The sequence below is a fragment of the Periophthalmus magnuspinnatus genome, chromosome 10 (genome assembly GCF_009829125.3).
Source record: "Periophthalmus magnuspinnatus isolate fPerMag1 chromosome 10, fPerMag1.2.pri, whole genome shotgun sequence".
In the NCBI taxonomy this organism is placed as follows: domain Eukaryota; kingdom Metazoa; phylum Chordata; class Actinopteri; order Gobiiformes; family Gobiidae; genus Periophthalmus; species Periophthalmus magnuspinnatus.
In genome coordinates, this window is record NC_047135.1 from 9392519 (window position 1) to 9464607 (window position 72089).

Below are 72089 nucleotides of genomic sequence, written 5' to 3' on the forward strand. Positions count from 1 at the left end.
AGAAGTAAAATACCCCCTTTTTAATGAAATATGGCACATGACACAAGAGACCTGATGTAAGTCTGAAAAAGGCTAATACATGTACCAACACTTTCACCTTATGTTTTTTTCCTGCAGGGTTCTTCGGAACTCAATATTATGCGCTCATACCATGGCTGTGTGGCATTGGACTGTTGGGTCTATCTGATCGGTGGATGCTCCTCCATTAAGGTGCTGAACTCTGTTGTGTGATTCCATGCCATAAACATGGTGTGGCAGCAGGTGGCGCCCATGAGCAGACATCGCAGACATGTTAGCGTAGTTGTTCTAAACGGCTTCATCTACGCTCTGGGAGGAGAGAACTCAACCCGGCAGCTGAGGTCAGAATGCTACAGAATGCTACAACCCAGAAACAAACCGCTGGACCCCCATCGCTCCCATGAAGAAGCGTAGGAGCAGGGCCGGAGCTGCTGCACTAGAGGGCAAGGTGAGTGAGCTTAATTTTATGCATGTAACTTTCTGGAGGCGCCATGTCACTTGCATACTTTCATGGAAATAGAAAGGAAGGTGAAACGATACTTTGGAACATTCTCCAAGTAGATAGATGAGTTTTATGCTGTACAATGGAAGATTATAGTCAAAGGAGCAACATTTCCATGGACACAAGCAGGAGGAGGTCTTCCTCCAGGCCAAAAAGGTTTATGGAGATGCGAGCATTAGAATTGTCGCTGTAATTCCTCAGTCGTCCAGGTCTGATCCATAGTAAAAGCAAAAGTTAAATCTGTCAGTTGGACAAAATGATGTAGGTTTCGTTTCATTCTTCAGTTCTGGTCAGATTGCTGGTGGACACTGCCTTGTATCTATCTCAAGGGATGAGCTAACTACAGTGAAACTGTAAACAGTTATTCTTTACAGTTTCAGCCTTAATGGCCTACATTCCACCTTTAATGGGCCCTACTGGCTCACTCTGTTGTTCTCTTTGTGTCCTTTGTTTGCCTCGGGTCTGAGGATGGAATTGTATATGGGGGATAATTGGTGTCTAAGGCCCCCATTCCTGTTCAAGGAAAGATTGTCTTTCCTAATAAAAATAGCTTCTTTACCTCCCCTCTCAAACTATTTCTTTTTCTCTGGCTAAGATCTGTACCTCACTATCTTCAAAGGAGTGGTTAGTAGCTTTGAGATGGAGATGTACAGCGGACTGGGGTCCAGAGGAGCTCTTGCACCGGTATTGGTACATTCCTTTATGGAGTGGCTGTTTAGTTCCTCTAATGCACCGCTCATTGCACTCTTCACTACACTGAATGGAGTAGACCACATTAGTTTGTTTATGGCTCAGGGTTTTGTCCTGTGGGTGAACCAGTTTCTGTTTTAAAGTGTTTGTAAATTTGAAATAGACAGACTGTCTCAATGTTTTTCAGACACACAAGCTGTGTAAGGAATAGTTACACCTTTCCTTCTGGGTTCAGATTCCCTGTTGTCCTGGTTTTGTAGATCTGGTCTTGTAGATCTATTGAAAGCCCATTTTGGATATCTACAAGGCAAGAGGGCTTTCTCCACGGTCCTCCTTCACTTTTCCCTCTGTGTTTGTGGGCACACTCTCACACGCTCTGTGTTGTAGTGTACGGATAACTTTGAGTTTGTGCTGCAGTGGATGGTGTGAATCAAACAGCAGGTATTGGTCATTGCGTTTGGGTTTCCTGAAAACTTCTACCTGGAGTCTCCGGTCCTCTCCTATCGTTACTGCACAATCTAAGAAGGCCAGTTTGTTTTCCTTGGCCTCTTCCCATGTGAACTTGATATTTGGATCCACAGCATTAATATGTGCAGTAAAGGGTTCCAGATTTTGAATTTTGATTTTTGTCTGTTTTTATGTGAGGGACCAGGCTTGCAAATTAGCCTTTGGCTAGATGGCTTATGGACATGGCATCGGTTACTGTTTTAAAATGTGGCAATGGTCTCTGTTCTGTCCCTTTTAAATAAGCATTCATTCATTTTAGTCCAGTTGTCATCCACGTATTGATATCAATGCATGGGTAGAGTGCCTGGAAATGAGGCCAATGCATCCTGTTAAAATTGTTCCATACATAAGTTTGCCATAGTAGGAGAGACCGGTGAGCCCATAGCATAGCTGTGGATTTTCCTATAGAAGTTTCCTTTAAACTGGAAATATGTGGTATTTAAAAAATTTCCAGCAGTTTGCAGATTTGGTCAAGTGAGAGTTTTGTTCTCACTTTTAGCTTAGTATCCTGTAGTATCCTCCTCTTTGCTGCCTCCACCGCTACTGATGTCGGGATACAAGTGAAAAGAGAGGTCACATCAAATGAAACAATGATCTCATCTGAATCAAATTGGATATGCTTGACTTTGCTCAGAAATTCTGCTGTGTTCTCAATATGGTGCTCCATGTTGCCAACCAGAGGAGCCAGTTTCTAGTCATTTTTTTTTTAAATTTTAGTTCAAACTAGGTAAATTGGCTGTTGTCTGGTCAAAAATGCTTAAGTCTAAGGTTGCAGAGCCTTTAGTGGCCTCTGCAATTTCCAGAGTTGATGACAGTTCTGCTGGCCTCTGAACAGTTTGAGATCCCCCAGAAGAGCTAGAGGAAGTGTGTGCGGAGACTAAGGTCTGGGCTTCCCTGCTCAGGCTGCTGCCTCGGCGACCCGGCCCCGGATAAAGCGATAGAAAATGGATGGATGGTGATATCATGAAAGACTGCCAGGTGTTTCCTCTAGGTGTTTACAAACACCTAGCTGCAGGGGTGGAGTTTAACTGTGTGGTTACCTGTTAACCCCAATCACATCATTCCATACACCTCTAGACCCCACCCTCTTCTCTCTTTTTTTAGTTCTCCTGGCACTGCAGAGTTTAGGACCTCCATTTGAAATGTGGTGTTAGTCCCACTTTAAAGTTGTACTATGTAACTTTCCCTATCATTACAGTTATATGTGTGTGGAGGACATGATGGACAGAGCTCTTTGGACTCAGTGGAGATTTTCAATCCAGACCTAAATCAGTGGACCTCCATCTGCAGTATGAGGGTCGCGCGCTGCAAATTGGGCATGGTGGCCTTCAATGGACGCATCTTTGCTGTGAGTAATTGTGCTTTTGCATTTTTTATGGTGATAACAATGTATTATTGTATCCTTAATTATCATATTTGCATATTTTTTATACCTTGTTACCATTGCAACCAATATGGGAAGATAAGGTCTAGAGAGATTGTGCGTTATATTGCAAATGTGCTGGCCATCTTGTGAGGAAGAGCAAAGTTATGTAAAAACAGGCCCAGAAAATGTATTGATTAAAGGGTTTAAATGTACACACACACGTATGTGTGTGTGTGTGTGTGTGTGTATATATATATATATATATATATATATATATATATATATATATATATATATATATATATATATATATATATACACTCTACTTTCTACTATATTGTTTTCTCTCAAATGCTGATAATTATTCAGTTAACTTCACATCTGTTATGATATATACAAGAATCTATGATCTATCTTTTTGTGTTTTGGCAAAAATCAATGGTTTTGGAAAAATCTATTGGGACATGGTACTCAAGGCCCGAAACTGGGAAGGTCCCGGGTGAATGGGTCAGGTCACCCTAATTAATACGCCATACGCAGAGGAACTGCAATGGCATATGTTGATATCTATGACATTTAAATTTCCCCACTTTGTGAGGTTATCTTAATCCTCCTGTCCATTTTTTTTAGGTGGGCGGCAAGCTTGGGCACCTGCAGAACAGTACCTTGAAAAGCGTTGAGTCTTTTGATCCCAAGGAAGACGAGTGGTGTCCCTCGATGTCTATGCAGAGCGAGAGGAGCAGTTTCGGGATCGCTGTGCTCGAAAATGAGGTGCTGGTGGTTGGAGGTCTGAATTGGTCCAAAGGGCTGATGGAGGCTGAGATCTTACCTGAGAGCGGATTCTGGCACCAGGTCGCAGCTCTGGACCCAAGTTTGTTTGGGATGAGCTGCTGTACTGTGTTGGAGATGTACTTTTACACGGCTGCGCTGTTTCCTCGAGGCCCAATCAAGGGAGAGATGCCACTGGCCTTAAAAACACCCCAGCATTAATAAATTGTATTCATATGCACTGCACATACAAATCAAGTATTATTTTAACTTTAACTTGAATAAGACCAGTTTTTAATGACAGTTGTCAAAGGCTTGCATTAATGTTTTTGATCACTGGCCACTGGCTGTTGACAGATATTTGGAGGGGCAAGAAGGCTCCTTCTAATATTAATCAATAGGCAGATGTTCCAATTCTGGGAAGAAGATAAGATCCATAGTAAACAGAATAACTATCAGTGGTTGTGTTCATACAGCGTATAAATTTTTTTTTTTGGAAAGTTTATTTAAATTTTCCTGGGTGCAAGTTTCCTACTATGGAAACTAGTTCTATGCCGCCGCCATTTTGGTGCTTTTCGGTAGTTGCTGCAAATGGAAAAGGCAGATCCTCGTTAGAGCCAACATGGTGCCGTTTCTCTTTAAACAGACATCCAATCAGATTAGTGAAAAAGTATTCGCTCTCCAATCAGATCATGTTTTGTGGGCGTGACGGTCGGTGCGGGCGGGTCTGTTTTGGGTGTTGTGATTTCGTGGGAGTTGACGGTCCGATTTGGCCACGGTTTTATCTGTGTATTGACACGGTGTAGCGAGCCACACCGCTGCCATGCCTGGGATAGAGAAGCTGCCAATAGAAGAGACCCTGGAAGACAGTCCGCAGGTGGGTGAGCCGGCTGGAAGCTGCAGCTAGTCCGCTAAAGTTAGCCTCTTTTATGGTTCGGCTAACTGTCTGCTAGCGTTAACTGTCTTTGTAGCCACCACAGTGCTAACAGCTAATCGCCTCTCACTGCTGTGTGTCAGCTTAGTTTCTACATTTTAACGCAACCTTTTTCACAGATAATGTTGTTATAAAGCGGAAATATGCAGATTAAACTTGTTTGACATCAGGTGGCCAAACACAACAACTAGCCTGGGAGTTCCTTAGCACTCCACTCCATTGAAGCTAACAGTTACAGTGGTGAAAACTGATCCAGATGTGAATAAACTTGGTACTATTCAGAACTAAAGATGTCATCTGCTTTTATGGACTCCGACTTTGACATCACTCTGTGTGTGTGGCTGTTGTTCTGACACTACTTGGCAGGTCAAAAAATAGAAATTATTTAATACAATGGTGAGGTGATCAGATTTCTAAATGAAAACACACGCAGAAAACTAGACAGTAACAAAAAACCTTTAAATAGCCTGCTGCAATGCAGTGTAAAAGGACATGAAGCAAGGGTTCAAGTTTTGAGTGTGATTATTTTTTTAACATTTTTTTTTTTAAATAAAAGACATGGCAAACATTTCTCTCTCCATAATTATAACCTTAGTTTACTAATATGTGAAGTAGGTGAAATAAAGTAATATTTTCATCACAGACTTCTACAAATTAGTTGTTTAATTTTTATTTTTTGGTTTTCAGACAATTGTAAAAAATCTTTTGACAGTTTTTGCTAATGTGTATTTTGTGTCACCATAGTAACAGCTGAACATTCCACGGTAAAGATACATGTAGTTTGATGTCACTGCAAAGTATCAATTCAATCACAGTGACAGAAGATCCGGTGATCCAGATATAACCTGTTTGAAAGTTAAAAAGTGAGGTGTGAAATTGATAGACCTTCAGTATAAAAAACGTAGGCATAATTTTTCCTTCCTCACAACATCCTGTATTGCGCTCTCTGAGAACTATTTCACAAGTTTCAAATTACAGTCAAGACAAGAGATTTTAGCCTCTAGATTTAGTTAAATGCCTTCACCCTAGCCAATCAACAGCCAAAACCCTATATATGTATCACTATAAATGGCAATATACAATTTTACTGTTAAAATAGTAATAAAAGTTTAGAAATGTCACGATTATATGATTATTCAAAATTACTGACACCAAAACAACAGGGAAATTCTTAATTCTCTTTCATTTACTCTGTCTGGAGTATGTGACCAGCTTTATGAAACCAAACTTTCTGAATCATAAAGTAAAGCTATTGAGATGTTCCTTTACGGCCATATACAGAAACGGTTTACATTTACATTCACTGTTCTGGTATGGATACTGCATAACAAATACTAAATTAAATTTTTTATTTTTGTTCTTATGTTTTTACTGTGGTCTGAGTAATGAATCAAATAATGTTGACATCCATAGTTCTCACCAATTGGGCTGTTGTCCTTTTGTTGTTTTGTATTTATTTGTAAAAAGGCAGATTAAACTAATGATTCGCAAGTTTAATCTGTCTTTATTTAAATGCATTGCTTCTTAGTACTCTTTTCTGCATAAGTAGTTGTTTTTGCATGAACTCCCGTACAGGTGTAGTCTTGTGAGTGCTATTTGGGTCAGATACATGGAGATACGTGATAGTTTTGAGAGCATTTGCCACACCCCCTTTTTAGTCGACTACCTGATCGGGAGGGCATGTCTTTATCCGACCAAGAAACTCACCACCACTGTAGAATAGTGCTAATGCTATACTGATCAGTGTGATTTAGTGCCTTTCCATGTGCTCAAACTTGTCCTTACAATATTTTAGTCTCACATACCAAAGAAATCCACAGGTCAAGTTAAGAGTAGGTATATATACTGTATTGTTTTCTGTTTTTGACCAGTCCTTCAGTGTAGGGCTGCAACGATTAATCAACTAATCATGACTATCAACTATAGCAAATAATTGTAGTTGTATTTTGATCATTGTGGTCGTTATCTGAACTTTAACACACAAACAAAAATTTTCCAACAAAAACAGTCACATTATTAAATCAAAATATCAAAAAACTAGACACTTTCAGATTTTCAATAATAATAGAATTTATTTATAAATATTCCCTATTTAGAAGATTTTAGTCACCATGTTTCAACCTTTTACTAAGTTGATAATACATTTAACATGTTTCAATGTACAACTATGCCTGTCCTAATAAATACTACATCGAGTTATGATTCAATACTTGATAGATCGAATAATAGTTTTTGAGGGTCAGTATTTCATCGTGGGAACTTTTCTTTGTATAAGTGGGGAACGTTTTGTTATTTTTCTGTGCTATGATTATATCTGAGTAGTAGACATAATTTTTTATGAGAGGTTTTTTATAGATATAGACTACTAAACTACTAAAGTGTTTCATTCTGTTATTTATTTATTGCGGTTTGTTGTGTCAGTGGCATAAATTAGTTTCAGAATTATCATTTATTGTATATATTTGCTTCACCTATATATCGCACTTTAACATTTGTACAGGCCTTTGTACAACAGAAATAATCGTCGTGATTAGTCGATTGCTAAAATACAGTGATTCCCACAGATTCATACAGAGATTATGGTAGCACAAGCAATACACTTTTGAATAATTTTATTGAATACATTTTTGGGGAGTAAATATGTCATGTACTGCCTCTACTAATTCAAAAAGCTTGTTTAAGATCAGTTACTTATATAATATATATTTTTATAATACAACAAGCAAAAAGTAGGATTTTTAGTAACAGTTTTCTCTCAGCTTGTTTTAGACTATGAAGGGTTACCACAGTCTCTGTTAATGGGAAAAACTGAAAATAATGGTTAGTTGCAGACCTATTCAGTGCATGGGCAGCCTGTCGGGAGCTTGTGTCTTTACTTGTATTTTTCTGTTTCAGACTCGTTCTCTTCTGGGTGTTTTCGAGGAGGACACTGCTGCCATCTCCAACTACTGCACTCAACTATACCAGGCCATGCACCGGATCTATGACGCACAGGTGCCTAAACACAAGTCTCCATTACACATAATGTTTAACTGATCTTCAAAAGTAGGCCTGGCAATAATCACATTTTAATTGAGATACAGATTACCTCAGTTCTTGTAGTCAGTTTGCTTCTTTTTAAGTTGAAAGACCTACATCCAATCCTCTCTTTGTAAAACATGTGTTTTTTAATGATTGTGATAATACTAATAAAGATAATGCACTGGGTTTATATCGTTCGTCTTTGCCCCTCCGGCCATCACAAGCACTCTCACACACACCACTTTAATATTACGTAGGGTTGGTGAAGTGTCTTGCCTAAGGACACAACAACAGACCTTGGTTGGTGGATGAATGCTCTAACCACTAAGTCACTGTCGCCTCGAATGTCTTTTATTGAAAGACAATTATGTTTGTTTTTAATAGGACAAAATAAAATTTAAAATTGTGATCAATCAATATGAAAAATTGTATATAAATAATTGCCCTGCCCTATTCAAAACCTTGATTAGGTAGTAACCATGCTATAATATTGTTTCTTCATTAACAACTATATAAGATTTATACCCATGTAAAAGAGTCATGACCATTAATTTCACAATATGATTTTGTGTGAATAAAGAATAAAACATAGAATTTCAGTTGACAAAACGTTACATTAGTACCAAATGTTAAATACAAGTGCAAAAGTAGTTCACAAATCCTGGATAATGCTATTCATAGTGGCTCGTGTAAATGTTGTGTATCTTCTTTCAGAATGAGCTCAGTGCAGCCACTCACCTGACGTCCAGATTGCTCAAAGAGTACGACAAACAGGTGAATGTTCCCCAACACAGAAACACAACTCTTTCTTTTTACGTACTAACTGTATCCTGTGCAGCGTTTTCCTCTAGGGGGCGATGATGAGGTGATGAGCTCTACTCTGCAGCAGTTTGCTAAAGTCATAGACGAGGTATGGTGCATTCTTTGGTGTTTAGTATATATTTATATATAGTATAAAGCCATTTTAGAGCCCATTTTGTCAATTTATTGTCTTCTTTTGAATCATTTTCTTTTTAGAACTACAACACAAATTATGTAGTGCTTTTTTAGACCTGGTTTAGCACTAGATTAGACCTGGAATAGTCATTTTATAGACCTGGTTTAGATCTGGTGGTTCTTGGAAAGCCAAATTTTTTCTTTGGTGGTACTTGGTGTGAAAAGTTTGAGAGCCACTGGCTTAAATCATTACATCACCATGATATCCGTTTGCCAATTAATCAACCAGAACCAGGACCTGTGAGGGGGACGGTAGCCGAGTGGTTCAGAGCAGTTTTCAGTTCTATCCACTTTTCAATACTGACGTGTGCCAATACACCAGAACTGCAGTAATGGAAAGGCCTCAAATAAAAGTTACATTTTTTAGTTTTAGGAAAATATAGTAATTTTTATTGGTGATGAGAAACTCAAAAGTCCCTCCCACTTTGAAGTCCACTCTGGTTCCAGAAGTAAATTTCAAAATCAAGAGTTTGAAAGCGCAACAAATTCTAACCAGCGACATGCTAACTCATATCCATAACATGGTTGTTTTATGTCCAATTATCACGTTTAAAAACAAAGATTTGGCGAAATTTTAATAACTTTAAGGTTTGTAAAGTTTCAGAAACCGATTTTGAATAAAATTATAGGTCATGTAGTCATTAGTTACCACGTAGCTTTTTTTTTTTTTTTTTTTTTTTTTCAGAAAGTCTATAGGAAAAATGAATGAGAACTTCCAGAACCAAGGCATGGGCGGTCATTGTTGCATCTAATAATTGTCATTATGATTAGATGCAGTTATTAATATTTGAAAAGTATCAAACCTGCAATCCCTGTGGTTTAAGCAAGAATCACATGTTTGTAGAAGTCATTCATCTTTCAGTCTTTTTTCATAGCTTCTCCACATGTTTGATTAAATGTACACTGAGTAAAGAAAAGAGAGTAACAGAGAAAAGAGAGTAAATTGTAATTGAATTATTCACTATTCCTTCAGTTATATATTTATGTATTTTCTATTTCTATATTTCTTTCACTTTTTTCACATTTCCAGTTAAGTTCATGTCATGCAGTTTTATCAACTCAACTCGCGGACGCCATGATGTTCCCTATAACACAGTTCAAAGAGAGAGACCTCAAAGGTAAAAGACTGAAGTAAAAAATATCATTATCAGATCAGTATTGTGTTTTATGTGTGCCAACCTATTTTCTTAATACTGAGTGTTTTTGCAGAAATTCTTACTTTGAAGGAGGTTTTCCAGATTTCTAGTGATGGTGAGTCTTTGTTACAAGAGATGTTTATGGACAGTCTAAATCGTGTGTTTTTGCAGTTAGCAGTTAGATTAAAGGTCTTGTGCTAGATTTGGTTGATATTTGAACAAAATATGTTTAAGTTTTGTTTTTCATATTTTTAAGACTAAAAATCAGGTAGAACACCTTCAAATACTTTTATCTTTATACAAACAGAAAGTGCATAAAAGAATAGTTAATACAGTATTGCACACACAAAACCAAAAACTACAAATAAAGTTATTGTCATTTATGTTTCAGACCATGATATGGCCATAAACCGATACAGTCGTTTGTCCAAGAGGAGGGACAATGATAAGGTAACACTATGTAACATTATGAAACACTATGAAACACTATCACCAACTTACTTCACACTATGGGTCCACTCATTTCCAAGGGTAGTGCCCAGTTTTATTTATTAAGGTCTCAACAAAACGTGAGAAATGTATCGTGTGTGTGTGGTGTGTCTAGGCGCGTGCCGAGGCTGTGGAGGATGTGTACACAGCTCGTAAAAAGCAGCACCAGACGATGATGCACTACTTCTGCTCCTTAAACACTCTGCAGTACAAGAAGAAGACGGCTCTGCTCGAACCTCTGCTGGGCTACATGCAGGCTCAGGTACCACCACAGTCCAATCCATTTTATTCATACAACACATTTTATAAATTTATAAAGAGATGCACAGATAAAGGAAGACAATAAAACACTGTAAATATTAAAGTATATAGTAAAGTAAATAGTAGTAAAACAATAAATAAAAGGCATTAAAATACATGTAGAGCTTAGGGCCAGGACTCTACTAGGTCAGGAAAACATAGTATTTAAGGCCCGTACCCAATTTGTTTCCTCGTGTATTTTAGTATAATCTGTGTTGCCCCAGTATAGTTGTATATTGTATTAGCAGCTCTTGAGGTTAAATATGTCTGCTATATGTGATAGGTTCACAACCTATATTAGAGTTCAAAAGAGAAGAGAAGACAAGAGAGATTATTTTGTCTCAATATTGAGGAGAAAGAGCGGAGAGGCAAAAAACCCCAGTTACAAACCACCACCCTCTCTGGGGGCCCAGACCGTCTTTCACCTCTTTTATTAAAGTTAGGAAACCCTAGTTACATACACTAGGGGGGGGGGGGGGGGGGCAAGCAGTGTAAAACATATGACGAAATTCACAGAGAAATGCTTTTGCATTTCCAGAAGGTCACAAAACATCCTCCCATGATGTTTCTGTTTAGGTTTCACAGTGACCTTCTTCCCGTGGGATCCTGCACTTTCAAAAGACATTTTCTGCAAGACTCAAGAACAAACATTAGTGCAGATTACATAGTTTACATAGTTGAAATGAATATAATGATTACAATAAGAGTGAACATTACAGTACCTACAGTACCTTTAAAATGAACAGTGAGATAACATAATATAACTTGAATATATATTTTGAATCCATCAATATGCTGTGTGCTGTTTGCATCTATTATTGTCCAATAATCAGGAAGTGCGTGTTAGCATGGTAGTTGCTAACAAAAGAAAATCCAGTTGACCTAATAATATAGTTTTGAGAATTCTCATACCTGGATGAGTAAAAAAAAAAACTTTCATAAACTGCTAAATATTTTCTAGAGTTCCAGAGCTGTCCCTTGCAGGTGTTTCATTCCCAATCCCCTCACACTCTTTAATCTTTTGAGTAAAACCGGTTCTTCTTCTTTGGCGTTTTTCTTTGATTTTCAGTCTCTTATGAAACTTAAACCTCTTTGTTTTGTTGCAGATCAGTTTCTTTAAGCTAGGCTCGGAAAACCTCACTCAGCAGTGGGAGGACTTCCTGGGAACAATTGGAGCCAGTGTCCAAAAGTAAGAGAGAAACTGAGATGTTTTACTTCTATTACTATTAACTTGTTCATTTGTTCTTTGGCAGCCTTGATGTTTTTAAAGTAAATGAAAGTGTCAAAATTAACTGTAAAAGGTAGCTAGGTAAAAGGTAGCTGTTAGCCTGAAAACTAAAACTACGTGGCATCACAATGTGGAACAGCGCATTTTGAGCTTTGGAGGTATAGACAGCCTAATAATGCACTCAGATGGTTGATTCCTCAAGCATGTGTGAATAAAATAAAACACAACTACAGGTATGTTTTTGATGAGATAACAACATTATAACATGGCTTAAAGCTCACAAGCATCAATTTTGTGTAATATAGGACCTTTTAACATATCTGAATACTATTGGTGTTACTGGCTTAAACCTGTCATGAGTTGGACTAGTGGTCGATCAATTGGTACTGCAGCGAAAAAATCCTCTGCATGTTTCCCATAGAGCGCAATGTACACACAAACTGCTGGTGTTCAACTGATAGGGACCTAAAGCTTTCACAGAGGTTGGATTTTGTGTCAATTTTGCCTATTTTCAGATCATTCATTTTCTCTCAGTACAAAATCTATCTGTGGTCTTAAAAACAGCTTTTTAATCTTTAGCTTTGGGTCGCTCTGCGCCGCTCTAGCTACTGTCACTGTGATTGATCAGAGTGGTCACATGGGATGTGTAAAAAAAGATCTGCCAGGAACTACACCAGTAAATAAATACGGTAATCCTTTATAAACCAAATGTGAAAAAAATGTTGCCTGCAACTTGACCTAACTCAAAATGCCTCCACTTGAAGAGTAATGCTACAGGTGTCATCCTACAAAAACCTTCACTGCTCAATGTGCAAACCCATGTAGTTCTAGTGCCTTCTACTGGTGGTTTGAATAGGCTACAAATTTCATAAAGGCTTTGAATTGTTTTTTTAATGTTTTACTACATTGCTGAAATTGCTAGGGCTGGCAAGTAAATCTGACACTAATCAACACTAAATACTCGTTTGTCCTGTGTGTGAATGTTACATTTTTTAGTATCGATACTTGCTCAGAGATGAACCTTTCCTGAATAGCTTTAGAATGATCTTGAGCTGTGTCAGAACAAGTATAAGACCGGATAGACTATTATATGCCCATGGATCACTATGGAACCTACATGGATGACTCAGTTGAGGGATTGCAGAAATATAAGGCCAATTCTAATATAAAAGAAAGTTCTATGATTTAATGTTGAAAATGATTTTGTACTGTCTTAAGTGTTTTAAAAAAAAATCATCATCGTGGTATCAGAAACAGTATTGACTTATTGACTTGAGTATCGAATCTATTGCTTAGTATCAAAATCTAGTTTGAAATTTTAGTATCGTGACACTAAAAACTGACAAGGTTTAGGCCTGAAAAGCCAGAATAATGCATAATATCAGATGTCCAACTCTCTCCACAGTGTGCGCAGAGAGATGGAGGAGGAGGTGGGACAGATGCAGCAGACCATACAGCAGATGGAGAGATCATGTGACCCACTGTACGCACCGTGTGACCCAGACCCCACCCACTCCCCTGTGAGCCGCAACCTCACCCGGAAGCAAGGATACCTCTACATACGCAAGTAATTCTTCCACCTCAATAGCTCCAATGTTTATTATTTAAAAGTGCACCGTAAGCCTGTTTTCATTAGTTTGCTTTGTATACTTTATATATTTGTATTGCTTTGAAGAGGTAAAGATGTGGGAACTCCCGGAAGAATCAGATCACTATAGTTACAATTGGGTAAATTCACTTCTCACTCACTCAGGGTATTTCTGAGGCTGACCAATAGGAGGTGTGGGTCTATATTTGAGCATTCAAGAATAAAATTTGTAAATCACGATATGGCTATTTTACCCTAATAGGATATCATCAAAGAAATGCAATCACAAATGAGCCCTCCTCTCGCTAGATCTGCGATTAATCTTTGTCAAACATGTGGCCAACAGTAAACATGAGTGCTCTTTAGAGTAACAGCAGAAGAGCTTTGCCATGAATGGGGCCGTTTCTCCCCGATTCCTTTTCATTTACTCATTTTTACAAGCGAAAACACTGCTAGCATGCAATACTAGCCTCAGCTAACTGGCACAATTAGGGAGATGTTACCACAATGTGTGTGTGAGATGTCATAGGATTTAAACTCCTCACATTGTGTAGTGTAACATCCAGCTATCTTATAAGACAAAAAATGTGCTGTTGACACCAGGCTTAAAGATTACAGTATATAGGACCACAGGTAAAGTAGGTACTCTACTGAGTATTTTTCCGGTGGTGATCCCCATTATATAACAGTACAGTATGGAGACTGTAGTATTAACCTTTCTGTCTGTGCTTGTCAGTAAAACAGGGCTGGTGTCATCGTCATGGGAACGACAGTACTTCTTCACTCAGGGAGGAAACCTGATGCAACAGGGCCGCGGGGAGGTCGCAGGGGGGCTCGTCATGGACCTGGACAACTGCTCTGTGATGGCGGTGGATTCGGACGACCGCCGCTTCTGCTTCCAGGTCACAGCATTCGACGGGAAGAAGTACGATTTTTATACAGATTTACTACCGGAAAAGTCCTGGTTTAGACCTGGTCTAACCTAGTAAAGTCATCTAGTTACAGAGGCACGAAGTAACCTTTCGGGAAGGGATCCACCACTTTTTGTCTTCATTAAGTTATTTCATTTGGCCTTGTGGCCTCACCTATTTATCTCTTTGGAGATGGCTATGTTCAGTGCCATACTGTGGAATATTGCAGGCAAAACAATAACATTTCCATGGAGACAGGCAGGTGCTGGTTACATAGTGCACCTTTAAGTCTTGGTTTGTTTTTGTCCATCCATCCATCCATTTTCTTCTGCTTATCCGGGGCCGGGTCGCGGGGGCAGCAGTCTAAGCAGGGACTCCCAAACTTCCCTCACCCCAGACACGTCCTCCAGCTCCTCCGGTGGGATCCCAAGGCGTTCCCAGGCCAGCTGAGAGACATAGTCCCTCCAGCGTGTCCTGGGTCTTCCTCAGGGCCTCCTCCCGGTGGGACATGCCCAGAACACCTCCCTAGGGAGGCATCCAGGAGGCATCCTGAGCAGATGCCCGAGCCACCTCAACTGGTTCCTCTCGACGTGTAGGAGCAGCGGCTCTACTCCGAGCTCCTCCTGTGTGACTGAGCTCCTCACCCTATCCCTAAGGGTGCGCCCAGCCACTCTGCGGAGGAAACCCATTTCGGCTGCTTGTATCCGCGATCTTGTCCTTTCGGTCATTACCCAGAGCTCATGACCATAGGTGAGGGTAGGAACGTAGATTGACCGGTAAATCGAGAGCTTCGCCTTCCGGCTCAGCTCCTTCTTCACCACAACGGACCGATACAGCGACCGCATCACTGCAGACGCTGCACCGATTCGTCTGTCAATCTCACGCTCCATCCTTCCCTCACTCGTGAACAAGACCCCGAGATACTTGAACTCCTCCATTTGGGGCAGAGACTCACCACCCACCCGGAGAGGGCAAACCACCTTTTTCCGGTCGAGAACCATGGCCTCGGATTTGGAGGAGCTGATTCCCATCCCAGCCGCTTCTCACTCGGCTGCAAACCGCCCCAGTGCCTGCTGCAGGTCCTGGCTCGATGAAGCCATCAGGACAACATCATCCGCAAATAGCAGAGATGAAATCCTGTGGTTCCCAAACCAGACCCCCTCCGGCCCCTGGCTGCGCCTAGAAATTCTGTCCATAAATATAATGAACAGAACCGGTGACAAAGGGCAGCCCTGGCGGAGTCCAACATGCACCGGGAACAGGTCTGACTTACTGCCGGCAATGCGAACACAGCTCCTGCTCCGGTCATACAGGGACCGGACAGCCCTTAGCAAAAGGCCCCGGACCCCGTACTCCCGGAGCACCCCCCAAAGGACACCACAAGGGACACAGTCGAATGCCTTCTCCAGATCCACAAAACACATGTGGACTGGTTGGGCATACTCCCATGAACCCTCGAGGACCCAATGGAGAGTATAGAGCTGGTCCAGTGTTCCACGACCAGGACGAAAACCACCCTGCTCCTCCTGAATCCGAGGTTCGACTATCGGTTGGATTCTCCTCTCCATTACCCTGAATAGACCTTACCGGGAAGGCTGAGGAGTGTGATTCCCCTGTAATTGGAACACACCCTCCGGTCCCCATTCTTATACAGAGGGACCACCACCCCGGTCTGCCATTCCAGTGGTACTGTCCCCGACCGCCACGCGATGTTGCAGAGACGTGTCAGCCAAGACAGTCCCACAACATCCAGAGACTTGACGTACTCGGGATGGATCTCGTCCACCCCCAGAGCCTTGCCACAGAGGACCTTGCTAACCACCTCGGTGACTTCAGCCAGGGTGATGGACGAGTCCGCCTCTGGGTCCCCAGTCTCTGCTTCCTCCCCAGAAGACATGACGGGGGGATTGAGGAGATCCTCAAAGTATTCCTTCCACCGCCCGACAACATCCCCAGTCGAGGTCAGCAGCTCTCCACCCGCACTGTAAACAGTGTTGGTGAAGCACTGCTTCCCCCTCCTGAGGTGTCGGACAGTTTGCCAGAATTTCTTTGAGGCCGTCCGATAGTCCTCCTCCATGGCCTGCCTGAACTCCTCTCAACCCCGAGATTTTGCCTCTGCAACCGCACGACACGCAGCATGCTTGGCCCGCCTGTACTCATCGGCTGCCTCAGGAATCCCACGAGCCAACAAGGCTCGATAGGACTCCTTCTTCAGCTTGGCGGCATCCCTTACTTCCGGTGTCCACCACCGGGTTCGGGGATTGCCGCCGCGACAAGCACTGCAGACCTTACAACCACAGCTACGAGCGGCCGCATTGACAATAGAGGTGGAGAACATGGCCCACTCGGAGTCCATGACTCCAACCTCCCCCGGGATCAGGGAGAAGTTCTCCCGGAGGTGTGAGTTGAAGACCCCTCTGACAGAAGGCTCTGCCGGGCGTTCCCAACAGACCCTTACAATACGCTTGGGTCTGCCAGGTCTGTCCGGCTTCCTCCTCCGCCAGCGGATCCAACTCACCACCAGGTGGTGATCGGTTGACAGCTCAGCCCCTCTCTTCACCCGAGTGTCCAAGACACGCGGTCGGAGGTCAGATGACACGACAACAAAGTCGATCATCGACCTCCGACCTAGAGTGTCCTGGTGCCACTTGCACCGATGGACACCCTTGTGCTCGAATGTGGTGTTTGTTATGGACAAACTGTGACTAGCACAGAAGTCCAATAACAAAACACCACTCGGGTTCAGATCAGGGAGGCCGTTCCTCCCAATCACACCCCTCCACGTGTCACTGTCGTTACCCACATGGGCATTGAAGTCCCCCAGGAGAACAACGGAGTCCCCAGTCGGTGCACTGTCTAGTACCCCTCCCAGGGACTCCAAGAAGGTCGGGTACTCTGCACTGCTGTTTGGCCCGTAGGCCGAGACAGCAGTGAGAGACCTGTCCCTGACCCGAAGGTGCAGGGACGCGACCCTCTCGTTCACTGGAGTGAACCCCAACACGAAGCGGCTGAGCTGTGGGGCAATGAGCAAGCACACACCAGCTTGCCGCCTCTCCCCGCGGGCAACGCCAGAGAAATGGAGAGTCCAGCCCCTCTCAAGAAGTTGGGTTTCAGAGCCCAAACTGTGCATGGAGGCGAGGCCGACTATATCTAGTCGGTAACGCTCAACCTCCCGCACAAGCTCGTTTGTTTTTATCTTTAGCCCTAATTTGGTTCTATGTACTCCAGGTTTAGTCTTGAATTAGTCTTGGGGCCTTCTCTTTTGTTTAGCCCTAGTTTAGTTGTAGTTTAGATATGTCTAGTCCTGGCTTAGTCCTAGTTCACACCTTGTGTAGACCTGGGTTAGTTCTTGGTTGTGCAGTAAGTTAATTTTGTTTTTTTCAGAGCGGTGACATTGCAAGCTGAGAGCAGAAAGGACTGTGAAGAGGTAACTGAGTGACTCTACTCTTGTACGCCTTACGCCTCCTTTGTCTCAAAAGTACTGTTCAACTGATAATTGGACTGATAATTTCATAATTTCTATTACTATTACTAGTCTGTAATGTCTTTAGGTATTAATTAGAATAAACTGAACATTTTACCATTCATGTCAATGAAAATGGCCGTCTAATGGATGCCTCATTCTTTAAAATTGTAAAACTGCTGTAGGCATGGCATTATATCCAGTTCCTATTGTTTCAATGTAACTTTTAAGTTGAATGTACTTGTTCTCTTGCACTTGATTAGTCTTACATGTATGTGTCTTCTGCAGTGGATCTCTACCATCAACAACATCTCTAGGAGGATTTATTTGAGCGAGAATGCAGAGGTCAGTGTCTCACGTGAGTCATTCTGAGGAGACTTAAGGTAAAGGTATTTAGAGTCGTTTTTGTTTTGTCGAAGGAGCTAGCGGCACGAGTGAACCAAACTGCTCTGGAGGCTGTGACCCCATCTCCATCATTTCAGCAGAGACACGAGAGCATGAGGCCCAGGTAACACTCACTACTATAGGGTACAGGGACCAGCTATTGTTTTTTAAAGATACACAATTACACATTACACAATTTTTCTCTAGTAGTGGAGAGAATCAAGAGTGTGTTGTGAAAGCATCACTTTGTGACAAATTCTGACTGCTACAATCCAAATACTGTTATCTGCTCAAAAAATCTATATCGAAACATCCCCATGATCCTGTATCACTTCTGTCTGAAAATCTTGTTCTAAAGGACTAGTTAGAGTTAAATACCCATTTTGTCTTTTCAAAAACCAGCACCCCAGTTAAGGTAAGTAACTAATGTTAACAGCTTGTGAAATTTCACAGTTCATTTGACTATGGGTCCTAGCGATGTTTTGTTGAATTTAGAGAGAGAGATAGAGAAATGTACTTGAGCAGTTTGAGAAAGTCAAACAAACATTATTAGGTAGGCTTGTTCTTATCTTAATCACTCCTGACCAGTACCTCAAATTGGTACTGGTCTAAGGGTGTAAGTGTTTAGTTGTTTAGTCGATTTATCAGTTGATGGAGTCGTAGTAAACCAAATTTGGTATTAGTCCACTAATTATTTTATTTAGATTATACAAATTTATATGGGACAACAACACAAAGGAGAATGTATGATGCGAGTTAGCTGATGATTTGGGAGTTAATGTACATTTTTACCTATAAATACATTGTTTCCTAGTACATTTCTGTATAAATAGTTGTTTTTGAATGAAGGTGAAGGCTTGTAAGTGCAGTATGGGTCAGATCCAAAAAGATACTTAGTAGTTTTGAGAGCTTTTGCCACGCCCCCTTTTTAGTCGACTAATCGATGGGTCAGATATACCTTCAATCCACCAACAATTACAGGCTTAGTGTGGTCCATGTAAAAGTATGTTGAAATATTGTGTGAATGAGTAAAAAACAATATAATTTGCCCTAGAACTGAATAAATACTATCCTTTGTACCTCCAAGGTGGTCAATATTTAATAATCTGTTCTGTTATTGCCCTGTATTGCAGTAAGGGCCGACCCGCTCGTGCCAGTAGCATCAGCTCAGTGGGATCAGAGCCATCTCCAGCTCTCTCTGTGCTCTCATTGGATGCTCTGGTCGCCCCGGATACGCCCATCCAGTTCGACATTATTTCCCCGGTAACAGAGGAGAGTGGAGGATCACAGCGGACCTCAGCTCAGAGTGGGACAGGGAGAAGGAGCAACCCATTTGGAGAGTCCGGAGATGGAGCCAGTGAAGACAGTGAAGGTACAGCCTCTGAAATGTAAACCGTGAGTTAAAATGCCTATGACAGGTTGCACTACTCAGTTTAGTAAAACACAGTTAACTGATATGACAGGTTTTCATGTTTTTCTAATTATGACTTGGGTTAGAGGGAATAGTACCTGTGTTAAATATTTATCATATTTTTACATCAGTTAAGTGGTGGTGTGTGGGGAAACACAGAACACCTCTACCTATGTCATCAACACAGACAATCCAAAATGCAGAGATAATTTACAGATCGAGCTATTTTCTGATCTATGTTATAATATTTCAACTGTCAAAAACAAACCTTGAGTTGTGTTTTGTTTCAATCACACATGTTTTTACACACAAACCCTGCATACTTAGACTGAGCTCTTCTCTCAAACTGAAAACACCTTGTGATGTTGTGGTAATAGAGGAAGTGCTCCACTGTGTTTTTAAACTCCATACACCATCACTAGAATCATTTGGATAATTTCAGCCCTGGAATTTCTAATCTCTACTGATCAAAAGGTAAACGATAGCTGTTAACTTAAAAACTACTGTTACATGACATCATAAGCTAGAACAGAGCATGGAGGAACAGAGATTTATCTTAGCACATACCAACAAGGCACCCTTATGTAGAAAAATTGCAAGTCCTGTATTGAAACATGGCCCAGCCTACACGTTTTGACACCTGAGTGTCTTTGTCAGGGCTTAGGACTAAAAAGCATTTTGTGCTTTGGAGATTTAGACAGACTAATAGTAAGAGATTTCTCAAACATGTGTGAATAAAGCGCAACTCTAGGTATGTTTTTGAGGAGGAAACAACATTATAACATGGCTTAAAGCTTGCAAGAATCCATTTTGCGTAATATTGGACCTGTAAACATTAATTTAACAAAACAAAGGTGTTATTTATTTGTATTAATCTTATCATAACTATTGTGTAAATTAGGTTACAGCCCTTGTTTACTGTACAGTTGCCAAGTAGGTAACTAATATATGAAATTACCTCCATGCACATCATATCTGCAGCATGTGTCCAACCAGGACATAAAATTATTAACTTTACCTGAATAAAAAAACTAGGCAAGATTATTTGTTAAATCTGTATAATTATGTTGTATACTTTCCTGACCAGCCAGTCCCTTCTACATTCTGTTCAAATCCAGAAGAGTCTAGAAGTAGATCATACACCTTGAAAAAACGGCGTCCTAACTTGGGGCGGTTCAGCCACAGCCGCTAATTGGTGTCATGTGTCTCTCAAATCCGGAAGACATCTTCTCTCAAAACTTCCTGTATCATTCAGAATCCATCCATCCATTTTCTTCCGCTTATCCAGGGCCGGGTCGCGGGGGCAGCAGTCTAAGCAGGGACTCTCAGACTTCCCTCACCCCGGACACGTCCTCCAGCTCCTCCGGTGGGACCCCAAGGCGTTCCCAGGCCAGCGGAGAGACATAGTCCCTCCAGCGTGTTCTGGGTCTTCCCCGGGGCCTCCTCCCAGTGGGACATGCCCAGAACACCTCCCTAGGGAGGCGTCCAGGAGGCATCCTGAGCAGATGCCCGAGCCACCTCAACTGGTTCCTCTCGACGTGTAGGAGCAGCGGCTCTACTCCGAGCTCCTCCCGTGTGACCGAGCTCCTCACCCTATCCCTAAGGGTGCGCCCGGCCACCCTGCAGAGGAAACCCATTTCAGCTGCTTGTATCCGCGACCTTGTCCTTTCGGTCATTACCCAGAGCTCATGACCATAGGTGAGGGTAGGAACGTAGATTGACCGGTAAATCGAGAGCTTTGCCTTTGGGCTCAGCTCCTTCTTTACCACAACGGACCGATACAGCGAAAGCATTACTGCAGACACTGCACCGATTCGCCTGTCAATCTCACGCTCCATCCTTCCCTCACTCGTGAACAAGACCCCGAGATACTTGAACTCCTTCACTTGAGGCAGAGACTCACCACCCACCCGGAGAGGGCAAACCACCTTTTTCCGGTCGAGCACCATGGCCTCGGATTTGGAGGAGCTGATTCCCATCCCAGCCGCTTCACACTCGGCTGCAAACCGCCCCAGTGCCTGCTGCAGGTCCTGGCTCGATGAAGCCATCAGGACAACATCATCTGCAAACAGCAGAGATGAAATCCTGTGGTTCCCAAACCAGACCCCCTCCGGCCCCTGGCTGCGCCTAGAAATTCTGTCCATAAATATAATGAACAGAACCGGTATCAAAGGGCAGCCCTGACGGAGTCCAACATGCACCAGGAACAGATCTGACTTACTGCCGGCAATGCGAACACAGCTCCTGCTCTGGTCATACAGGGACCGGACAGCCCTTAGCAAAGGGCCCCGGACCCCATACTCCCAGAGCACCCCCCAAAGGACACCACGAGGGACACGGTCGAATGCCTTCTCCAGATCCACAAAACACATGTGGACTGGTTGGGCAAACTCCCATGAACCCTCAAGGACCCGATGGAGAGTATAGAGCTGGTCCAGTGTTCCGCGACCAGGACGAAAACCACACTGCTCCTCCTGAATCGGAGGTTCGACTATCGGTCGGATTCTCCTCTCCATTACCCTGGAATAGACCTTAAGAATAGACCTTACCAGGAAGGCTGAGGAGTGTGATTCCCCTATAATTGGAACACACCCTCCGGTCCCCATTCTTATACAGAGGGACCACCACCCCGGTCTGCCATTCCACAGGTACTGTCCCCGACTGCCACGCGATGTTGCAGAGACGTGTCAGCCAAGACAGCCCCACAACATCCAGAGACTTGAGGTACTCAGGACGGATCTCGTCCACCCCCAGAGCCTTGCCACCGAGGAGCTTGCCAACCACCTCAGTGACTTCAGCCAGGGTGATGGACGAGTCCGCCTTTGGGTCCCCAGTTTCTGCTTCCTCCTTGGAAGACGTGACAGTGGGATTGAGGAGATCCTCAAAGTATTCCTTCCACCGCCCGACAACATCCCCAGTCGAGGTCAGCAGCTCTCCACCCGCACTGTAAACAGTGTTGGTGAAGCACTGCTTCCCCCTCCTGAGGCATTAGACGGTTTGCCAGATGCTCTTTGAGGCCGTCCGATAGTCCTCCTCCATGGCCTCCCCGAACTCCTCCCAACCCCGAGTTTTTGCCTCTGTGACTGCCCGAGCCGCGGCACGCTTGGCCCGCCGGTACTCATCAGCTGCCTCAGGAGTCCCACGAGCCAACAAGGCTCGATAGGACTCCTTCTTCAGCTTGACGGCATCCCTTACTTCCGGTGTCCACCACTGGGTTCGGAGATTGCCGCCGTGACAAACACCGCAGACCTTACGACCACAACTACGAGCAGCCGCATTGACAATAGAGGTGGAGAACATGGCCCAATCAGAGTCCATGTCCCCAGCCTCCCCCTGGATCAGGGAGAAGCTCTCCCGGAGGTGGGAGTTGAAGACCCCTCTGACAGAGGGCTCCGCCAGACGTTCCCAGCAGACCCTCACGATGCGCTTGGGCCTGCCAGGTCTGTCCGGCTTCCTCCTCCGCCAGCGGATCCAACTCACCAACAGGTGGTGATCAGTTGACAGCTCAGCCCCTCTCTTCACCCGAGTGTCCAAGACACGCGGTCGGAGGTCAGATGACACAACAACAAAGTCGATCATCGACCTCCAACCTAGAGTGTCCTGGTGGACCGATGGACACCCTTGTGCTCGAACATGGTGTTTGTTATGGACAAACTGTGACTAGCACAGAGGTCCAATAACAAAACACCACTTGGGTTCAGATCGGGGAGGCCATTCCTCCCAATCACGCCCCTCCAGGTGTCACTGTCGTTACCCACATGGGCATTGAAGTCCCCCAGGAGAACAACGGAGTCCCCGGTTGGTGCACTGTCTAGTACCCCTCCCAGGGACTCCAAGAAGGCCGGGTACTCCGCACTGCTGTTTGGCCCGTAGGCCGAGACAACAGTGAGAGACCTGTCCCTGACCCGAAGGCGCAGGGACGCGACCCTCTCGTTCACCGGAGTGAACTCCAGCACGTGGCGGCTGAGCTGTGGGGCAATGAGCAAGCCCACACCAGCTCGCCGCCGCTCCCCGCGGGCAACGCCAGAGAAATAGAGAGTCCAACCCCTCTCAAGGAGTTGGGTTCCAGAGCCCAAGCTGTGCGTGGAGGTGAGGCTGACTATATCTAGCCGGTAACGCTTAACCTCCCGCACAAGCTCAGGCTCCTTCCCCCCCAGCGAGGTGACATTCCATGTCCCCAGAGCTAGTCTCCATGTCCGGAGATCTGGTCGTCGAGGTCCCCGCCTTCGACTGCTGCCCAGATCTCTCTGCACCCGCCCCTCATGGCTCCTCTCGCAGGTGGTGGGTCCACGGGAGGACGGCCCCACATCGTTCCTTCGGGCTGGGCCTGCTGGGCCCCGTGGGGAAAGGCCCGGCCACCAGGCGCTCGCTGCCGAGCACCCACCCGAGGCCTGACTCCAGGGTGGGGCCCCGGTAACGCCAGTCTGGGCGACGTAAACGGCCTTGTTGGGTTTTTCTTCATGAAGGGCTTCTGAACCGCTCTTAGTCAGACCCGTCTCCCAGGACCTGTTTGCCATGGGTGACCCTACCAGGGGCATGAAGCCTCCGACAACATAGCTCCCAGGATCATTTGGGCACTCAAACCCCTCCACCACGTTAAGGTTGTGGTTCGGGGAGGGGAACATTCAGAACATAATATATAATTTCTTTTACCTGAGGAGATAAATAAGAGTTTGGTGCTTTGCTTGTGGGCTCTGCCGAAATCTCTGTGGACTGTTAATCAGTCCACTGTGTTTTTGTTTTGTTTTTTTCTCACCCAAACTGCCATGTTTGTTTTACTATTGGAACGGAGCATGCATCTCTTTGATTGGTTAATCCTCCTGGGATGTGAGACAGGATACTGTTCCAGACCCACTCGTCTTTGTAAAATTTTGCCAAAGCATGTGATTCTGACTGACCAGGTTACTCATATTCACCAACTCCTCTGTGTGTCTCCAGACTCAATCTTGCACCAGCTCTTCATCGTGCGGTTCTTGGGCTCGATGGAGGTGAGGACAGACTCTGCAGACGTGATCTCTGAGACCATGAGGCAGATCCTCGCCGCTCGAGCCATTCACAACATCTTCAGAATGACCGAGTCGCACCTGCTTGTCACCTGCGACTGCCTCAAGTACGTGCTTCAAGCGTGATTACGATACTAAAATTTCAAACTAGATTTCTGTACTAAGGAATAGACTCGATACTTAATACCGATTTAGATACAAAGATGATGATTAAAAACACTCTTTATTTACACAATAGACTGTCATTTTCAACATTAAATCGTAATACCTTCTTTTATATCATCATTTATCATGTGGCCTTATATATGTGTAATCCCTCAGTCATCGAGGTAGACTACTATGAGCCCATGTACTACTATGGATCCTATGTGGTCTTATACTTCTGATACAGCTCAAGATAATTCTAAAGCTATTCAGGAAAGGTTCATTTCTGTTATCGATGTTTGAGCAGGTACAGATACTAAAAAAGTCACAAGTATCTAGTTTTGATACTAGTTTTAGTATCAATTAGTATCTGATTTTCAATACTTTTGGCAACTCCAGTCTATGCTAAATGCTGACAGTGCTGACATACTACTATCCATGAGTTTCAAAATAATGAGTTGCTATAGCGATTAGTCATTCACATATTCAGAATGATGCACCTGCTTGTTACTTGTGACTTCCTCAAGCACATACTACCACTGCTAACATAAACTATTTCTACAAAATACTTGTAGAGCAGAACAAATTGGGAAAAATATCAAAATTGTCTGACAATAGGATTCTGTTCAAAGTTAATTTAATCAAAAAGACTGAAATATGAATTGACAAACAATACAAGAATTACATTTCAGAACATGTTTGTACAGATCTAAACTACAGGTTTAGCATTTTTTATGCAGAATGGGACAGGACATTTTGTGTCAAAACCTCAAAAAACCGCAGCCTTTGTGATTTCCAATTGTGTCAATTAAGCTTGCAACCATAAAATATCGCTGCACTTTTATGACTGCTGGGATGTAGATGCCCCTAGAGTGTGCTAAAGGCCTCGAATGTTGAATGCAGATGAAGATGGGTAAAACCACTTTACTTATTATAGTGATTTTGAGGTGATACTGTTTATATTGCAGGATAATGGACCTTGAGGTATATGGTAGTTAGTGAACACATTTACTTTTTTCAGATAACTGGAAAAATCAGGTAACACAACAATTGGATCTTTTGCTCTGTGTCTACATGTTCAAGAGAAATATGATGATCAAAAACACCCGGTCACATGTGTGAGTTAATCAATAGGTTTTTATTAATGCATTTTAGAATAACTCTTAATCTTTATAATTTTCTTTCAGTTTTGTCTTTGCCCACTTTAGTTTGCCCTTTTTTGCATTTTTTCTGAGATTTAGAATACACACTTCTTCCACACTTTATGAAGACGTGAGTCTGATCATCAGTAAATGTCCCTGTTTTCAGATGGCCATGATTGAGAAGTGGATTAGCCAATCAGGAACACACACGATCCGTCCACATCAAATATGGCTGCTGACAAGGAAAAAAAAGATCACAAGGGACTGAAAAACATTGCTCATTAATTCTGCAGAAATTCACAAAGTACTAAACTCTGTTCTGTCTCGGGTGAGAGAAATGTAATTTTATTTGTAAATGATAAATGACCAATAAACTCCTTCATTTTACATGCGCCACTGAAAAAACAAATCTGATTGGACGGTTGTGTTTAGTCGAACTTGAGGTGCAACATACTGATATCAGAGAGCTATCATTCTGGATGAATATGTACCATGTTTCATATCAGCCAACAGTATCCCTAATGTTTTTTTTTTTTCTATTGCAGACTCATAGATCCCCAAACTCAAGTAACTCGACTCAGGGTGAGTTCAGAACAGTTTTTATTGTAAATTATTATGAGCATTCAATTAAGTTTGTTTTATAAACAAGAGAAGAAAAGGAAGAGATTGTAAAAAAAAAAAAAAAAAATTATATATATATATATATATATATATATATATATATATATATATATATATATATATATATATATATATATATATATATACACACACACACACACACACACACATATACAGCTATCTAATATATAATTTATTATTTATTCTATTTATTTATTTAGATTTTTCGTATTAAAACAAATAAGAATGTCTTTCAGTATTAATTAAAGCCATGTTATAATGTTGTTACCTTCTCAAAAATATATCTTAAGTTGTGTTTTGTTTCATTCACACATATTTGAGGAACCCTTTATTACTGGTCTGGTCAAATAAATGCTAAATGCTCTGTTCGGAATTGTGGCATGTGGCCACAGAGGAGGACCACTTTCCACTCAGGTGGACGTTATGGATTTTTGTGGTGTGAGTGAAGACAAAGTCATTAACATAATTTCATCACTTTCAAACTCCAGAGCAAAAGACTCTTGGGGACTTGACACGCTTTTCTTAAAGAAGCATAAGACTATTTTGGCAGCACCAATTATGCACATAATTAATCAGTCGTTACGTGAATGTGTGTTTCCAGACTCCTTTAAAACAGCTATTGTGAGGTTGGGGCTATTTTTTTGGATCTCCGTAAGGCATTTGACACCGTTAACCATTCAGTGCTGTTGACAAAAATGCAAAATTTCAAACTCTCAAGAAACACTGTCAGTTGGTTTCAGTCGTACTTGGCAGATCATCACCAGTGTGTAAGGATAAATGACAAAACATCTCCATTTACTACTTGCTTAGCAGGCGTGCCCCAAGGGTCCATTCTGGGGCCGTTGCTCTTCAGCTTGTACATCAACAACCTACCTTCTATTTGTGACGATGTAGAAATCGTGATGTACGCTGACGACACAGTATTCCTTACACACGGTCCCGACGCAAATTCTTTCGCAGCTAAGCTATCTGTGGCAATGGTAAAAGCAATAGAGTGGTTTAACAAATCTTTCCTTACTTTGAATACTGACAAAACTGTTACAATGCACTTCTCAAACAAACAAAGTCAAAGTGTATGTCCAAATATTTATGTGAATAGTTGCATGATTAAAAATGTCGAGGAAGTTAAATACTTGGGAATCATATTAGACCCTACCCTTAATTTTAAAAAACATATTAAAAAGGTTTGTAATGTCTTGAAATTCAACATCGCTAACTTCCAACACATTAGAAGCTCATTATCATTAGAAGCAGCAAAATCTTATCTCAATGCTATGATTATATCTCACATTTTGTATTGTATTTCCTCATGGTCTCAAGCCAAAATAACAGTACTAAATCGTCTTAGATCATTGCATAATCAGGCGTTGAAAATCCTCGATAAAAAGTCCAGACGTTACCATCATTGCTATATATTGGACAAATTTGTAGCAATGAAAAGCTGAAAAAAGCTGAAAAGCTGAAAAGCTGTGATAATCTGCTATGTTCTTAAGATTTTCTGGAAGCCCGTTCCATTCCTTGATGGCTTTAAAAGAGAAGGCAGACTGAGAGAAAGCGGACTTTCTTGTAGGAACATTGCAGTCACCCCTAGACACGGACCTTAACACTCTACTTGTTAGTTGAGAGCGAGGCTGTACATAGGTCTTTAGTGGGGGTGGGGCAGCGTCATGCAAGATTTTATGTACCAGGCGAATATCAGAGTACCTGATCAAGTTGTCAAAGCTTAATATTTTAAATTTGTCCAATATGTAGCAATGATGGTAACGTCTGGGCTTTTTATCGAGGTCATATTACTGTCTTGTTTATATTTATAATACCAATAAGGTACAGAGCTATCAGATGCTACCCTCGTGGGTATCATCTGATAGCGACTATACTGTATTTATTCTGATATCTGTTGCATATGTCTCGCACTTTAATAACTTGTAGTTTGCACTATGTATTGAAAATTTTGCACACTTGTATATTGTCTTTTGTATTGCACTTTTTAAATGTAAATTGTTTTTTAATGTTTGTGACATCAAGGACTACAGATGGAAATTAGCATTTTGCTAAATCTGGTGCAGCCATTTTTTTAATGTATCTGCACACTGTCCTTCAAATAAATAAACAAAATAAAAATAAATAAATAAAAAAAATTCCACCTTGTGATGCCATATAGTGGTAGTTTTCCAGTTAACAGCTTCCGGTACCTTTTACCTTTACTTCATTTGACATTGGGCTGAAATCGTTCAGTGATTCTAGTGAAGGTGTATGGAGGTTAAGAACAGAATGGAGCACTTCCTGTATTAACACATGAAATCACAAGGTGGAAAAGTGTCTTCCATCCGAGAGAAGAACTCAGAACATGCAGGGTTTATGTGCTAAATGTTTGAATGAAACAAAAAACTCCAGGTATGGTTTTGAGGATTTTTGGACATTATAACATAGATCAGAAAATAGTCATATTTATTCCTCCAAAGTCTGAACTCCATACCACATGCTTTTACTGACCAGAGAAGTTGCACAGCCCAGTGTATAATCTTATATTGCCCCGTGTTCCTTTTCTGCTCAGTTTCCATTGTCGTCGGTGCTGCAGTGTCAGCCTCATCAGGACAACAAGCGTCTGTTTGGCTTCGTGCTACAGACCCACAAAGACGCACGCTCCATCTGCTACATCTTTGAGTCCAACAACGACGGAGAAAAGGTCAGTAAATAAAGATCCCAGTACGGCAACATTCACTTTCACAAAGCTTTCACAAAGGTCTGATTTTATAGGGGTTTTCTCTATTTTCACTGCATGAAATTTTAAATGATCAACGTTCCTAAAATGTAGCTTTGTAAGATTTTGCTGAGCCCGCTCCGAGCCCGCTCCGAGCCCGCTCCGAGCCCGCTCCGAGCCCGCTCCGAGCCCGCTCCGAGCCCGCTCCGAGCCCGCTCCGAGCCCGCTCCGAGCCCGCTCCGAGCCCGCTCCGAGCCCGCTCCGAGCCCGCTCCGAGCCCGCTCCGAGCCCGCTCCGAGCCCGCTCCGAGCCCGCTCCGAGCCCGCTCCGAGCCCGCTCCGAGCCCGCTCCGAGCCCGCTCCGAGCCCGCTCCGAGCCCGCTCTAGCAGCTATTCCTCTGATTAGTCAGAACTTATCACATGGGGCAAGTTTCTGTCGTCACACAGTTGGGAAGCACTAGCCCATATTGAGGAAATAATGCAGAAGAAAATTTTTGTTTTTGTATTTTGTGCCAATAAGCACAGGCCATTGATCATGACGCCATCTTTTGTTCATCTTCCAAATCTTATTATACTTCCATGGTGTTAGCATATCATTTTTCATCTATTAGTTTTAGCTTTTTATGAAAACCATTATCACATGTTTTTTGTTTCCTGAAAAATGTGAAAAAATAAATGATCATTTAGGAGGCTGTCTGTTCAAACATTTGTGGCCTAGAGTTTGCTTTTTTAGAATTTTTAGAATTTAAGTACGTACAAGGCTGCTGGTGCATGTAAGGGTTAGGACTCAAGCCTCAAAGGACTGTACAGGATTACTAATACATCAAAATACAACTTTGAATGCATTTATGATAGAAGCATTATAACAGGGTTAAAAGTTTGTTTTTTACTTTTACTTTAAGGTCTATTTTAATTTTCTGTTTCAGATTTGTGACAGCATTGGGCTTGCCAAGCAGATCGCCTTTCACTCAGAGATGGTGAGAGCAGCTGCTAAAGCTATACATCTCTCTCGCTCATCTCTATCTTTCTGTACATAGATAAATATGTGTGTGTGTGTGTGTGTGTGTATGTGTATGTGTGTGTGTATGTATGTATGCAAAATGTTTTTGTTTTTTTTTCCCCTCACTGTCTGACATGAAATAAATCAGACTAAACATTTCCTGTTTTAGGGCAGGATTACCAAAATTAGACCCATTTGCAACAAAGCTTTAAATTTCTGGCTTATGTCTTGAGATGTTGCTTCAGTATTTCCACATATGTTCTTTCCTCATGATGCCCCCCCCCCCCCCCCCCGTATTTCACACTTGAGATGGCGTTCTCAGGCTTGCAGGCTTGTTTCCCCCTTTTTCCTCTAAACATAACCATGCTCATTATGGCCAAACAGTTCAATTTTAGTTTCATCACACCACAGGATATGTCTCCAGAAATTCAGGTCTTTTTCCCTGTGTGCACTTGCAAACTGTAATCAGGCTTTTTTATGTTTCTTTTGGAGTAATGGCTTCTTCCTGGCAGAATGGCCTTTCAGCCCATGTCAGTACAGTACTCGATTCACTGTGGATAAGGACACACTCTTACCAGCTGTTTCAGGTGTGTCTTCAAATACACTGCCTGGCCAAAAAAAAAAAGTCGTCACCTGGATTTAACTAACCAGATATGTTGGGGTTGCTGCAGTTGGTCAGGTCTAGGTTCAGCAACAGTATGTGCTCAAAGAATGATGTCAGCTGACTGCCTGAATATGCTGAATGACCAGGTTATTCCATCAATGGATTTTTTCTTCCCTGATGGCACGGGCATATTCCAAGATGACAATGCCAGGATTCATTGGGCTCAAATTGTGGTTCACGGAGCATGAGGCATCATTTTCACACAGGTATTGGCCATCACAGAGTCCAGACCTTAACCCCATTGAGAATCTTTGAGATGTGCTGGAGAAGGCTTTGCGCAGCGGTCAGACTCTACCATCATCAATGCAAGATCTTGGTGAAAAATGAATGCAACATTGGATGGAAATAAATCTTGTGACATTGCAGAAGCGAAATCGAAACAATGCCACAGCGAATGCGTTCCATAATCAAAGCTAAAGGCGATCCAACTAAATATTACAGTGTGTGAGTTTTCTTTTTGGTGGTGACTTTTTTATGGCCAGGCAGTATATATCCACAGGTGTGTCTCTAATTAACTCAAAATGTTGTCAATAAACCTATCAGAAGATTCCAAAGACATGACATCATTGGGTTTTCCCAAATTGTTTAAAGTCAAAGTAACCTTACTGTATATAACCTTCTGACTTTGAAGAATGTAATAAAAAATTGCTAAATGTCAGAATAATGATAAGATAAGGATTTTTTACACAAATAGAAATAATTTTGGTAATTCTAACTGATCTAAAACAGGAAAAGTTTAGTCTGATTTCATGTCACAATGAGAAAAAAGTGTATGTGTCTTTTTGTATAGTGTACGTAAACTTATGGTTTCAACTGTATATAGATATAGATAGATATATGTAGATAATATTTATTTAAACAAAAAAGAGAAAATTATTTATCTGATGCTGATGTTTGTGCAGGATCGAAAGGCAGTGGAGAAGAGGAAGGAGGAGGACAAGGCCAAAGAAAAACAGCAGGAGGAGTTGAGCAAACAACGGCAGATTGAGAAGGTCCCATGGAACTATTATTATTATTATTATTATCATCATCATCATCATTGTTACCATTATTATCATTATTATCATTGATAAGAATAATTTATTATTATCACCTGCAATCAATCATTAATCAGTGCTAATGCACCCTCTGCGGCTCAGTAAGTGAATTCTGGTGGTTTGAACTTTCATGGCCTGTCCATAAAAACTTGCATGTGTCCTCTATATATGCAGCTTTAGGCACCGGTAACCCAGTTTTCAGTTGTGATTAGAATATCTTTTTTAATATTGTAAGACCACAGCCTACATACAGTTCCTTTAAAGGTTATAATGTTACCAGATTTGAAAGCATTTATCAAGCATAGTTTTTGACCTGTAAACTTGACGTTATTCTGTTTGTCCTGTGTGACGTTCAGGACCTGGAGGAGCAGAGTCGTCTCATTGCAGCCTCTAGCCGCCCCTCCACCACGCCCTCTTCCTCAGACGGACACTTCCTGGTTCTGGGCCAATCAGAGAATGGAGAGGGAGCTCAGGGGGAGGGGCCAAAGCAGGAGTCCGATGCATAAATAAATAATATGACTCCTCTCATATGGGCTGCCCTGGGAAAATCAGACTAAATCAAGCAAGCCCTCTGTCACTCTGTGGAGGTGACGGGAAAACATGGCACAGAGTTTTATCTAAAGACGCTGCTTTTTATACTGTATAACGCTCACAGACTTTTCGGTCAAGGTCAAAGGCCCAATCTGGAGAACGGAGAGGTTTTGATTGACAGCCATTAAATCCCGCCCCCAGTGCCTAAGTAAGGACAAACAGAAAGTGAGAAACAGTTCTGTGGAGAGACAAAGTGCATGCCCTATCCTCCTTCTATCCAGAATCTCAGAAATAATGATAGTTTTTGGTTTTATCAGTCTTTTTAATTGACTGTATTGGTCTAAAATTAGACTAAACTGGGGTTGCTATATTTCTGGTGGAGTGTCTGCCACCTGCTTGCCTCCATCTAGGTGCTTGGCCTAGAATGTTCCACAGTATGGCATTAAACTTGAGTATCTCAGTGGCATCACCTCAAGCAGATGATGCCACTAGTGCCCGCTCACAGTAGGAATGCTTTTTTTTTTCCAAATTTATTTGAAAAAAAAAACAACACCTATAATATAGTATAACTGAACACATGCAAGATAGATAATTTCAGTTTCATATTGTGGAACATTCCAGACAAAGCAACTGCATGGAGACAAGCAAATCCCTAACTCTCCATCAGAAAAGTTACATAATGCAGCTTTAACTGAAACATACTAAAAAGCCACAAGTTAGCATCATATCTCTTAACCAGAATACTGGATTTCATGGGTTTCAGACTGATGGAATATTAGACCATTGCCATACTAATCAACAATTCAAACATTATATCTTTGAATGATCTAAAATACTCAAAATTGCGCATAGAAACAGGGAACTAAAAACCATGAATATTTATGAGTTTTACTTCAGCTCTCCATAGAAGCCTTTTCCTGTTAAACGTTTGTATTGAAACTTTGCAGTGACATCATGCTGGGGGTGTTCTGCATGTATGTCTATGTGGAATGTTCATTAGTTATCATGGTAACACAATGGACAAATTGGCAAACATCTTGATTTTTTTTATATTTTTGAAGCCTTAAGTTTTAAGATTGTATGAAAACTCAAGAAAAAACTAACACACACATTTTCAGGAACCTGTGATGAATACAAGTGTTCATGGTCCTGATTAAAACAATTAAAACAACTGACTAATGTTAGCTAGCTTGTGACAAATTTTATTTCGACCTGGAGATGCTCAGACAGACACAAAGAGAAATGTATTAATAGACATTATTGAATGAGTTATCTTTGGCACTCAGACCCTGGCAGAAGACATTTTGATGAAGGGCATGGCCAGTTACAGGACGTTTAGAAGAGGTCTCTCTCCCGGGGTCTAGGCACAGGAGGTGGTAGAGGTGAGGCCGAGGAGACTAAAGGGGACGATGAGATGATGAGAAGTCAAGGGGTTGCTTCATAAACTGAAACAGGCCAGACTGGGAGCTGATTGGACAAAGAGGAAGTGGGTAGTGGAGAGGAGTAATCGGAATGAGGTGAGGAAGGCTGAGGAGCAGGTTAACTCTGGAGAAGCGGTACATGGGAGCGCAGTTAGGTCTTCCAGGCTGAATTCATGCTAGCTTGTTTAACAGTACAAAGCAAGTCACCTTTTGTAATTCCAACTAATTTTTACATACTCTGACCATAAACAACTGACTTAAAGTCTAACTTGAGTAACAGAGCTTCAGACAAAGCAGTGCCTCTAGTGAGCCTCACTCTCCCCAGGGAATGTTAATGACATCCACTGCAAAGTATCAATTGCCATATATTTAACGTGCCAATTTCATTTCAGATCATTATGTCAGAGGGACACATTCTGTTCAAATCCTGTTGTATTGCTCTGTCATGACCCCTCATACAATATTTACATTTAAACTATATTACACAGAATTGACTCTTGTGAGCTTTAAGCCATGTTAGAATGTTGTTACCTCATCAAAAATGTACCTGAAGCTGTGTTTTGTTTCATTCACACATGTTTGAGGATGCTAATATAATAAAGGATCACTCAAAGCTCAAAATGCTCTGTTCCAGCTTGTGATTTCATGAAGCGGTAGTTTTCAACTTAACAGTGACCTTTTACCTTTTGTTTAGTAGAGATTGGAAATTCCAGGGCTGAATGTCATAAAGATTGCATTGTAAATTTGTAAAATCAAAAGATGTTTAAACGGCCCATATTTTCTAATCTGTTATGTTGCTTCCTCATCAAAAACATACATGTATCGGAGTTGTATTTTTAGATTGGGTAACATCAAGCATTATAACATGGCTTAAAACTCACAAGAGTCAATTTTGCTTAATATAGGACCTTCAAGTATATTTAAAATGTTTAGTTTTTTCCCATTACAGTGGGTGGAATGTGTCTTTCTTAAATTTGAATTATGTTTAACAAATGGCTTCTTTCTGGACATTTTCATGTAATTTTACATTATGGGCTAACAGTTATTTTCCTTTTTAACTCAAAGTGCATGTGACAGGTTTTCATGTTTTTGGTAGTTACTTGTTTTAGTGGGATACTTAGTAGTAAATATATTTTTTTTATGTCGAATAAGAGACAGATTGTGGAAAGAAAATTGAAAAGTTAAAAAATACAGGAAGTAGCTGTGAATAAGAATTAGAAGACTTTTATTGCCATCGTCTGTGAACACAGTTCACAAACTAGGAACTTGCTGCAGTAATAAACTAACATAAAAACATCCTGAATAAATACAAATACAAAAAAGGGCACGCACAAAGTGCAAAAAAGATATGCTTAAAAATAAAATACTTAGAGGTAGAAAATATATACAACAGCAGCATCAGAACAACAGTGCAAACATTGCTTATTAAAGTGACCAGTATTACCCAAAAAGCAGAGACAATTTATTCACAAGGAAGGCAGGGTTCTTAGAGTATAAACCTTCATTTAACAAAACAAATAAAATTGTAATTTATTTGTATTAGTCTAATCATAACTATTGTATAATCTAGACATGTTAACTTTTGGCCCTTGTTAACATTACGATAGAAGTTATAGTTAAGATACTTCTACGTAAGTCAAATCGGCTGGCAGTGTCCAACCAGGAAGTAAAATTATAAACTTCTCTTCGTGTCACTGAATTTAAAAAATACAATTTTAAACCAGGCTAGGCTAACATTTTTAGTGAAATGTTAAATATAATGATGATTAATTATGTTTTAGTGAGTGGTCTAAGCTGTCACATGCACTTTAAATCTCAAATTGTACAAAATGGACACATTACACTTCACAAATAGAATGAATAACAAAAAGAGGTAAATAAAAATAAGTACCATTTAATTAAATCTAAATTAATAAAGTAAAGATGGACAGTAAAACTTTTCTGGTGGAGGGTCTGTCACCAGCTTGTTTTCATGGAGATGTTATTGAAGACAAGAAGATGGCACCTCAAGACCAAAAGTTCCAGGTCAGATCTGTGGAAAGATGAGTCCACTCACTGTCATAATACCTATATGTTTTTCCAAGGTAGTTTTGAGCAATGAAAACATCTGTAGTGAAGTAAATGTTGAATAAGTTTAACACTATACTGTGAACCATTCATGGCAAAGCAAGAACATCTCCATGGAAACAAGAAGATGCGGACCCACCATCAAACAAGTTACGCAGTGCACTTTTAATTGAAATAAATAACATGATTGATTGATTTAATTCCATAATCAATTAAAATAGAATATATGTAATCAGTTGGATTTGTTCCATATTGACTTTTAGTATAAATCAGCATCCATTGGATTCAAATGCAATCCATTTCTTTCTTTGGACTAAGTAGAACCTCTGCTAAATGAATGAACTGTTACTGAGATGCATTTAGGGGCTGTTTTGGTGAAGGATTTTTGTGTTTTGCGCACTTTAGAGAAAAAAGGCCATGATTAAACAGCTGTAAATATAATTGTATTGGTATTAATGCTGACAGATGGGACAGTGAATAAATGACTAACTCCACCCGCCTGGCCAAAAGTTGATCAAGTACACCTCAGTATTTTAGTTAATACGTTCACTTGTTCAAGTAAGTAAAGTGTGTTTCAAAAACACAACACAATTAAATAGTTTGGATTTTGAAAGAGAATGTCCTCTGGTGGACATATTTTGGATTGTTACAAATTTGTTCTTAAATTCAAGAAAAAAAAACTGATATATTTATTTTTTATTATTTTCTCAATCACGGCATCGGTCTGGTGCGGTTTTCAGGTTGTATGTTATTGTGTGAAACCACAATGCGTTGGTCAAATACGTTGAGCATATATGTTTGGCCAAAAGAAATAAAGGACGTGTTGATCAGAAGGTAAGTATCAACTCTCGGAGAGGTGTGGCAGTAATAATACACACAGCGGCAGCCATTTGGGTTTTGTGGTATTTTGTGGTGTTGTATATTAACTATGTATATAAACTCTTGATACACTGTTCTAAATAACTTGTTCTTTCATTTCTGGTTAGTGTTTTCCAGACTTATTGAATAGTCCTTAATTTGGAGTTTGGAAAAACCGACGTGGGGGATTATTTATTTATTTATATTTATTTATCCATCCATCCATCTATCCATGAATCAACAGCTAAAAACTCTGTTCCCCGTCTCAGTTCTGGCACAGCTAGTCCTTAGCCTTATGCAGTCATGTGATCTGGTATCAAATCTTCTGGTATCAATGCCTCACAAGCAGGTGACATACTCAGGCAGTCTTTAAAGTAGTCCCTTATAGATACATTTTATACAGTGCTGTTCTTTTCTGACAGATATCAACGGCCACCCACTTTTTCGTAGAGAATAAAACGAAGGACTTAGTGAAAGCATGGATGCAACGACTACAAAGTAGAGGCTGAAGTGTGCATGTACACCACATTCCCATAATCCAGTACAGAGAGGAAGGTTACTTGCACTATTTCTTTTCTGTAATTTGTTTGGATACAATATTTGTTTCTGTAATAAATTGATCATTTAGATTATAGACTGTTACATAATTCTGAGATATGTTTTTCAAAGGATAAGTTTTCATCAAGCCAAAATCCAAGATATGTATAATATATAAGTGTCGACTCTTTCAATCAATGTACCATTTAGCATATAAAGATTTGTAGCTCGCATGCTACTTAAACGTTTTTTTTTTTTAAAGAAAAAATCATGTACTTAGTTTTATTTACATTCAAAGAGAATTTGAGATATATGAGGGAATTTTGGATTTCATTAAAATCTTGTTGCAGTTTTAAAAGCACTTTCATACAAAACAGCATCATCTGCATATAAATGTATGTGGCATGTGGTATGTTCTTTTAAATTGCAACCAATAGAATTTTTTTTTTTTTTTTAATAGTAAAAAGTAGCAGGCCCAAAATTGAGCCTTGGAGCACTCCTTTCCTTAAGGTTAGTATAAATGAAAGATACTTTTGGAACCAATTACATGTGTCATTGTCAAATTCAATAAGTTTCAGGTGCTTCAATGGGATTTTATGATCTACTGAATCAATAGCTTTGGTTAAATCAATAAACAGAGCTACATAATCTTGTTTATCATCCAGGGCTGAGAAAATGTCATTTAAAACTTTTGTGGTTGCAGTTACAGTATTATGCCCTTTTTTTAAACCTGACTTCAAAATGGAGCATTTATTTAAATAAACTGTAACTTGATTTGCAACTAACTTTTCTAAAAGTTTTGCAAGACAAGGTCAATTAATTATTGGCCGGAAATGATTAAAATTTTTGGTCTCCAGAACTTTGCCAGATTTCCATGACTTTCTGTCAACACAGACATGAATTAAGATGTTTTTTTCATTTCTAACATCTATTTCTCTTTTTGTGAAAAAAAAAAAAAAAAAAAAGCCCTGTCCAAATCCGACCTAGTTGTGTGTAGTTTTCCAGATATAATTTCTTTCTCTAATTAAACTTGCCATTTCTGATATGAAGGATTGTTACAGTTTTTCATTCTAATTTTTCTTTTAGGTGCATGTCCATCTACACTTTCATTAAATGCATTAATAAAAAAGTTTAAGGCCATATCAGGGTCCAGGAATGCTGACGTTAGCCTGCTATCACGACAGATGAAGGCCTGCTCCTTGAAATGTTTATATGATCTTCTAACCTTTACTCATGGATGCATCTTTTTCACTTTAGTATTTCGAATACACCCAATTGGACAATGGTCATGAAAGTCATGCAATCTGGCCATGTGCACTGTCATATCCTCGTCTCTTAGTTTGATAGCCTGGCCACTCTGGTCTTTCTTCCAGTGGCCTGTCTTCCCACACCACCAACATCTGTCTATGTCATTGGTATTTTGCACATTAGCGGGTGTTCTCTGAAAAGCATTTCTCCCTCGTGCTCTACCAGCTCTACCACGAGCACGTCCTCTCTATCCCCTACCTCTACCTGTATTGTAGAGTATTTGTGCTCCCTCTAGTGTGAAAATTTGGCTTTCTTTTTCCTTCTTCTGTTTGTTTTTTATCACTTTATCTGCATGCATTGCATGATCTACATATTGGTCTAGGGTCCCTGTAGCAAAATTTATATAATGCTTGTCAATCCAATTACGAATTCCTGTGGTAGAATTAGCGTGCAAAGCATTCTTTAATTGCTGTCTGTATTCACAATTTTCATTGCCAGCTTCATCTTCAAGTCCACTATGTACTTTAAACACTTTTGTAAGTCTGTGTTTAAACTCCTCAAAATCTTCATCCTCTTTTTGTTTAGTTCTGTTAATTTCCATATAATTTGCTCTCCTAGTGAATCTATTTTGGATCCTTGTTCTTAATGCTGTCAACCTAACTAGGAGTTGTTCGTCATCATGGGACAGTATTTCCAAATTATCTTGATTTGTACCCTCCAAATGATCCCAGTCACCTATAACAGATGCCCAGTGATGTCCCAAAGCCTTTCTGTACACTCTCTCTACTTCCTGTCCATTCAAATTATATGATTTTTTCAATTGTTCCATAGCTGCCAAAAACTCTATTACATCCTCCATGGGTGAAACAATTCCTCTTAATGCATCATCTATGTCACTCTCTGTCCAGGGTCTATGCACTAAAATTGTTTCTGGGTGTCTTCCACCATTTTCATCACCAGGTTGTATTAGTTTTCCTGCTCTGGGATTTGCAACCTGTATCATAGGGAAAAGTTTTGTCGTCCGATGTTTTGATTTTGTTTTTGGATTTGTGACCTGTTCCTCTGTACTCATGGGGGCAGTAGGAATAATGAAAGTTTGTTCCTGCTTGGATGCTTCATTAGGCTGTTCATAAGTAGTAATGACCACAGGGTCAGCTCCCATGGTTTTACTAAATTCAATTTTTTCACCTTTACCTTTTGCCTCACTTCTAGTTTGTGTAGTTTTCATCTGGTGTAATAGCTCTGTTGCCTCTTGATACGGGTGATACGGGGGCGGGGGCGCTTGTTGCTCCCCTCCCGCTACTGCTCCCTCTATCTCGGCTTGAGCCTGCTGCACCGGTGTTTCTGGCTGAGCCGCTATTACAGTGGTGAAATCATCTTCCTCCTTTGTATTAAGCATAATTTGTTGCTTACGCTTTGCCTCTGTTTGGCCTTTTTCTCTGGCTTGTGCCAATTCCAACCATCTTTCCAAATGATAGTAGCCTTGTTTACACATCTCATATTCTTTATTTTTGCATTTTTCCTGTATTTTATTTTGGAGCTCCATTATTTTAGAAGATTTTTAACTCGCCTTCAAATTTATATTTTGTTACCCACAAATCTAACTGTGTACATTTTTCAGGATATTTTGCGTGCACGGCTTTCCAGTCTTTTACCTTCAATCTATCTTTTGGTGTCAATTTTGTAGTTTTATTTCTCATTTTTATTTCCTCAAATTTAGTCCAGCTTTTAACTCCTAGGGAGGTCTCTATCGCTGGAATACAACAACAGGTTGGTACGAGTGATTAGTGTGGTATCTCTCACTTTAGCCTCAGCAGGCGGAGAGATCTTGCCTCTGCATCCACAGAAATACACCGTATTTCCCCAACCTTTTTGGTATGAGATTCATCACCTAGTGGTTCAGAATCTCCACTCACACGTCTCTCTCTCACACACCATTGCTTTTTTTTATTTACTTCCCACGGTTTTGTACCAGCCAGTAAAATGTCACTATTTTACTCGGTAACGGGACTCCGTATCCGTCCCTCTTAGTACTACTATTAGTATTAGTAGGTTTTAGTACCTAATTGGAGCCTAGGATAATTAGGGTTTCTCTACGCGCATGACCGCCAGTCATACAGTTTTTTAAAGCAAGACTTACTCGTCTTGTCTCTCTCTTCCTCGGTATCCGTCAACCTTTAGACTCCAAAAGATATCGAAGAGAACCAGTCCTGGAAAAGGTCTCATATGCTGTGGCCACAGTCTCACCTGGGTCTCCGACATCCGCTGGAGTCCTCCGGTATATTGGGTAGGTTCACAACCTATATTACAGTTCAAAAGAGAAGAGAAGACAAGAGAGATTATTTTGTCTCAATATTGAGGAGAAAGAGCGGAGAGGCAAAAAACCTTCAGTTACAAATCACCACCCTCTCTGAAGGCCCCCACTGTCTTTCTTCTCTTTTATTAAAGTTAGGAAACCCTAGTTACATACACATACACTGCTGCTCTGAAGGGGGGGGGGACATATACTTTGCAAGCAGTGTAAAAACATATGACGAAATTCACAGAGAAATATATTCTGTTTTTGCATTTCCAGAAGGTCACTCTTTCCCTTCGCACAAACATCCTCCCATGATGTTTCTGTTTTAGGGTTTCACAGTGACCTTCTTCCCGTGGGATCCTGCACTTTCAAAAGACATTTTCTGCAAGACTCAAGAACAAACATTAGTGCAGATTACATAGTTTACATAGTTGAATATAATGACTAAATAAAGAGTGAACATTACATTACAGTACCTTTAAAATGAACAGTGAGATAACATAATATAACTTGAATATATATTTTGAATCCATCAGAAAACACCACAAATTTGCCTCATAATTATGATCTTTGTTGTTAAGATTATATCAATGAGTGTGCCTTTATTTAATTTTCTAGGGTCAGGTCTAGTTATAATATAATTCTAGGGTCAGGTCTAGTTATAATAGAAATTAATTGTGTGAGATTCAGGCCATTGCATAGGTTTTTTCTGACTCTTTCTCCAGCCAGTTAATATTTATATTGCCCATTATAAGAACATAATTTTCAGGTTTAGAAAGCATCATGAACAGATCATTTAGAGTATTTTTAGGTGCTGAAGGGGCACCAGCAACAGAAATTTTTTTTATACGGATCATTTGCATAACTAACAGACTTCTATTCTCCTGTTCAAAACATTATGCTTTGAACAGGAGAATAGAAGGTACACAGACAGGTAATCTTTGACATAAATGGCAACGCTACCTCCTTTAGATTGCCTGTCATAACAAAAAACTTTATAATTTTTTTTTCCCCCAGTGTATTGAAATTTTGCACATCAAATACGGCTAGCTCCATAGGAATAATAGCTTTATTTGAATTTGACTGGGATCAATATGACACCTGGGAATTAGGTTTGTTAGTAATATTGATGTCAACCAAGTTACATGACCTCCAATAATTTATTGAATTTCTATAAGATATTTTATGTGAAAAATGCACATTAATGTATTTTAATACAGAATCTAAGCTGGTATGCACTGGTTTTGTCAAAAAGTCAAGACACTTTTTATCCTAGGCCTAAGGAGTCATTCAGTAGGCCTATTAGGTGCAGAGTCCAGCATTATTTTCATATTATGAACATTTTTTTCCTGGTTCTATTTAAATGAATGCCACCTGCAGACAGATTATTCCTCTTCCAGAATCCACAGAAATGATCCACAAAAGGAATTCCAGAAGCACTGGAATAACCCTTCAGCCAGACGTGAAGTTGGCAGAGCCGCCTAAAAATTTAATGTCACTGAAACTGGGAGATGGAATTGGACCAGACATTACACAAGTTTTCCCAACTTTATTACCGTGTCTATAAGCCATTTGAAGTAATTTTTCAACACCTTGGATTGTTGTAGTTTAATGTCATTGAAGCCACTGTGCACTATCACAATGGATATGTTAGCATGATTGCACAGTGTGTCTGTGAGTATGGTGTTTATGTGTGATACTTGAGCTCCAGGGTTGCACGTGCCCACGCAACGGCTACATGGTGTACATGGCCAAGCTGATTGATGATTTTGTTGACGCAATGCTGTGGGTGCTGCTGTGATGACCCATGACGATGTCAGAGTCCCTCACAGCTCCTTGTGACTTGATAAACACGGAAACCCATCCATGTCAAGAATATTAAATGTATTTGATAGCTCTAATGGACCTGAAGGTGAATGTGACGCTGCATGTTTGGACGCAACTTTGACATGATTTAAGTCAGTGCAGCTGATCTCCTAACTTAAACTTAAAGCTTTTATATTAAGATTTGCATCCTGCATGTTGATAGTGTATTGGGCAGCGAAGGATGAGATTGGGTGTAACCAATGTTCCCTCTAATTTTTCACAAGTCTGAGTAAACACACAAACTCCCTGAGTGGTCCCATGGACCACTGTGAGCAACATCAGACGTGCGCACTGTGGTCATGCTGGCATTGCATCCATCCAAGTTAAATGGTTTATTAAAATACCGCATTTACATTTCTGTTATAAGACTTTTAATTAAGTGCTTTAGCCCACTTATACAATGAAAATGACAAAAATCTTGCTCATGACCTGTGTAGTATGTTAATGCTATTGGAAGTATAAATATTTAATTTTAACTATGGCAAAACATGAGCTTCCAACCAAACCAAGCCAACTGTAAACTCCAATGTTGAAAACACACTTAACATTTTTATGATAAAGTTTTGACTTTATGAGTATAAGCCATTGTGTGAAGCTTTTGCTGTGCACTGAGTGAGATTGTCCTACTATGGTCTCGGAGACAGTCCGTTAACTCTTTTTCAGTATACGACACGATCATTTGATTTTTACAACTCATAAACTAGTGACAGTCAATGACCAATACACACACAGAGGAATCTGTATCTGCACAGCTGCTCTATTACTGTACATTAATATATCATATCAAAACACAATATATAATGTGTATTTGTATATAAAATATAGTCAAAACAAGTGGTATGGGCCAAAATAAATATGGGGGGGGGGGGGGTTGGCATTAGCTAATGCTAATGCTAGTAATTACACATAATACACATTTGACCCACAATTAAGTCAATAGCAGAATAAACCACGCTTACCGATCAGGAACAGCATCCAGTCCATCAAAACATAAGGTCCATCATGAAAATCTTCACTCTGTAAGAAATGTTCATTTCTGGTGCAAGCGTCAAAGAGGACTAAGAGACTGAAGTATAAGTCAGAAGGGTTTAATGAGTTCCTCACAGGTAAAGTGAACAATGAAGCACCGGACTCTCAGGAAAGATAGGAAGAGAGAGAGAGAGTCCTGAGATGTTTGTGTTTACAGCTTTTATATGGTCTCCCAGTGTATGGGTGTGTGTGCGCGTGGGGCGGGACTTCTTCTCGTCAGCATGTGGTCACGCGTCAAAAACCTTTTGGCAAAATCAATCAATGTGTGTTTTTAAATCAAACAATCTCATTGTTTTATGACCCTCTCAGGGTGGGGGTCACACAGTCCTTGGTGAACAGGGTTACAGATAGGAAGTGGCCCTGATCATAGGTGTTATCTTCTTGGCCACAGTGCTCACAGATTGCTTTATGACCCCCTCAGGGTGGGGGTCACACAGTCCTTGGTAAATAGGGCTAGAGGCATCTGGGGTAGTGTTACATTGTTAAAAAATAAATTACAATTCGGTTCCACGAACCGCTCCGGGTCCAGATGCCTCTAGTTTAACTTGTACAAACATCCACAGTGTCCTCGGCCGCGTACTTCCTTTGTTTTGTCCATTTCGTCATGTTTAAAACGCAAAACTGCTTCAAAACAGTGCGTAAAATTACGCAATTACGCGTAATTTTACGCGCGGAACTTTGCCCGAGGGCGGGCTGTCGGAACATTAAGGAGTTAAACACTTACAATCATTAGCGAGTTTTCACTCCACATCGGCCACATAGGCTAAAACACAAGTAGCGGCCCATGAGGACGTCTGTCAATGACGTTGATAAGCTGCGTAAATGCGTATGTGAATCACATAATTGGCTGGAGCAGCTCGTCCCCGGTCACACTCACTGACTCACATTGAAAAATAGCGCAGAATGAATTGTTGTGTTTTTATTTGATTTTCAACTCCGGTTCGATTTTTTTGTGCGCAGCACAGATTTTCTCTGCGCGGAGACCGTGTCAGCAGTGCGCAATTGCGCACGTGCGCAGTTTGGAGGGAACAGTGGCTGTAACCACACTGTGGCTGTGTCTCAATTCGCCAAATGCACCCTTCAAGGGTCCTTACGAAGTACTCTTCGAAAGTGTAGTTTCAAGGTTCCGGTCGAGAGTGTGTCCTCAGTGTAGCCTCCATCTAACTGAAGTGGGACAGGTCCACACCACGGACCGCACTTCCACCTCTGTCTTTGAACGTACGATACGTACATTACGTACGTTATTTTTTAATGATTTATTATTTAATAGAAAAAAAGTCAAGATGTCGTCGTCACAGCCGTTTCTTTCTGTTTAGATTGAATATCAATAGGCAAATATAATGTTCAAGGTGATTTTTTTTACTCAATTGTAGCTACTTCATAACTTAAACAAAATATACCCTGTGAAAACGTAATAACAGAGACAGAGGTAACAATATAATTTTTACATTCATAGTCTATAAACCAGAGAACACTGATTAGTTGTACATATAGTGGGATATTGCAGTTTAATGGTTCGGTATTTTGTCCAGTGGCTACACCACTTTAATAACAGTAGAGGGCGCTGTTTCCCTTCTATGCCGTGCCAGTTCTTTTCATCTGATTATTATAAAGTATTTTCTAGCAGTGCAGCGCTACATCAAGCTAGTGTCTTGATTTACTAACACGAAAGTAAATGACACGTGTCCACGAGGGGCGCAGACCTATGGAATGTACCGGAACACATGAAGATTTTGTGCCCGTCTCAGGACTCTGTTCTGTCCTTTTCTCAGAGTCTGTTGCTTCATTGTTCACATTACCTGTGTGGATCATTAAACTCTTCTGACTTTATGTTTCAGTCTCTTGGTCTTTGACACAATAGAAACAAACATTCTTACATTATTCTTATTGCAATAATAATTTCTAATGATAATAATGTCTCTTATTGTCTAGCAATAACTGCACATTCCTTTATTCCATGTAACTCCTTTTTAATCATCAAACACACTGTACAGATCTTTATTCAGATTTAACAGTTTCATGTTGCTCTGTTGTAGATGAGGTAAACCAGTACGAACATTTGAACGTGTATTGCGCAACGGACTTCCTTTTCTTCTCTTTTTTGCGTAGTCGCGGTGCATGACGGGATATAGAAGTGCGTGAAGTGTGCACGGATGCACGCTTCGGTTACGTCCGATCTCCATGGAAACGGTGCAAAGGGAAGGGCAGGTTTGTCGGCCGCATTCAGTAGGGTGCGTTGAAATGGGACAGCCCTTGTCGCGCCGGAAATTACGTCACTGCCCTTCGAACCGCCCTTCCAATGGTGATTCTAAGGCCAGGTGGGCGAATTGAGACACAGCCTGTGTGTGCGTAGCATGCTGCGCTCATGTATCACGTGATTGTATGGCGCATTCACTGACAGGAAATAAAAGGAGTTTTATATTTACCACAGTTTAAACGTATTTTATAACCTGGGCTATATCATGGATCTATAATATGATCTTATTATACCTCCAAGGGTTACATAGTTGGTGCATGGTGTTGGTTTAACAGGCAAATCTGGCAATAAGCGGTGTGATAGAAATTTAAGTATAGTCATGTTGTGTATTTAAAAAGCATTTGATCTGTGTCAGTCTGCCAGACCCAGACCAGACATTAACATGTGTGAAGCTCTGTCTCCATCCCACAAGAAATAAAATTTGTTTCACACCCATCTAATAACAGATGGGTTAAACTCACATCATTGCACCATTACATTACATTAATAGGCCTATTAATTCCCGTTATTTTAATAGATCCATGAATTCCAACGTGTATACCTTATGGACTAGTAATTTGACTTTTTACAGAATCTAGGAAAAACGTGGTCACGATTAGTTTTAGTTATTATATAAAGTCAGTGTTCTAGTTATTTTTCCAAGGTGTATGCACAAGCTACTAAAAAACGGGACTATGGTCTAAATTACCAATTGTTGAAACTCTGTCTGGCCACATCTGAGCTGATGACTCAAGTATACCTCATGATATTAGTTTATAAATTCACATGTTCAGATAACTAAAGTGTGTTTTAAAGACACAATACAAGACAATGTGTGTATATATATATATATATATACACATACACACACACACACACACATATATATATATATATATACACACACACACATATACATATAGTTAAAGTAAGATTTATTTACAAAGTGCAGACGTTAAATATAAACACATAGAACATTATTACTACAATCAGACACATTAGACACATACAGCTAACCAAAACATCCCAAACTAAAACATTCCAAAGCATTCCTTGAGATTAGTTCAGTGCATACAAAGACACTATATTAAACATTCTTTCAAGTGTAATAAAGTGACAGCGTTGTATTTAAGGCTCCTGAAACAGTGGGAAATCTGAGTGTTGTGTTATTTGGGGATGTGGTTGGAGAGCCAGTCCAGACCCTCAGCAAGACCTGCTCCAGAGACTGCGCACGACGCCTGTACCAACCACTGGGAAGAGAGATAGAGAGATGAGGGATTAAAACAGGTCTAGACCTGGGATATGTACTGAAATGGTCCAAATCAGAAGGAAACAAGAATCGTACCAGGATTCATCTAACCTGGATTAAACCAACATTATAGCCCCATTAAATAATAATAACAAGTGACTAAACCAGCACTAAAATGTGTCTAAGGGTGTGTTCAAATTTGGACTAAACCCAAAACTAAAACTACCAGGACTAAATCAGGATTAAGAAAGGACCAAACCAACTCTAGAAAAGGACCAAACCAGGAGTGTGAATGACTGTGGAGGACTAACTGGCTGATGCCATTACACGCAGCTCCAGTTCATTGTGCCCTGACGTGTTGTGACAGTCACACGTTCATGCGATCACTACTCGGCTATTAAGGTAGGGTGACAAGATGTCCCTATTTACTCGGGACAGTCTCAGTTTTGAGCTCTATGTCTCTTGTCCCAGCAGATTTATCCAAAACCACTAATTTTTCCAGTTTTATACAAGGCATGTCCCAGGTGTCCCTTTTTTGACCAAGTTGATACCCACCAACAGTAAAAAGGGGAATAAATTGTGATTTGTTTAGCCAAACTGCAGAAAAAATGTCCTTGAAAATTACCATAATACAAAAAATGATATACTGGCTGACAGATAAGTTGTGAATGAGTGCACAATAATATTCTTTTCACTATTTTATTACCAGCCACCCTAATCCGGGTGTGTCCCAGTTTTTGATTTTGAAAATCAAAAGGGAAAAGGCTTGCAGTGGGCTCTGGAGTGCTTCAGAGTCCACCGCAAGCCCTCCACTGCACGACGTGGAATCTGAGCCCGGGTTGAGGGGACAAAATGCATTCAGTGAGCTAAGGTCTGTGTCCTCCATCACAGCACTAAAGAGGGACCAAATCAGGACTAAAACAAGGACGTAAAAGATGACTAAAGCAATATAGAATCAGGACTAAAACAGGACTAAATAAGGAAGAACCCAGATACAGGAACTCTAAACCCAGTATAAACCAATACTACACCAGCCTTATAACGTACTTACAGGGTTGGAGACAGATGATAGGCCGAGGGCATGTGTTATGTCAGCTGTTGTCATGGCACGAGGCAGATCCTGTTTATTTGCAAAGATCAGTAAAGCCACGCCCCTCAGCTGATCCTCCTGTAACTGTTGGAGAATAAAAAAATGAGTACCTCCAAAATCACCAATAATAAGGAGCTCAACAAGTAAATTTCCTATTCATTTTCCCGATAGATTGTATTTTTTATATTTTATAGATTGCTTGGGACTAATTAGCTATGGCGTAACTAATAGCCACTGAACATTGCCTGGGATCCAGAATACACAGTTCTCCGATACTTTATGAAGATGTGAATCTGGTCATAAGTGAATCTCTCTATTTTCAGATGGGCATGACTGACAGGTGGATTAATACCAGTCAGGGACAGGCATGGTCCAATTGTCATTAAAAAAAAATTAAAAAAAAAGATAGCTGCTTACATGGGGAAAAAAGGAAAAAAAATATCACAAGGGACTGAATAACATGAAGCACCAAACTCTGTTAATTTGAAGTGAGAGAAATGTAATTTTGTTCAAAATGACAACACTAGGCCTAAAGTTTATCAAACTTTATATACACCGCTAAGCTATTAAAACATTTTGCCTAATTTTAAGCTTAAATGTGTTTTTGGACTGAAAACAAATGCGTTATGGTCTGGACATTTGCTACTACATAGCTGATTAGCCTCCGTTGTTTATATTTAATAGGGAAAATGTATGGGAAATTTACTCTTAAACAAAGAGGACACTGCAGACTACACTCACATTTATCACTGATACAGACTTCTGATCTGATGTCCCTAAGTTCATGTGTTGAGGACATTAATTGTTGTGGCTGAGCTGAGCTAACCACTCGTTAGCTAACAAGCTAGCTAAGCTCTGCACAGTCACAGCAGAGGAGCTACTTTGTTTCCATTTTTCTGTATAAAGTTAATTTGAGCAAAAAAGAAAAGTTCCATGGACAAAAATTAGACTACAAAAAAGAAACACATTTTGTCTGTTGAGCTGCCCATGGTTCTGCCACTCAGTCGGAATGTTGAGGAGCATTTTTTGAATAAACTGATCACAGTGCATATGTATGTACTGATGTCATGTATGAACTGACATCAGGCATTTTAGAGAAAATTGCTCCAAAATGCCTGAATCACTCAAAATTAAAGTCTGTCTATGCTAATGATGTGAGAACACCACTATAACATGGTTTAAAAGGCAAGTGACTAAATAAATACTATAAATAAAGATAGTAAATATAATCAATAAAAAGGAGCTGTACCTCATTTTAATTTATTCTAGTTAAGATAAATGCTCATTTTACATAGTATTTTCTCAGGTAAAACTAGTGACTGACAGGGTCACCTTTTTTGTCCAATCAGGCACATTGTTGCTAAGAGTCATGGGAATCCCACTCTCTGACATTATCCCAAACAAATACTTAAAGTAGGCAGAGATTGGACAACTAAAAAACAACAACTGCATGACACTATCCCAGACAGGTGTTTCTTTGTCATGATGCAATATCATCGAGGTAGAAAGAACTAAGTGGGCAAGGCAAAAAGTTCAAAATGAAACATGTTCTTGACTCTGAAATTAGGTATAGGCCCTTTAAACAACAGATAAATCTTATACCATTATTTGTAGTTCCTCCGCTGCGTCTTTGATTCTCTCTGGGTCGTTACTGTCCACAACAAAGATCAGCCCCTGAGAACAAGCAGAACAAAATAGAATATATTATGTAATAGGACTATGTCGTAGTAGTAGTAGTTGTTGTAGTAGGTAAATTTACCTGTGTATTGGTGAAGTAGTGCCTCCACAGGGGTCTGATGATAGTCTGTCCCCCCACATCCCAAACTGTGAAGCTGATATTCTTGTACTCCACTGTCTCCACATTAAAACCTGACCAAAACAAACTTTGTCAATCAGTACTTTCATTATTATCAATGCCTGTCACAGTAACACATTTGAAGTGCAGCATATTGCTTAAGAAGATATTGATGATAAATGATAATACTGAAACTAACTCATGCCACTGATACAACATAGATAAATATATTTTTCTATCTGTATCTGTAAGACACGTCTACCTATTAATCAATTAAACAACTACAAAATAATGAGAGATGGCTAAATAGAAAGAAAAATACATAGCTAGACAGAGATAGACAAACAGACAGTACAGTCAATGTACTCTACTGACCAATTGTGGGGATGGTAGATATAAAAATAGATTTAACTATTAATTAACTATTAATTAACCCTTGATTTATTTATTATCGCCTTTCAGGACACTCAAAGCACTTTATAGTGTGTGTGTGTATGTATATACATACACACACATTTATATGCAGAAGCGAGAGAGCAATATACAGATATGTCTATCTGTATATAGATATACAGATAGATATACAGATGTACAGATGTACAGTCTCTGGATTCTACTGACCAATTGTGGGGATGGTAGTGACAACTTCATTCAGCTTCATTCTGTACAAAATGGTGGTTTTCCCTGCAGCATCCAAACCCACTAGAACACAAGAATTTTTAGCATTTTATATAGATCACACACACACACACACACACACACACACAACAGTTATTTTGAAATAAACATAAATGTGTAACTATAAGTCTACTATATTTACCTCTGCTCAGCATATTATCCTAATAGATTTAGAGTCTCTTTTATCAATGCTGTTCAATATATGCATGGAATAAATTACAGTTACCTAAATTCAGTGTGTAGATTAGACAGAAATTCTACTCAAGTAAAAGTAACGTTACTTCAAAACAATATCACTCAAGTAGAAGTATAAAGTAGTAGTCCAAGAAACTACTCAATTAAAGTAAAAAAAAGATTTTGGGAAAACTACAACCGTAAGAGTAACATAAAGAGTAAATGTCAGGACGTAATATCTGATTTATAATTTGTGGTTATTGTAAATGGAAAAACTAAGTATTAAACTATTTGAACGGATAGACACAAAAATAAGAAAAAATAAGAAAATCTGAAGGAGCAAGTGCATGAAAACACAAACGTTCAAATCATTTCATGTTGTCAACATAAAGCTTTTCTCACTTGTACCTTTGCGTACAGTGTAAAGAGTCACCAAAACCTTTATTCAAGTAAGAGTACTGTTACTTCAATAAAAATATTACTCACATAGGAGTAAAGGTATGCTGCTAGAAAAGTACAATTCCTTTAAAAAGTTACTCAAGTAAATGTAACTGAGTACTACCCACCTCAGTGTAAATCTGTCAATACAACAAAACTATAACAAAACAAATGACTATAACATCAGAGGATAATACTGACCCATGAGGATGCGAACTGGAGTTTTGGACACGAACTTGTTAAAAATCTGAGAGAAGATCGTGCCCATAGCGGTTCACTTCACAGGTCTTCAAAGTACGAAAAAAAGAGAAATCTCCAAAAAACTCGTTAAAAATCTGCTCTGTCCGCTGTCCTCGTGGTTGGTTGGTGCGTGTATAGTCTTCTCTTGTCTTCTCTTGTCTTTTATAACAGCCAGAAGCTGACAGAGCGCCAGGTGTTTTTGGGCACGCATTTTGGAGTCGGTCATTTCACTCCACGTGGAGCAAAATGTAAACACACCCGTAACCGGAAACCACACCATGCACCTTCACAATAAAAGCGCGCTTTTGAGGCGAGCTAAAGAATGTCTATTATAACTTACATACACACTTATATATCATAGTTTTTCTCTCTCTCTCTCTCTTAGCACTGTTGAAGTGTCTTGTTAAAGAGCACAAGGGCATTCTGCGTGAGAGGAGTTGTATACAGGCTCTCAGTCTATGAATCTGCCGTTTCTTTTGTATTAGGTGTAGTTATGTTATTTTCCACTACATAATCCAAATTAACGTGGACACTCACTGCAGAGAGAAAGTCTTCATTGTCTCTAAATAAGACAGATAAATTTAAGGTATGTCATTTTCTGGAGGTGACACGTCAACTGCTTGATTCTATGGAAATAGAAAGTTAAAACCATACTTTGGGATTTTTTCTTCTCCATAGAATTAGATAATATTTATGCTTTTGTATTGTGGTCTTGTTTTTGGCTAAAAAGTTAAACTAGAGCTTTAACATAGTAAAACATTTGTCCCACAATGGAGATATTGTGTTGCAGCTTTAAGTATGAGAATAAGCGTTCAAAAAAGCTTTAAAATAAACATAAATGAGTCAAAGTCAAAAATCTAAATGTGTCTTGAATCAATTTTTGATTGTCTAAATACAGTTACGACTATTGTGATCACAACAATTATCAGGACGTTAGCTAAATGTCTAACATAAAGTAATGTACAATCATATTATGATCCAGGTGTTTCCTGTTGTTTTTCTCCACGTTGGAGCCGTTTTGCTCAGCACACCTGTAACAGGAAGTCACTTCAAAATAAATGCCTACAGATTTACAGGTTAAAGTGAAAAATGAAAGAATACCAGGTAGCTTAAACTTTACTCATGTGGTATTGGTATAGGAGAGAGGCGGAGAACGTAAAGTAGGCTTGCTTTACACTGTTGTTAGAAAAAACAAATTAGAAACAGTAGAAGAAAGTAGCACTTTAAATAGGCTACATATTTTCTGTTTAACCTGAAGCAACCAGCTTAAACAGGTCATATCTGTGGAGAAGCAAGCCCACTCACAGTATCAATACCCTCCATAACAAATGTTACGTAGACAGCTTCAATTAATTTAATTTTGCAACTCTGGAAAATTGGAAGAAATCCCCGAGACTCTGAAAGACAAGGGGGAGCTGAGGCAGAGCTGGATGGGCATCATATTTGTGAATTCAGTAAGAGAGATGACTATGACATGAGGAAGTAGCAGTGAATTTAAAACAAACAGCCACAGCAATAGAGTACAAAGTACATTCCTGGGATCTGCTGTAGTCATAATCACAGTGTAGGCAAAGCAGTACTAATCATAGTAGTAGTGGTAATAATCGAATACTGTTCCATAGAAGTACAAAGATGAAGAGACTGTACTGCATCTGTATTGTCGCCAGTCTGTTGGTGTACTGCGAGGGGAGACGGCGGACCACTACAACCAAATATCCTGTCACTACTGGTAAGATTTAAGATGTGCTGACTGGTTTTGGTCAGTTTGTGTTATTTAATGTTTCATTTAATAAAATTGTATTTAATACATATTTATTTTATCTAAAATTAATGAAAAGGAGCAGCTTATGCTATTTGCCCCCTTTTCTAGACTTAAACACTGAGTGACTTAAATATTTCACGTCATACGTTTCCATTTAAATCACTTACACTAATTCAGTGATCTCATTAAGTCCTGTGTAAGTCATGGTATTTTATTTATTGTACTGCTTTTAGTCCCCTTGTTTCACCATTATGTTTCATTCATGTTTTCACTTAGTTTTATCTGATTAGGTTCTGATTCAGTTCTAGCTGAGTTCTGATTTGACCTCATTTAGTGGTCAAGTTCTGATGAAGTCCTAGTTTAGTCCTGTCATACAATATATGAGTCATGGTTTAGTTCTGCTTTAGAACTGTTTGGGGACATAACTGATGAGCAAGTTTTTGATGCAAAGAAAGCAGACAGACAACATTCATCTGTGTGAGTTAGAATCGCACCGCCAACCTATGAATCAGTGGACAAACACTCTACCAAGTGATCTACTGTCGCCCCCTGTCGGATGTGATGCTAACTGTAGGCATGCTCTGTCTGAGGCTCTGTTAGACTTGAACTTGAGCTTTTTAACAAAATCTGACTAGAGAGAAGTGACTTAGTTGGAAGTACAGGTGGGATGATTTTTACTGTTAAACAAGTCTCTCTCAAATAACATTACACTCACAAGCTAACTAGCATGAACCAACAGTTTGTTTCACTTGGTCACTTTCACTATTTTTGCTGAAAATCAAACTCCTTAACAGTTTTTATTGCTTGTGCTGATCACAAGCTCCTAAAAAGAAGAAATACAAAATGGATTTAAACACCATATTGAGTTTTTAGACAATTTTAACTGTTTTCTGTCTCCATGGTAACTGATGAACATTCCACCATACATGTAGAACACCCCCACCATGGTGTCACTGCAAAGTATCAAGTGTTACTTCTGATCTGCACAGCAATGAACTTTGTGAAATCTTACAGATATTTAAAAAAACAAAAAAACAAAACAAAAACAAAAAAACACTACACAACGTAAAAAAAGAAAAATCATGCTACTTTGACATAAGTAGCCAAGTTTTGATTTGAATTATTTTCCTTATTACATTTTTGTTTGTAACTATAGTTGAAAAGTATATTGTTCTTAATTCTGGAACAGTTTTTTTTTTGTTTTTTTTTTTTACATCTATTTAGTAAATCAAGACAGGTTTTTTCCCATGCCAAAAAGTCAAACAAGATCGATGTCTATATAGTTTTAAATCAACTTAATAATATAAACTCCAAAGTAATTTACAGAGAAGTTAGAACCTCAGTCAGGATCTGTTTTTTTGATTGGTTTATTGTGACCTTCCACAGTGCAAAAAAGTGCCAGATATGCTTGAATATTACAGTGTCCACCCTTCCTTTCCCACTCTTTCTCTGTCTCCCTAAATCTTACTTCTCTGCAAGGAAAAAAGAAAGAAAGAAAACAGTGGGAAAAACAGAAACCTCAAGGAGAACCATAGTGAAGGAGTGAATCGTACATGAAAGCGAGATTACTCAGTTTTATACCTGTACCACACATTACTTGATTTGCAGAGCACAGAGGTGCTGGTGTGTCCATTACACAACTCCTAAAAAAGGTGATGATCTGTGACTTTATGGTACATTAGAAAAAGAGGGGCATCACTATATGGCGCTGTTAAGTACTATAACATGAATACACCTGTAACACTAATGGTTACATAGTCCCCCCTGGTGAAAAAAAGGCTGTCCCCAGCTCAGCTGAAGAAAACGACGAAGCCATACCATACATCATCCTATTCATAGACTACAGTTAAGGTCGATTAAGGCCAAAACCTTAGAGCTCCCACCCTCAGCAGGAAGAGAAACAAAGTGTCCTTTGACAGAGGGACAGTCCCAGTCCCAAGTATAGAAAGATTGCTTGTTTACAACATGATAGACACCAGCATCAGCACCAGAGTCTGTTTGAGTGAGCTTGTAGTTAACGTCACTGAGTGTCTGTTGAATGAATAATTGACCTTCAAATAGAGCAGCTAGTTTAGCAGTAAAGTAGAGTCTTATAAACACCTAGGTCATCTGCAGTGGGGTGGTCATGGTAATATTACAGTAAGGTGACTCTCACAGAAGTAGGGGCAAACAGCTTAAGTCCCTTTTAAAGGGTGTAAAGTACATTTGTATTTAGAGTCTTTGCAGTACAGGAATGAGTCTTAAGCAAAATATTGTGACAGATTATCATTGTCTAAGTTTTGTGAGTCAGTTTCAACATCTGTTAGCAGTGAACCTTTAACAGAGTCATCCAGCTGCAACCGTCTGATATGAGAACAATCTGGTAAAAAAAATGGGGGGCATGGCATGATGTCCAAACTGCTAATGACAGCATGCTCTGGCACAAGATCAATATGACCTTCATGAGTGAGGGGTAGTGAATAACGTGATAATGTGTCTGGCACTTAGTTGTGTGTGCCAGGTTTGTGCACGGCGTTGAAGTCTTGCAAGCGAAGTGACCAGCAGGCAAGCCGGTCTGTGGGGTTCTGATGTGACATAAGCTACTGTGTTCTGTATGTGGTCTGTCCAAGTCACAGCAAGGCCATCCTTTTCTGAAATGTTGTAAGGAAGTTCAGCTTTGTGAACAAAGCTAGCTGGAACAGGTCGTAAAAAAAAATGTGCGAAAAAGATAAACTATTTAGATCACTTGTTTCTACACCATATGTTAGAACAAGATCCAGGGTGTGGCTGTGGATTGGTTTATTCACATCTGTAAAGCCGATGCCATCTAGGGCACTGAAGGCATTACCAAAGCAGTCACTGCTATTGTCAACATGTATGTTAAAATCTTCTTCTATTACAATCTTTCCCAAGCTAAAACTAGACTTAATATAAAGTCAGAGAACATAATCAAAAACTCTCAATAGGGGACAGGAGGTCGGTAGATTATTGTGAATAAAACAGCCTTTTGGTTTCTCCAATTTGGACAAGTGATTGACAGTAAGAGGGTTTCAAAAAAACTAAATATATTTAGTTTTAGGACTGTGTAGTAAAATGGAGTGTGAAGTGACTGCCACACCACCACCTCTGCCTGTGGTCCTGGCGCTCTGAAAATTCAGGTAACTAGGTGGAGTACACTCATTTGCACATAGTCATCTTGCAGGAGCAATGTTTCAATTAGAGCTAGAAAATCTAGGTTGTGGTGACCAATTAACTAATTTACTGAAAGAGATTTGGAGGAAAGGGACCTAATGTTTAGCAGTCCACATTCTACACGCTTATAACCATTTGTCTGTTAATGGCACAAATCTGTATTTTTATTGAGTTGTGTGGTCTAACACCTGGAACAGCGTTCTTATCACATGGCTTATTGTTGATTTTAGAACAAATGACACACACTGTCTCTATCTGCTCTGAGTCTGAGCACTTTGTGACAGAGGGCTCAGTGGCAGTAACAGAGCGCTCCACTGCTCTGTGCCCGGGCCTCATCTCTGGCACGTCACGCCAGGCTTTTGGTCAAGTTCCGAATTAAAAGGGATGTTCCAGCCAGAGTCAGATGCTATGCCATCCCTGCGTATGAGCCCTTTCTTTCATGTCTGAATCATACATTAAAGAGAGATTAGTCAGTTTTATATCTGTACCGCACATTACTTAACTTACAGAGCACAGAGGTGTGTGTGTTCATAACAAAGCACTTAAAAAAGGTGATGATGACTTTACAGTTCACTAGAAAAAGAGAGGCACCACCATATGGCAGTATCAAGTACTATAACATTAATACACTTGTAATACTGTCTATTACAGGAGAGATCCACTCCCATGGATGGTCAGGCTCCAAGACTCATTTGCAGATAGGTGAAGGAAGGGAAGGACCCAGGTTCATAGAACAGATTCAGGGCATAGTATGGGCATCTAGGTCCTGTCATCACCGGGCGGCCAGTGGCCAGGCAACTGAAACAACTGCACCCTCAAGAGGGGAGTGGGATAGGGAACGACTTGTGAATAGCAATGAACAGATTCCAAGTGAACTGAAGAGTGAGTGTTTTTGACAAGGAATGTAACTCAAGTTACTATACTTAGGGACAGATTTGGTCCATCGCATCGTTACAATGAAAATACTCTTACTCAAGTGAAATTTGATGCATAAATATAAGTTAAACGATTTAAAAACACATACATAACATACATAAAAAAACATGCTTTTGTCTTGTCACACTTACAACACCTGCTATAATGTTACGAGTACTATCAACCTGTACTTAATCTTCATTGTGACTCGTGTTTGCAGGAGGTCCAGGAGTAAATCTGAAAGGGAAGATGGTTACTCTGTCTCAGTACTCAGGGGTCACTTTTTATCCAGTTTACTACCACTACAAACCAACAACTGCCTTTACCACGACTAAACCAACGACTGCGAAGTATACTACTACTGCTATAACTACAACGCCATGACCAACTTCTGCCAAAAGAGGTAAGTATTTGTTATATTTTATACAATACCAGGCTACATGTAGAAATGTATCTGAACAATTCTACTTTAGACCTGGTGTTTGTTGTTCCTTGGTTTAGTCCTGGGTAATCGAGATCTGGTGGAGTCCGAGTTTTGTCATGATTAGTTTTGTGTTTAGTCTTGAAATCAGGTTTGGGATGCTTTCACACTTGGCATTATTTGGTCTTGTTTAGTCTTGATTGAGAGTTCTGATATAGACATGGTTTGGTCCTGTTCTTGTCTTACTTTGAGCCCGGTCTAGGCTTAGGTCAAGTTTAGTCCCAGTTTTGATGTGGCTTATGTGCAAGTGTGAATGCACCCTTAGTCTTGTTTCGAACCGAGTCTATGCCTGGTTGAGGCATTTAGTTAGGCATGGTTCCAACTTCAAGGAATAAGGGCTTCTATCCACAGATTTTGTCCATTAAGGTTTTGTGCTTTAGGCAAGCAACCAATGTCACATTTAAACTTATTGAGTAGTGGGAAAGAACATAAAGCACATCCATAATTATTTTTTGGGGACTGTCTCCATAAACTTGCCACATTAAACTCGTGGCTTAAAGTCATGTAAAGTGATAATTACTTAGATGCTGGTTGTTCTCCCTCTGCAGGTTTGTCGGTGTGCATGCGATTCCTGACAGTCTTCACCTATTTAAACCTGTTCACCATGGCTCTGAAGCTTTCGTGGAGTGCCCCATCACAGTACACTCTGAGCTGGAACGACTACACCTCGGTCTCTCTGAACTCCAGGATTTCCCTCTGGCCCCCGGTCCAGACTCAGCCCTGGACCAGTGTCTGTGTGGTCCTGGACTCTTTAAAAAATGTTCTTCAGTTGTTCCAGGGACGATCCATGAGCATCCGGAAGATACCTTCATCTCGGGTAAATCCATAATATATAATTTTATTGGCAAAAACTAAATGCACGTTTTTTCATTATGGATCTTTTTATAGTACTGAAAAACACTCTGAGCCCACCCTGAGCCACAAAACAAACTCGTATTTGGCCTGGAGGAGGTCCTCCTCCTGTTTCTTACCAGGGAAAGATTGTTGCTTTGGCTATAATATTCCACACTATGGTATAAAACAGAATGTTTTTTTACATGCATAATATAATACATTATGTTATGCATATAGTATAGTATATTTACAAGATAAGATAAAAAAGAAAAATAGAACAGATCTCTGCTTACAGTGTATCTCAGTGTTACAGAAGTGTTATTTAACTATGTATCTGTGTTACAGGTGTGTTATTTTATTGTGTATCTGTATTACAGGTGTGTTATTTTACTGTGTATCTCTGTGTTACAGGTGTGTTATTTTACTGTGCATCTCTGTGTTAAAAAGAACAACAAGGCCGTTTACGTCGCCCGGACTGGCGTTACCGGGGCCCCACCCTGGAGCCAGGCCTGGGGTGGGTGCTCGGCAGCGAGCGCCTGGTGGCCGGGCCTTTCCCCAGGGGGCCCAGCCGGGCCCAGCCCGAAGAAACGACGTGGGGCCGTCCTCCCGTGGACCCACCACCTGTGAGAGGAGCCATGAGGGGCGGGTGCAGAGAGATCTGGGCGGCAGTCGAAGGCGGGGACCTCGACGACCAGCTCTCCGGACATGGAGACTAGCTCTGGGGACATGGAATGTCACCTCGCTGGGGGGGAAGGAGCCTGAGCTTGTGCGGGAGGTTGAACGTTACCGGCTAGATATAGTCGGCCTCACCTCCACGCACAGCTTGGGCTCTGGAACCCAACTTCTTGAGAGGGGTTGGACTCTCCATTTCTCTGGCGTTGCCCGCAGGGAGCGGCGGCGAGCTGGTGTGGGCTTGCTCATTGCCCCACAGCTCAGCCGCCACATGTTGGAGTTCACCCCGGTGAACGAGAGGGTCGCGTTCCTGCGCCTCCGGGTCGGGGACAGGTCTCTCTCTGTTGTGTCGGCCTACGGGCCAAACAGCAGTGCGGAGTACCCGGCCTTCTTGGAGTCCCTGGAAGGGGTACTAGACAGTGCACCAACTGGGGACTCCGTTGTTCTCCTGGGGGAGGGTGTCCATCGGTGCACGTGGCACCAGGACACTCTAGGTCGGAGGTCGATGATCGACTTTGTTGTCGTGTCATCTAACCTCCGACCGCGTGTCTTGGACACTCGGGTGAAGAGAGGGGCTGAGCTGTCAACTGATCACCACCTGGTGGTGAGTTGGATCCGCTGGTGGAGGAGGAAGCCGGACAGACCTGGCAGGCCCAAGCGCATCGTGAGGGTCTGCTGGGAACGTCTGGCAGAGCCCTCTGTCAGGGGGGTCTTCAACTATCACCTCCGGGAGAGCTTCTCCTTGATCCCGGGGGAGGCTGGGGACATGGACTCTGAGTGGGCCATGTTCTCCACCTCCATTGTCGATGCGGCTGCTCGTAGTTGTGGTCGTAAGGTCTGCGGTGCTTGTCGCGGTGGCAATCTCCGAACCCGGTGGTGGACACCGGAAGTAAGGGATGCCGTCAAGCTGAAGAAGGAGTCCTATCGAGCCTTGTTGGCTCGTGGGACTCCTGAGGCAGCCGATGAGTACCGGCGGGCCAAGCGTGCCGCGGCTCGTGCAGTCACAGAGGCAAAAACTCGGGGTTGGTAGCAGTTCAGGGAGGCCATAGAGGAGGACTATCGGACGGCCTCAAAGAGATTCTGGCAAACCGTCCGACGCCTCAGGAGGGGGAAGCAGTGCTTCACCAACACTTTTTACAGTGCGGTTGGAGAGCTGCTGACCTCAACTGGGGATGTTGTCGGGCGGTGGAAGGAATACTTTGAGGATCTCCTCAATCCCACTGTCACGTCTTCCGAGGAGGAAGCAGAAACTGGGGACCCGGAGGCAGACTCGTCCATCACTCTGGCTGAGTTGGTTGGCAAGCTCCTCGGTGGCAAGGCTCCGGGGGTGGATGAGATCCGTCCTGAGTACCTCAAGTCTCTGGATGTTGTGGGGCTGTCTTGGCTGACACGTCTCTGCAACATCGCGTGGCGGTCGGGGACAGTACCTGTGGAATGGCAGACCGGGGTGGTGGTCCCTCTGTATAAGAAGGGGGACCGGAGGGTGTGTTCCAATTACAGGGGAATCACACTCCTCAGCCTTCCCGGTAAGGTCTATTCCAGGGTACTGGAGAGGAGAATCTGACCGATAGTCGAACCTCGGATTCAGGAGGAGCAGTGGTGGTTTTCGTCCCGGTGATGGAATACTGGACCAGCTCTATACTCTCCATCGGGTCCTCGAGGGTTCATGGGAGTATGCCCAACCAGTCCACATGTGTTTTGTGGATCTGGAGAAGGCATTCGACCGTGTCCCTCGTGGTGTCCTTTGGGGGGTGCTCTGGGAGTATGGGGTCCAGGGCTCTTTGCTAAGGGCTGTCCGGTCCCTGTATGACCGGAGCAGGAGCTGTGTTCGCATTACCGGCAGTAAGTCAGACCTGTTCCCGGTGCATGTTGGACTCCGCCAGGGCTGCCCTTTGTCACCGGTTCTGTTCATTATATTAATGGACAGAATTTCTAGGTGCAGCCAGGGGTCGGAGGGGGTCTGGTTTGGGAACCACAGGATTTCATCTCTGCTGTTTGCAGATGATGTTGTCCTGATGGCTTCTTTGAGCCAGGACCTGCAGCAGGCACTGGGGCGGTTTGCAGCCGAGTGTGAAGTGGCTGGGATAAGAATCAGCTCCTCCAAATCCGAGGCCATGGTTCTCGACCGGAAAAAGGTGGCTTGCCCTCTCCAGGTGGGTGGTGAGTCTCTGCCCCAAGTGGAGGAGTTCAAGTATCTCGGGGTCTTGTTCACGAGTGAGGGAAGGATGGAGCGTGAGATTGACAGACGGATCGGTGCAGCGTCTGCAGTGATGCGGTTGCTGTATCGGTCTGTTGTGGTGAAGAAGGAGCTGAGCCCAAAGGCAAAGCTCTCGATTTACCGGTCAATCTACGTTCCTACCCTCACCTATGGTCATGAGCTCTGGGTAATGACCGAAAGGACAAGGTCGTGGATACAAGCGGCCGAAATGGGTTTCCTCTGCAGGGTGGCTGGGCGCACCCTTAGGGATAGGGTGAGAAGCTCGGTCACACGGGAGGAACTCGGAGTAGAGCCGCTGCTCCTACACGTTGAGAGGAACCAGTTGAGGTGGCTCGGGCATCTGCTCAGGATGCCTCCTGGACGCCTCCCTAGACAGGTGTTCTGGGCATGTCCCACCGGGAGGAGGCCCCGGGGAAGACCCAGGACACGCTGGAGGGACTATGTCTCTCGGCTGGCCTGGGAACGCCTTGGGGTCCCACCGGAGGAGCTGGAGGACGTGTCCGGGGTGAGGGAAGTTTGGGAGTCCCTGCTTAGACTGCTGCCCCCGCGACCCGGCCCTGGATAAGCGGAAGAAAATGGATGGATGGATCTCTGTGTTACAGGTTTGTTATTTTACTGTGTATCTCTGTGTTACAGGTGTGTTATTTTACTGTGTATCTCTGTGTTACAGGTGTGTTATTTTACTGTGTATCTCTGTGTTACAGGTGTTATTTTACTGTGTATCTCTGTGTTACAGTTGGTGTGTTCGGGGGAACGTGTGCTGGACGTGTCGGGGTTTGATGGTCAGGTGACAGACCTGGAGGTGTGGGACTATCCTCTGAGGTACACACAGGTCCTCAGCTACATGCAGAACTACGGGTGAGACAGGGGACAGCCGGAGCCCCATATAACATTTACAACATGACATCTTGTTGTTGTTGAACATATGTTAAATTATAATATTTTAATGTGTAAATTTTTTAAGTTTTCGGGTAGTTGTTTTAAATTTTGTCTGATTTGTTTCTTAGGTCTAGCGGAACAGTTTTGACCTGGTCCAATATCACATACAGACCCAGAGGAAACATCTTGTTTGAGGAGACCTATGCCCTGCAACAGAAACAACCAATCCGAAGTGGGTATGGGCAGGGCCAAAGACTCAAGTGCAGGAAGATGTGCAAAGCGAAGAGACAGAGGAGCCAGATGCTCTGAACCATTGTGAAATATGAGAGCCTCAAATTTAAAATTTTACCTTGTAGTGTTTTTAGTTTGTGTTCAGTTACATGGATCTCCAGTTGATGTATATCTATATGTTTGGTGCATGTTTTCTTTGTTTGCCTCTAAATAAAAATAATGGTGGTTGATCTGACTTGATGTACATCGGGGCGGGGCAACAGTGGCTCAGGTACAGTGCCGTGATACCTCTTCAGCAGGTTGATAGTTTTAATCCTTAATGAGCCATGCTCATGTATGTAAGTGATTGGTGGTGGTGGAGAATAGCAGCTACCCCAGGGCAGCTGTGGCTGTATGTACAGACTACTGCCAGAGGTCTTCTCCAGGATTGTGTAGGCTCCCTTGTCTGGCCTCTCTAATTCTACAGTGGCATTTATAAAAAGAATCGAGTACGAGGGTGAACAAGGGGCTAAGAGATGTTCAGGTGGGTATAGTAATTTAGTATTAGCATTAAAACTGTCACTTTTGCTAAAAACTGCAAACCTTCATAAAACCACACTTTAGCAAATATAAATAAGTGGCAGCTCATTTACTTTAAGAATTTGATTTGTTGACATACTAGGAAATACTTTACTTAAATGTTTAAAGTATAATACATATCATATAGTGAACATAGTGAACCAAATCATTGAAACAACAGAGGTTGGTCTGCTATAGTGGAGGAGCCATAATTTGTGTCACTGCTGCTGACACATCCAAACACATGTCTAATAACATGTCTAATATTTGTCTGGTTGTTTCTTGCCTCATGCAACTGAATGCCTTTACAATAGCTCCAAGGGAATTTTTGTCTGTAGAGCTAAAATTAACTTTAGTTTTAATTCAAGCTGTTGTTCCATTGTTGCTTCATGTGGGGAAGCTGGCCCAAGTGATCAAAATAGGAGGCAGACTCAAAAGAAGTCCCATTAGACACAATTTATTCCTGTGTAGTGGTACACCGTGAACACAAAAAAATAATCCATATTTACAAAAATTAACGGCGCTCAACGAAAACTAAGCAAACAAACTTAAACAACTGAGACAAAAGCCACGAGTATCCTGGCTACACTGGTGTTTTTCATCTGTCTAATTACCCAGGCTAAAATACTTTCCTGTACCGGAAGCTCCGCCCCCGGTCTACTCCATCTCTTGTCCAGGGGGCTGTGGGAGTAACATAAGCACTATGTTCCATAAAAGCATCTCTCGGGCCCAAGTCCCTTTACTAAAAGTGTTTAACTAAATAAACTATAAACACTTAGTTCATGAAACGAAAAGACACAAGACATTAACACAAAGAAATAAACGAACTTAAGCCAGTTTTTCCCTCCACATGGTCCGGCCCACGACCCCACTCAAGCCTATGGCCGTGTCCCAATTCGCCCACCTGGCCTTAGAATCACCATTGGAAGGGCGGTTCGAAGGGCAGTTACGTAATTTCCGGCGCGACAAGGGCTGTCCCATTTCAACACACCCTACTGAATGCAGCCGACAAACCTGCCCTTCCGGAGTTCCGGCAAGATGGCGGTCCGGGCAGGCAGTACTCCTTGAGCTGTTGTATTTGAATCTCAGAATATCAACTTAGACCTCGATTTTGAACCGCTAAACGGGCATTTGTTGTTCTCTTAAATTTTTTAACAACAAAACTCAATATTAGACGCCTCTCAAACGAACTTTAAGCACTCTTTGAAGAAGTTAAAGATGACCCGGGAAAAACCTGATGCCCAGGCTAAGCTAGCTTCAGCCTCCAAAAGCCCGGTCCCAGCGGTGGCAACGGACCATGAATATGCCATGGAAGTAGTGGCGCCGTCAACCAAAAGGAAAATCCCTGTTACACCAACCAAACCATCCGCAGTACAACCCAGCAAGGTAATCATTTCAAACAAAAACGAGCCAGAGCTGACAGCCCTCACCGCAGCTATTAATAAGCTGACTGACAGATTTGATGACTTTGATGTGAAACTTCGGGAAAACTCCATTATACTAGCCAACCTGACCAAGATAACTGAAATGAATGCTGATGAACTAAAAAACTGTAAAGGCAGACTCTGTGATCTGGAGAAGTCGGTCCCTGCCCTCGTTAAAGAGAATGCTGATTTGAAAGAGCGCGTGTTGGAGATGGAGCGCTACAAACGGCGCTGGAATCTGAAAATACAGGGTTTTAAAGAAAAAAATGATGAGAATACCCGCAAAGAAGCCCTGGAGATCTTGGCTAAAATCGCGCCACAACATGCTTCATCCCTGAATACCGTAGTAGACACGGTGCATCGTCTGGGGAAGAGGGAAGTCGGGAAGCACCGCCAGATAATAATCCAGTTCACCATGAGGCACTACCGAGACATCTTCTGGAAGCTCACCAAAGATTCCAAGGCCTGCAAAGAGTTGGGAATCTTCTTCAAGCAAGATTTCTGCAAGTTCGACCGAGAGGCCAGGGCTGCTGTCTGGCCTAAAATGGAGCAGGCGAGAGCGGCAGGTCAGAACGTCTACTATCGAGGGCACATCGGATACATTAACGGAGTCCGTGTGCTACCAGGTTGAATGATTTCTTTCAATTTGAAGTTGAACTGAAGTTGAATTGAAGTTCTGAGTTATATGTTTATTGTTGTGAAAAAGTTTTTAAAATTTTGGACAGTTTAAGGGTTTGTTCTATGCTTTAAGTTCACAGAGACATGTTGTAGTTAACATTTTAAGGTCATACACCTGTTTGGTACTGCGCAGGAATATCTTGAGGTCTACCGCACCATCATTGTATTTGAGATTCAAAGTTCAATAGCACTTTCACACTACTTGTTACCTTTTACTTCTTGTTTTTAAAAAAAAAAAAATTTGTATATTATTTATTGAATTTTATATATGTTGAATTTAAATTTTGTATCTTTAAATACTAGGGGTTTACGAGATGGTGTAAAAAGAAAATCTATTTTCTTATTTTGTAAAAATGTAAATGCTAACTGCATTTTGTTACAGGAAACACACTCTGTGGAGGCAGATGAAAACTTTTGGTCTAATCAATGGGGGGAAAAAATACTTTTCTCTCATGGTACAAACAAATCCTCTGGTGTTGCTTTGCTTTTTAAAAACTGTCAATTTAAAATAATCACTCACAAAAATGATAGTAATGGCCACTGGCTTATTTGTGTCCTCAAAATGACTGATAATTTTCTGATTTTGTGTAATGTCTATGGTTACAACATTCCCAACCTAAACAAATTATTATTAGCTGAAATTTCTGATCATATCAAAGACCTTGGTCGAAAATACTGCACAGACAATATCATTTTAGGAGGAGACTTTAACATGGTTCAAGATGAATGGCTGGATAGACTGCCGTCTAAATTCCATTCCCCTCATATAAACACAGTTTTACAAGATTTCTGTTTAGACGTTAATGTAAATGATCCCTGGAGACTTGCTCATCCATTAAGACAGTCATTTTCTTGGTTCAAACCAGATGGCTCATCTAAATCTCGCATTGATTTCTGGCTAATCTCAAACAACTTTATCCAAAATGAAGTAGATGTTAGTATCTCTGCTGCTCCTTTGACTGATCACTGTCTCATTCAACTTAACTTGACTCCTCAGGTGAAAAAACCCTTTAGCAGAGGCTACTGGAAATTTAACTCCTCACTCCTCACTAATGAAGACTTCTGCAGGGATGTTATTGAACTTCTAGAAACAATATATTCTGACAAAAATCTTAAGGCTTATATTGATAAGTGGGAATACTTTAAATTCAAAGTACGCCAGATCTCTATTAAGCATAGCAAATTAATAGCTAAACAATGTAAACAGAAAGAAACTGAAATTATTAAGGAATTAAACCAAATTTGCTCTAAACCTCATTTTGATAATGACGATAAACGACGAAAAAGTATTCTTCAGTGCTCCCTTGATGATCTTTACATTAAAAAAGCCAAAGGAGCATACCTTAGATCTAGGGCAAAATGGGTGGAGTTTGGTGAAAAAAGTACAGCATATTTCTGTAACTTGGAAAAAAAAAAGACAAGAAAGGAATGCAATTCAAAGTCTTTATATTAATGATCAACTTTGCACTGACCCTCAACTGATCTCCACAGAAATCTCTTCCTTTTATAGCAAGCTGTACATGTCTTCTTACTCTAAACCTCACACTGAGTCCTTTTACAAAACTATTAAAGATTTTATCCCCAAAATTGATAATAATTTCAAACAGGTCTGTGAAGCAGAAATAACTATACAAGAATTGGATAAAGCTCTTAGTTGTTTGTCCAAAGATAAAGCTCCAGGTTGTGATGGGCTGACTAGTAACTTTTATAAATTCTTCTGGGATCACATCAAAGATCTTATCTTCCAAATGCTTAAAGAGGTTCTAGAAAATGGCTCCCTCACTCATACTATGAAACAGGGAGTGATCACTCTTATCCCCAAGCCAGGTAAAGATCCCAACCGCCTTGACAATTTAAGACCTATAACCCTCTTAAATAACGATTACAAGCTCTTAACTCACATTTTTGCAAACAGACTGAAACTAGGCATAACACAAATAATTTCTGAAACTCAATCTGGTTTTATAAAAGGTCACTCTATTCATAATAATATACGCCTTGTCCTAGATTTAATAGACTATGATTTTCTAATTAACAATGAAGGTTTCATTCTACTTTTAGATTTTTACAAGGCCTTTGATATGATTGAGCATAGTTTTATGTTCCAAGCATTGCAGTCGTTTGGTTTTGGGAGTCAATTTATTAACGTTATACAAAACTTTTATAATGATACCAGTAGCTCTGTTTGTTTACCCCATGGGACCTCTCAGAGATTTCAGATAAACAAAGGAATAAAACAAGGGTGCCCAATTTCACCCCTTTTATTTATTGCAGCAGCAGAGATGCTTTCCATACTAATCAAAAATGCAGACTTTGGCAAGCTTTCAATTGCAGATACAGAATTGTCTATTTGTCAGCTAGCTGATGATACAACCATCCTTTTAAACAACCTGAACGAAATTCCTAAAATACTCCAATTTATTGAAAGCCTCAGGCCTCAGATTGAATTTAAACAAATGTGAAATCTTACCTCTAAAGCCATGTGCAGTTTCCAGTGTTTGTAACATCCCTGTTAAATCCACTGTTAAATACCTTGGCATGCAAATAACTAAAGATAAGAACGATTTAGAAAAACTCAATATTTGGGACAAACTTCAGACTTGCACTACTTCTCTGAATAATTGGGCACAAAGAGATTTATCCATCTTCGGTAGAATTCTGCTTACCAAAATGGAAAGTATATCTAGACTTATATACCCTGCCTATTCTATAGGAATCCCTAAACCAGCGATTAAATCTATTAATCAAATTAACTTTAATTTCATTTGGAAGCGGAAAACACACTATATCAAACAAAGCAATTTAATCAAGAAATATGAAGATGGAGGTTTGCAAGCGATTGAATTTGACAGCCTGAATGGCACTTTGAAAACAAATTGGCTTAGATCAAGGGTGTCCAAACTTTTTTTTACCGAGGGCCATTTACTGAAACATATTTGAAGTGGAGGGCCACAAACCAGTGTCGATACAGGGAGTGAAATGATGCATTTAACACAAATTTGACAGAGACATTGTACCATTAAGACTTGGAAGATTATTTTTCGGTCTGTGTCACAATGCAATGTGATGTTATTCAGGTTATAAAGGTAGAATTTCTTCAGTTTAGAGTAAAAAATACTTCCTGATCAATTGGGCCAGTTTAGGACTAGGCATAAGGGCCAACAAAAATTGGTCTGAGGGCCGCATTTGGCCCCTGGGCCGTAGTTTGGACAGCCCTGGCTTAGATCCTTTTTTAAAAATCAAAATAGTTTATGGTTTATTATTCCTGTTAAAATATTTTCAAACTTAGGAGGCTTACAATTTCTTCTCAGATGTAACTACAATATTAAAAAACTACCCATTCAGCTGTCCTCCTTTCATCAACAAGTCCTTTTATATTGGAGATTAATATATAAGCACAACTATAGTCCACATAACACGCCCCTGTGGAACTGCCAATTCATTACCGTTAGAAACAAATCCCTTTTTGTACAAAAGTGGTTTGAAAAGGGTATTTGGTCCCTGATGCATTTATTGAATGACAATGGTAATCTTCTGTCATTTGATGAATTCTCAAGAAAATATGACATACAAACAGAAAAGAAAGAATTTATTAAAATCACTAAGGCCATCCCTCAGAATATTTTGAACACAGTCTCCTTCCTGTTTCATAATCCTAACTGTAGATATCCCACTCTTCCTAAACTTATGATAAATGGCTTCAATATCTCAACTATCAAACTTCCAAATTGTAAAATTAGACAATTCTTTAATGATGCTATTTATTCTTATATTTCAAATCCAAATTCTATCTCACTATTGTTTTCATCTCAGGAAAAGAAGAAAATTCGTACAATCTATTTGAAACTTCCCATTCCCCCTAAAGCTAAGGAAGTCCATTTTAAAAGTCTTTCCGGCACATACCCGTCTAAAGAACTGCTCAGACGGCGTTTTGGGATGGATGACAATTGTTGTTCTTTCTGTGATGTCAATATTGAATCGACAGAACACTTATTTTTTGAATGTATGTTTTCTAAAGCCTTTTGGGACGATATTCACTACTGGCTCTTCCCCAGGATTCCAAATTTAAAAGACTTTACTAGCAAGGACATCATCTTTGGTATTCTTATACATGACAAAAAATGTGAAATGATTTTAAATGTGATCTTTATTATAGGTAAATTCTTTATCCACAAGTGTAGGTTTTTAAAAACCACTCCATCCTTCCTCCCTTTCCATAAAGAATTTTGTCTCTTCTTTTCATCTGTAAGTTTTATGGAAAAGAAAGATGCTGTAAAACTTAAAAGTGTAGTAGATGATCTAAATCTCATAGATAACCCCTAGTATATATAATATATATAATTTTTTTAATATATAATTTTTTTTATTTTTTTTCTGTTCATTTATATTTATTTTATTATTATTTATTTATTTTTTATTTATTTATCTTTTTTTTATGTCCTGTACTTCGTTATTATAATATGTCTGTTCTGACTTTTAATTGTGGAACTGTTCTGTTATGCCACAAATATTGTATATCTTTACTCTTAATAAAAAAAAAAATAAAAAAAACCTGCCCTTCCCTTTCCACCGTTTCCATGGAGATCAGACGTAACCGAAGCGTGCATCCGTGCACACTTCACGCACTTCTATATCCCATCATGCACCGCGGCTACGCAAAAAAGAGAAGAAAATGGAGTCCGTTGCGCAATATACGTTCAAATGTTGGTACTGGTTTACCTCATCAGAGCAACATGAAACTGTTAAATCTGAATAAACATCTGTACAGTGTGTTTGATGATTAAAAAGGAGTTACATGGAATAAAGGAATGTGGAGTTATTGCTAGACAATAAGAGACATTATTATCATTAAACATTATTACTGCAATAAGAATAATGTAAGAATGCTCGTTTCTATTGTAAGCGTCAAAGACCAAGAGACTGAAACGTAAAGTCAGAAGGGTTTAATGAGTTGCACACAGGTAATGTGAACAATGAAGCAACGGACTCTGAGGAAAGGACAGAAGAGAGTCCTGAGACGTGCACAAAATCTTCATGAGTTCCGTACATTCCATAGGTCTGCGCCCCTCGTGGGCACGTGTCATTTACTTTCGTGCTAGTAAAAAGACACTAGCTTGATGTACCGCTGCACTGCTAGAAAATACCTTATAATAATCAGATGGAAAGAACTGGCACGGCATAGAAGGGAAACAGTGCCCTCTACTGTTATTAAAGTGGTGTAGCCACTGGCCAAAATACCGAACCATTAAACTGCAATATCCTCTGGTTTATAGACTATTGTAAGAAATGTTCATTCCTGGTGCAAGTGTCAAAGAGGACTAAGAGACTAAAGTATAAGTCAGAAGGGTTTAATGAGTTCATCATAGGTAAAGTTAACAATGGAGCACCAGACTCTCAGGAAAGGATAGGAAGAGAGTCCTGAGATGTTTGTGTTTCCAGCTTTTATAGGCCTCCCAGAGGCGGGACTTCTTCTAGTCAACATGTGGTTACACATTAAAAACCTTTAGGCAAAATCCAACAGTGTGTGTTTTTAAGTCAATCAATCTCATTGTTTTATGATCCTCTCAGGGTGGGGGTCACTCAGTCCTTGGTGAACAGGGCTACAGATAGGAAGTGGCCCTGATCATAGATGTTATCTTCTTGGCCCCAGTGCTCGCAGATTGCTTTATGACCCTCTCAGGGTGGGGGTCACACAGTCTTTGGTGAATAGGGCTACAGGCATCTGGGGTAGTATTACATTTTTAAAAAATACCTTACAATTCCCCCTTTTCACACCATGCTACATGGTGTGAACCCAACTATGAAAAAATAAAAAGTAATATTTACAACAAGTAATAATAATGGAGGAAATTAAAAACATAATATTACATCCTAAACCATTTAAGCAAGTATAATACTAAGGATAATAACAAAAGCATACACATTCATGAGTAGAATAAATGAAAATAATTTTGCTAAATTAAAGTACGTGGATTTATGGGTACAAAATCTAAAAACCCATTTATTATAGTATTGACATTTTTTCACCTTCTGACTTAAATGGGAAAAGACATTTTGTGGCCCCACTCCCGGCAACCGTCTGAAGACACCACATATACCCACAGTACTGTACATGATTATGCTATTATTAAACCAACCCAAAATCAAAAACATGAATTTCCCAAAACAACATTATATAGTATGTTTATACTGAATGTCCTCAGTCTCAGAGTCAGAAATAACTGTGATGTACATAGGAGGAGGGGTGTTAGAAGAAATAGGAAGTAGTGCCATTTGTTTTGCAGCAGTAACTTCTTTAGAAAAAGCTGTAGTCACACACCTTTCAACCATAGTACGAGCAAAAGGGATGAAACAACAGCCACAGACCATCAGTATGGTTAGAATAATGCTAATAGAAGTGAAAAGCGAGAGAAATAAAGTTTTCCATTTACCGAAGGTATTAGAAAACCAATCACCTATTACATCA

General features: G+C 40.6%; 3 protein-coding genes across 3 annotated transcripts; 2 read left to right on the forward strand and 1 right to left on the reverse strand.

Annotated features, from left to right (window-relative positions):
* The first annotated feature begins 379 nt into the window (after positions 1-379).
* LOC129456631 (kelch-like protein 20) lies at positions 380-4073 on the forward strand. The gene is made up of 3 exons (XM_055225061.1): positions 380-466; positions 2916-3065; positions 3714-4073. Exons 1-3 carry the CDS (start codon positions 419-421, stop codon positions 4071-4073), a joined length of 558 nt encoding a protein of 185 aa, XP_055081036.1. The 5' UTR covers positions 380-418.
* Positions 4074-4570: 497 nt separating this feature from the next.
* Positions 4571-36556, forward strand: appl1 (adaptor protein, phosphotyrosine interaction, PH domain and leucine zipper containing 1). Its single transcript, XM_033974231.2, has 21 exons — positions 4571-4728; positions 7681-7779; positions 8521-8580; positions 8645-8716; positions 9833-9920; positions 10012-10053; positions 10330-10388; positions 10543-10689; positions 11834-11916; positions 13361-13522; positions 14280-14468; positions 17839-17881; positions 18206-18262; positions 18337-18425; positions 19435-19673; positions 24651-24822; positions 26547-26583; positions 29198-29329; positions 30270-30320; positions 31910-31999; positions 32401-36556. The coding sequence occupies exons 1-21, from the start codon at positions 4675-4677 to the stop codon at positions 32548-32550; spliced, it is 2115 nt and encodes a 704-aa protein (XP_033830122.1). The 5' UTR covers positions 4571-4674; the 3' UTR covers positions 32551-36556.
* Positions 36557-47191: 10635 nt separating this feature from the next.
* Positions 47192-51891, reverse strand: LOC117377578 (ADP-ribosylation factor 4-like). The gene is made up of 6 exons (XM_033974027.2): positions 51762-51891; positions 50892-50972; positions 50235-50344; positions 50078-50149; positions 48437-48559; positions 47192-47386 (listed from the first exon to the last, which is right to left on the reverse strand). The coding sequence occupies exons 1-6, from the start codon at positions 51826-51828 to the stop codon at positions 47303-47305; spliced, it is 537 nt and encodes a 178-aa protein (XP_033829918.1). The 5' UTR covers positions 51829-51891; the 3' UTR covers positions 47192-47302.
* Positions 51892-72089: the final 20198 nt, after the last annotated feature.

Bases quoted from the DNA above. Each gene is read 5' to 3' on its own strand.
- LOC117377578 (XM_033974027.2), bottom strand. From the start codon at position 51,828: ATGGGCACGATCTTCTCTCAGATTTTTAACAAGTTCGTGTCCAAAACT. The intron at 50,345-50,891 runs GTCAGTAGAATC...TGTTTTGGTCAG, and splicing joins CACTACCATCCCCACAATTG to GTTTTAATGTGGAGACAGTG. The intron at 47,387-48,436 runs GTAAGTACGTTA...CTCTCTTCCCAG, and splicing joins TATCATCTGTCTCCAACCCT to TGGTTGGTACAGGCGTCGTG.
- appl1 (XM_033974231.2), top strand. From the start codon at position 4,675: ATGCCTGGGATAGAGAAGCTGCCAATAGAAGAGACCCTGGAAGACAGT. The intron at 8,717-9,832 runs GTATGGTGCATT...TCACATTTCCAG, and splicing joins TTGCTAAAGTCATAGACGAG to TTAAGTTCATGTCATGCAGT. The intron at 24,823-26,546 runs GTACGTGCTTCA...TTTCTATTGCAG, and splicing joins GTCACCTGCGACTGCCTCAA to ACTCATAGATCCCCAAACTC.
- LOC129456631 (XM_055225061.1), top strand. From the start codon at position 419: ATGAAGAAGCGTAGGAGCAGGGCCGGAGCTGCTGCACTAGAGGGCAAG. The intron at 467-2,915 runs GTGAGTGAGCTT...CTATCATTACAG, and splicing joins CTGCTGCACTAGAGGGCAAG to TTATATGTGTGTGGAGGACA. The intron at 3,066-3,713 runs GTGAGTAATTGT...CATTTTTTTTAG, and splicing joins TCAATGGACGCATCTTTGCT to GTGGGCGGCAAGCTTGGGCA.